The sequence below is a fragment of the Danio aesculapii genome, chromosome 16, assembly GCF_903798145.1.
Source record: "Danio aesculapii chromosome 16, fDanAes4.1, whole genome shotgun sequence".
NCBI classification, from domain to species: domain Eukaryota; kingdom Metazoa; phylum Chordata; class Actinopteri; order Cypriniformes; family Danionidae; genus Danio; species Danio aesculapii.
Window position 1 is genome coordinate 30,962,344 of NC_079450.1, and position 72,089 is coordinate 31,034,432.

Below are 72,089 nucleotides of genomic sequence, written 5' to 3' on the forward strand. Positions count from 1 at the left end.
AATAAATTTGCAACAATTTCAAAAAATCTTTTTTCACATTGCGATTATGGGACATTGAGTGTAGAAGTTTGAGGAAATAAATGAATTTAATGCATTGTGGAACAAGGCTGTAAAATAAAAATGTGGTCAAATAAACATTTAATAGCAAAAATAGACGTCCGTTAGAAGTCAGTTTAATCTATCAAATTGGCAACTACTCTAGTTTTTACAACTACTCTATGTTTAGACATCTGTTAGACTGTCACTGACAGCCCAAATGTAGCTTTGTTTTAGCCATGCCTTCACCTTTTATGTTTAGACATGTATTAAACAAAACTGATTGGTGAGAAAATGGCCAAAACCAACTATATACGTTTATAGAGGTCAGTAAAACACGAGCACCATTTAGTACCTCCGAGTCAGAATTTTCTTATTGATATATACTTTAAACATCAGTCACTTTCGGGTCAAACTAAATTGGAGATATCAATGATGCTTAGAAATAATCAAGCATTGTCAACTTAATTGTATAAATTATAGCAGGTGATTATGGGATGTGCATAAAAAAATATTAATCATATACAAGCATAATCAGCATTGCTAAATTAAACTGAAAATACAGGCAGACTGTAAGAAATGTACTAACATATGGAGGTAAAATGCCTTTTAAAATCAGAACACATAATAATAAAAGAGCTGAGCTGTATACTGATAGCACTTTTATAGTTGGTTATATCAGATTGACAGTTGAAAGATGATGGATTAATATTTGATAAACTGATTTATGTGCATAAATGTCAAATGGTTAAAAGCAGTAATTAGGTAATTAAGATGCTGAGGTTTCAGCCAACAACTATGATAGCTTGGTATCACGAATCGCAGTCGCTATAGTATGTAAAGTCCAAAAGATCACCATCTTGTACTAAAATCTCAACTCAAACAATTAATTTATATAGTGATAAATCAAGCTCAAGTGACGAACCCTTTTGGAATTTTATTTTTATGATTGTTTGTCAGACATAAAAACATTGCCCAGATTATTTAATGCTTTTGACAATAAGATATACAACTGATGTCATAATTATTAGCCCCCCTTAACTTTTTTTCTTTTTTTAAATGTTACCCAAATTATGTTTAACAGAGCAACGGAATTTTCACAGTATTTCTGAATATTTTTTCTTCTGGAGAAAGTCTTTTGTTTTATTTAGGCTAGAATAAAAGCAGTTTTGAGTTTTTAATGAACCATTTTAAGGTCAAAATTATTAGCCCATTTAAGCTATTTTTTCCCCAACTGTCTTCAGAACAAACCATCGTTATACAATAACTTACCTAACTACCCTAATTAATGTAGTTAAGCCTTTAAATGTCACTTTAAGCTGTATAGAAGTGTCTAGTAAAATATTATTTATTGTCATAATGGCAAAGATAAAATAAATCAGTTATTAGAAATAAGTTAAAGTATTATATTGAGAAATGTGTTGAAATTATCTTCTGTCTGTTGAACAAAAATTGAGGAAAAAATAAACAGGGGGGCTAATAATTCTGACTTCAACTGTATCTAATATAACATTTCTGTATATTAAGAGTTTATACTTTATACAAAGCCAGTTCCTGGAGGGCTGCAGCTCTGCAGTTTAGTTCCAACCCTGCTTCAACACACCTGTAGGTTTCAAAGAAGCCTGAAGGACTCAGTTTGATCAGGTATTTAATTAGGGTTGAAAATAAACTGTGCAGAGCTGCAGCCCTCTAGGAAAAGACTTTGACACCTGTGGTTTAGATTATATGACTCTTAAGGACACTAATTGAAGTTGAAGACCTAAAGCTTCGTCAAAGCAGAACCAAAAAAAAAATTGCACAAGCAGGTAGATGTAAGGGTTTTACTAGTTGAAGAAATTCTCAACATTGCCATATAATACAAAAGTAAAACTAAACACCTGGTTAACAGACATAAATGTCAGCACTAATGTAGTTCAAACTCATACAGAAAGATACAGTATTATGTGTCAAGCCTAAAGTTTGCTGTTTACTTTGAGTAAAAACATCCAAGTTAGACTCAAAAAGTTTTTTAAAGTAACAAAATACACTTTCAAACTTAGGAAGACATTAACATTATGGATAACTAATATGTAATAACCCCTTAACAGGACCTTAAATGTTTAGAAACACATGGATAATAAAAAAATATTAACATGAATCTACAGATTCCCAATAACTTTCAAAAGGATGTTTAAAAACAGTATATGGCTAATAAATTTAGCAAAGTCAAACAGGATTTCAACAATGAAGGAATGAGGTGTAATTTTGAACTATACATCCGGTGTGGAACCACCTCCATTCATGCACATACTCCTATAGATCAATACATCATCTAATTGGCATACATTTATTATACACATCAGTCTGAGCACTATACAAAGAATTTAGTGAGCAGTTCACAGAACTGTAAAACAGCAGATTGAGAACATTAGCAGACTGATTTAGAACTACAGTAAAACACCAATGCAATATTTCAAAAGTGGATAAGAGCAGTTTGGCATAGAAAAAAAAGAAGAAACGAATTGTATGTACACCTAATCTTAAATACCGTTCAGAAAACGGAATCATTTTGAATAACCTGCATTGCAGGAAACTGAGCATTTTCATCTTTATTCATTTACTGGGCTCTGGTAGGGGAAATGGCTTGGTGATTGGGACTGAACTGAATCTGTAGAAGCAGAAGCAGCATGAGTTTTTTGATGCTCCTCTAAAAGATGTAGAAAAGCAAAAGCTTTGTCACACTCCGTACACTCATAGACCACTTGACCTACATGGGTTTCCTGGTGCTTTTGCAAATGAGCAAACATGGTGAAAGACTTATTGCACATATCACATCGGTATTCTCTGCTGTCCTGAGCTGTGACTCTGAGATTTTCAGAATGTTTCTGTTGGTGTTTTGCTAGATCTTTTGACGTTAGATAGGTTTTGCTGCATATGTGGCACTGATGCTGTCGTTTTGCATCATGCATTTTACAATGACTCACTAGAGTCGTTTCTGATTTAAAAGATTCGGAGCAAACTTCACACTGGTAAGGCCGTTCACTGTGTGTCTGCTGGTGCTGTGTAAGGTACCGTTTCTTTGTAAAAGTTTTTTGACAAACCAAGCACTTGAAAGGACGTGGCTCCTCATGATGCTTTTTATGGTGCTCCATTAAACTGCTATTAGAAGAGAACCTTCTTTTACAGATAGGGCAAATAATAAAGTCCTCTCCGACATCAACCTCCTCCTCTTCGTCACCTGCTTGAAAGAGAGTCCTTGAACTCTGATTCTTAGAGGCAGATGACTCTGAACGATGCTTTTCTGAAAATGTCAAACTTCGATTACTACAGCGGTGCCTGCGGAAAGCAGCACTTCCAATAAAATGATCTTCGCATTCTGTGCATTCATACTGCGTAGCAGCAGTTAGATGGCACTGTTCATGTTCATCAAGGTCATTCTGAGAGGGAAAGGTCATATTACAAACACTGCACATATGAGAATGAACAGAGAGGTGATTTGCAAGGTCCAAGGCTTGGTAAAAACTCAAAGGACATATGGGGCACTGGTAGATTTTGTCACGCTTCGTTTCCACATGGACCATCTTTTCACTGGTAGGAAAGTTGCTGTTCTTGGAAGCCTTCTCATTTCCATGGCTTCTTAAATGAGTGAGAAAAAGGTGGTGTTGTGTAAAGCTCATGTTGCAATGGTTACACCGATAACAACGTGGTCCTGATAACTGATGACTGAGCTGATGCTTTTTTAAGTGGGAACCATGTAAGAAATGCTTGTTACATTCTGGACAGGAGTATGGACGCTCTTTAGCTGGATTGCATCCATGTTCTGAGAGCTGTTCTGGATCTGGAAATCTTAGTTGACAAATTCCACAGCGAAACTTGTACTGCTCAGAGTTACTTGATAAAAGACCCTTATTGTGGATAGTTGAAGTCACCTTTTTTGTTTCAGGTTGTTTGGGTGGAATCAATGGTGGAAGTTCCTCTTCTTGCTCTGTGTGCATCTTGCGATGCTCAGCTCGACTTGTTTTGCAGGAAAAGGTTTCATCACAAAGGTCACAAGGAAAGTTTTCATCACGGTGGGTAATCATGTGCTCAGCTAGTTCAGTTGAACGTGTAAAGCTCAGGTGGCACTTGGTACAGCGATGAGCACTCTTCCTGACATGCATCTGTTTGTGTTTGCGCAGACTGAAGAGGGAGGTAAAGCCTTTACCACACATTTGACACTGAAACTCAGACTTGTGGCATCGCTGATGTTGCTGCAAGTTTGTTAGCTGAACAAAGCACTTCCCACATTCTTCACACTCAAAGGGTTTTTCACCAAGATGACATCTTTGATGATCCTCAAGTTTTTCCGATGTTAAGAATGTTTTGCCACAAACATGACAGGGAAAGTAGGGTGCTGAATCAGAGTCATTGTCACTGTCATCATCATCTTTGAAATTTCTGTCTGACTCTTCCTTATCTGATGCCTGATCAACACTGGTAGAGGTTTTTGATTCATCATTTAGAGTTTGGACTGATTCCGGTTTATGTTTTACTTGGCAGTGCTTTGTGTATGACCTTTTGATTGTATAAGTTTTGTCACATGGTTCACATCTATATATTTGCTCAGTTTTTGCTTTCAGGCCAGATTCTTTTGAATTTGATGATTGCACATGTCCATGAGCCATCCTTTGGTGAAGGGCCAGGGCTTTTTCGGTCCAATACCGCATCTGACAGGTGGTACAGACAAGGGGGCGACTGGGGTCATGATAAGTTTTATGGATTTCCAAGTCAGAAGGAAAACGAAATTTCTTGGAACAAATATGACATGTATAATCCACTTTTTCCTGATGTTGAACTCTCATATGCCTGTGCAAAATACCAGCTTGAGCAAAGACTTTACTGCACACATGGCATTTGTGAAAATCTGATTTGCGTTCTTGTTCCTCACGGCCATGTTCCTCCAAATGACTTATAAGTCTCAGTCCATCTGTAAAACTCTGATCACACTCAGAACACTGATACTTGTGAACAGAAGCATCTCCTTTCTCAGCATAATTTTCCTGGTCTTGATCTTTACATGAGAACTTAGTCTGCAGTACTCCAGTTCCTGTGGCATTAGAACCCTTGTTAAAAACTAGCACAGTGTCATTTAGAGCACTTTCTACGTCACCTGCACTTTCCAAGACAGATCCGTTGTTTGAGAGGATTGTGTGACCTCTACATTTTTTCTTGTGTTTCTCCATTGTCTTTTTGGTCCAAAAACCAATATGGCATTTTGTGCAAGAAAACGGGTACGCTCCATTATGTATGCGCATATGCATACCTAGCCCGGTACTCTTGGAAAACCGCATGTTGCACTGTGGGCATTTGAGAGGCTTTATAATCCCTATGTTTGAACGTGCACGTGGCTCCCTTCGAGATGCCTCACGGCTGCTTTCTTGGTTCTGCCCATACACCTCATCAACCGTCTCTTCCTTTATGACTTGCCGTTGACATGATACCAATTGCTGTTGATTGTTAATGGTCACTTGCGGCTGATCAGACCTATGCTTTGCCAAAAAATGCTGCTGGAGCTGTGAAAACAATATAAAACGGGCACTACAGTTAGCACAAGAAAAACCTCTTATCTTGGTGGGGCTCTTGTCTTTTTTTACCACACGAGAAGATCCAGGTGATTTTGAATTCACAACACAAGTCTTTTGGTGTACAGATAGTGCTTCATGAGTAAACAGGTCACCACACTTGTCACAAAGCACTTTTTCTTGATTTTCTACCCTTCCATTACATTTGGCCAAGTGTCGTTTCAAATAGTCTGTTCTGATGAAATGCTCTCCACAGTTGGCGCAGCCATATGGTTTTTCCCCGGTATGAAGACGTACATGGACTTTCAGTTGTCCTGATATTTTAAAGCGTCGAGGACAATAGTCACATTGGTATTTCAATTTATTCACGTAGTGAACTTGTATACGCTGCAGAAGTTTGGAAGTTTCTCTGCATGGCTGATTTTGAACATTTGTGGCAGATTTCACAGGCACCTTTGGAAGCCTTTTGCATTTGATGGTGTCGTTATGCCTCTTCAAAGTCTTTTCAGAACTGTAAGTTTTGCCACATCGTTTGCAGGGAAAAGGTTTATCAGTAATGTGGAGCATCGCCATATGACGTCGCAGATCACTTGGAGTGGAAAGCTGCTTAAAGCAAACTTTGCACTGCAGTTCATCATCTTGCTGCATTTGACTTTGAGAACTTTCGTTCAAGTTGTCAAGATTAATCTTTACTACTCGCACCTCAAGTTGTTTCTTTCCTCTGCAGCGGGCTTGGTGCAATTTCAAATGATCATAGCGTGAGAAACCACTTTTACAGTTCTTGCACTGATATGGCTTGACCTCTGTATGAGTGAGGATGTGACGTCTTAAACTTTTGGTCCACAAAAATGTCTTGGTGCAAAAATTGCACTTCAAATCGTCACCATTTTCTTCAGAGACATCTTTCAGATTTTTTAACTCGGTAAATATTGATTTGATTTTCTCAGATCCTTTTAAACTTTCCAATCTACGCTGCTTGGGCACACCATTACAAAAAGCCTCATGCTGCAAGTATCGATGCTGAGTTGCAAATTTCTGCCCACAACGCATGCATGAATATGGCATTGCCTTTGAATGAAGAGAAAGATGTCTCTGTAGAAAAATGCTAGATCTAAAACATCTAGAGCACTCTGGGCATTGGTGCTTTAAGTTGCACTTTTCCTTTGTTCCAGTTTTGGTTTCAGCTGACAGCTTGCCCTGGCACTGCTTTTCATGACTATTTCTGTAGTTTCTTCTGGTAAAAACTCTTCCACATTTTCTGCAAGAAGGTTTTAATTGACCTCCTTTGCAGAGCTCCACGTGTTCCTTATATTTTCTCTTCCTGTAGTATTTCCCACATTTTGAACAAGGCAAAACTGTCTTTGCCAAGTGGGCTCTCTCGTGAAGTTTCAAATTACTCGAAAAACGGAAAGCATGTGGGCAGTATGAGCAAAAATAAGGCCTGCTGGTCTGTATTAACGAAGTGTCCACACTGCGTTCTGCTTTTATTTTTTTTGATGTCTTTATTGAGTTTGATGTCTTTAATGAGGGAGGTTGCTCTACTTGACATTTTTCCTCATGTATTTTAAGATATTCCTTTCTGCTGAAGTGTTTGCCACAAGTTGTACACTGAAAAGGCTTTTCACCAGTGTGAATACGAATGTGACGAATCAGAACAGCATGACTTGAGTAACTGCTTTTGCAGAATGGACATTTGGACACAGTTGAGGCAGGGATATGAATTGAACAATGCACACTAAGTGCCTTCGAGTCAGCAAAGTCTTCTTGGCAGAGGCCACATTTAAACTCCTCTTCGCAAGTTTCTTCTACCTTCCAGGATGGAGCTTGGTCCTTTGGAGTTGTAACTTTTTTTGGATGAGGTGCTATAAGTTTGCGTCGTCTTTCATGCACAGCCACATGTCGAAGGAAAAATACTGGAAACCTGAATTCTAATGGGCAATCAGGACACTTAAGCTTGCCTTTATTTGGATGAGACTGTCTGTGATTTAACAAATCTCCAATTGATGGAAAAACTTCCCAGCAGACCAAGCACTGTATATTTCGCTTGTGCACATTTTTGTGAGTGATCAAATGCCCATGTCTGGAAAAATTTTTCCCACAATCTAAACAGCGAAAAGGCTTGTTTCCTTTGTGAAGTTTCAAGTGCTTTTTTAGCGTGTCAGATGAAGATGAAGGCTTTCCACAAAAGCGACAAGAGAAAGGGAGGTTTGAACTATTATCAGCAGGGTTTGAACCTTTCAAATGAACATCACTACCATTTTTGTGTTTGATTGCCTTTTTTGAATTTGCAAGCAATTTATGTTTCGCAAGATGGGTGTAGAAACCAGACTTGCTTGAATACATAGCCGAGCAAAATGTGCATTTGTACCGCAATACTTTTTGTGAGGTCACAGCCAGTGACTCTTTGCCTTCATTTTTCTTAGACAAAAATATTAACTCCTTCCTTTTCTTTACGTGTGCTTTTGCTGTGTAGAGTTTAAGCTTGACGCAAGTTTGCTTGATGTGCCTATTGCGGTTGCATGCCATAGTAAACACATCTTTACAAATAGGGCAACGATACTTTCCATCAACCTTCCCTTTGCCTTTTCTCATGTATTCCTTAAGACACTGTTCACGTAAATGGCGTGTCCGATTGTAAAAGTACTTGAAAAAGCGAAAGCATATGGGGCATTTAAACTTTGGAGTCTTGCTTTCTGAATCTAATATGGTTTCATTAGGAGTGGTCTTTTGAAAACACTGTTGTTTTTTATGCTTGTTTAGATTCCAAGTATATTTGAATGCCTTTTCACAGTTGTCACACTTAAATGGTTTTTCATCAGAGTGTGATCTAAGGTGTGCTTTCAGTTGTGCTCTGAGCCTGAAATTCCTCCCGCACACTTGACAATGTATTTTTTCAGGTGACTCACTTTTCTTGTAAACATCCATTAATTTCACATAGCAATTACGAAGTTCTACATCGGAGTCTGCATTTTCAATCACATTTGGAATATAGTTCTTTTCAAGAGTTGATTTTGATGAGTGTGCAGTCTGTAAAGAAGGTTCCAGTACCAAGGGTGTGCATCGTATTTTGCGCTGATGTGATTGACATTTGATTGCTGTAAGAAAGTATAATCCACAACGGGGACATCTATAATCAGTGACAATTCTGTGCTTCAGATCGTGTTGTACATAATAAGGTTTTTTAACAAAGATCTTGCCACAGTACCTACATTTGTACTTTGGTTTCTCCACAGTTAGGTCCTTTGTATACGAGGCTGATGATTTTAACTTGTCATTAAGCTCAACTTCTCCACAGAAATGCTTTTTTGCCAATGCATCACCAGTCAAGAAACATTCACAAGTAGGACAATATTCGGCCTTGTGGAAAGAATGCATGCAGTGATGATGTTCAATTAGCTCATCTACACTATGCATTGACTCTTTGCACTCAAAGCAATGGAAATTTTTTCCATCACAAGTTTTTTGTTCCGTTGTCTTGAGGACAACAACAGGCTGCAGCTTCCTCTTTTGTGTTTTTAACAAAGATAGCGAATCCTTGCTTGCAATGGTGCCACTTTCAGTCAGACATTTTTGTGGTCCAGGATCTAGAGAGTTCCCAGAACTTTGAACAGCACTAAGTGCTGGAGGATCTTCTTGTAAATCAGCTTCATCTTTCTGATTATTAGCTTCAATAGCAATCTTTAGTAGAACTGGTGGTTCAGTGCATTTCAACTCATTAACTTGATTTACACGTGCATGTTCCAGGTGTCTCAATTCCTCAGTGTTCTGTGTTGCACTTTTTAAACCAAAACAAGACTCAAGGAATCCAAAACTTCCCCGCTCAACATGTTCATCATCAGAAGTTAAACGTTTTTGCCCTTTCAGTGAAATGGAATTTTCTAGACCAAGATTTGGAAAGGTACATCCAGGATCTGGATCCAGGTTATTATCCAGGTTACTGTCCAACTGGCAGCCACTAAGTGAATCGCTTTCAAGGTTGGATATCTCACCAGTCTCTTGAAATTCAGGTGTTAGTAATGCTTTTTCAGGATCTGGGTCCATTCTATCCAACTGGCAAACATCAAGTAAATCTTTATCATTGCCAGAAATCACAGATGTATCTTCACATTCAGGTTTTGATGATTTGTTTTCAGTATCTGGGGTTATCTTTTCCAACTGAAAAACATTTGGGGGATCTGCAGTTGGGCAGATTTCAGAACAGTTTTCATCTCCATTAGAAATGGATGAGGCCTCTACATTTGCTTTATCTGAAGCACACATCGAACCACCATGGGAGGTATCAGGAAGCTCCAGTATTTGATCTAAATCACAAGAATGAACATCTCTCTCTTCAATTTGCACATCTTTAGACAAAGGCTCCACACTGTTTGGGCTATCCACACTTTGTATTTCTGTACACGGATAATCAGCATTCACAGGAACTGAGCCCTCACTGCAGTTACTGCCAGTATAGCTTACTTCTTCAATTTTGCTCTCTTCCATGGTCAGTGTAGGTCTAGTGTCCTGCATTTCTATGTCACTCATATCTGCCTCCACAACACCATGACAGACTTCAGCAGAAAAGTCCATAGTATTACTTAGATTATGGTCTCTTTCCTCTAAAGACTGATCAGCCTGGTTGCCACCAATGTCATCTTTAATGGATGAACTCAAATTGCAATCAAGATTTGTTTCGGAGTCAGAGCAGCTGCTAATATCAGAATACTCTACCAGACCAGCATTGGTTTCAAATGCAGCTTCTAATAACACCTCGTCAGAATTTGTTTCCAATATGGATTCAACCTCTACTGAGTTGGGCAAGGGACAAGGTGTCATGTTACTATTATATTCTCCTTTATCTTCTGTTTTATCTGGTTCAAGATCAGGTGCATTCATCACATCTTGCCAAGATGGTTCAAAGCATGTATGCTGCAGAGAACCAGACTCAAAATCTTTCATGTCAGATTCAGCCATGTCTTGCAAATCCATCATGCTTGAGAAGTTCTCCTTCTCAATTAATTGTTCTATCTCATGTGCAAAGGCGTCCTCCGATTCTGCAGGAATACCATTACATTCCATAGTTCCTACAGAAGTCTCTGGGCTCTGGCTAGATGGAATCTGTGTTTGCAGGAGTGCATTTTATGTATTAGCCCTCGTTGTTTTCTTCTCCATGGATTAGTTATCAAACTCTGAAAAAGAATTCCATGTTATTACCAAAACAGCACGCATTTTTAAAATGACATTTAGATAAAGGAATGAAATGCTCACCTCACTCATCCAATACATATCTGTGGGAACATTATAGGTGACTTGCCCAAAGACCTGCATAAAAAAAAGGAAATCTATTTAAAAAAAAAAATATTAAAATTGTTCTTAACTTTAGCAAGTCTAAGTATTAATATAATGTAATCTGAAGGTAATCAAAGCATTCAATGTATAGTCTAAAAGCTTAATTTTAGTTGTCCCCTCATGTCCAGACCAATTGATGACCAATGGTTGCTGTTACTTTTACAATCACTATGAAGGACACTAAGAAAAACAAGTAAACTACATATTTTTTCCAGTGCTCGTGTCAGGCAAGAAAAAAAGAAAAACAAGTTATGGTTGGAACAATTCTAGTGAAAACAAAGGCTTTAGCAGAAAATACAGTGTCAGCAGTATAACAGGGTAACAAACAGTACAGTCAGGCACCAGCAAAGGTATTCTGCTAAATAAAATTCTTAGTACTGAACCCAAAACTGTGCATTGTTTTTGTCACGAAAGTATTTAAAATGAAAAAGTACATTACAGCAACAGTAGCATGGACAAATATGGAACATTTGTTTAATGCGGTGCTAGGCACGCAGACAGACACACAAAACTCCAAATGACCTAGTAGTAACAGTGAAGTTTCACCTCATAAAATAAGAAATCTCAATCAACCGAACTAATGCATGGTCAGGGCTGGAGCAAGCTGAACTGCCGCTCTAGGCAAAGGACGATCATGCCACCCTCAACTCGAAAGTAAAAACGAAAGGAACTTGTTAGTAAAGTGAGGACCGGGGAAGGGGGGTGGGGATGAAATTGAAGAATGGGTGGGTGGGTATTCGTGGATATAACTGAGGACGCGGGTGGTGAGGAAGGTGTCGCGGACGCCGCCCTCTCTATTCTGCCGCCCTAGGCATGGATATAACTGCTGAGGACGCGGGTGGTGAGGGAGGTGTCGTGGACGCCGCCCTCTCTATTCTGCCGCCCTATGGACGCGCCGGCCCTGTGCATAGTCTTATGCCATGTTCTTGAGTTTTGATGGGGAAAAACTAAAATCACAATTGAACTGGCCTGCATCAGGCAAATATAAACTTTGTAAAAAGGCGACTGTACAAAAAGCAGGATCATCAGGCAAAACCCCATTAGCCAGAAAGGAACAATTCTAAGAAATTAACATGTTGAATGCATAAGAAATAGGTAGAAACAAATACCCTTGCAACTTGTTAGACAAACTGGCATTGTGACTGGGTAGTAGTATCATTGAAACAGCAGGGGTTCTGTGATAAGAATTTACTAACAGTGGTCCAATAAGAGACAATTTGCTAAAAAGAAAAAAGGCATTGCACTGTGTATGAAGTAGCGCTACTGCACTACAACCAACTGCTCACCAAAGGTAAAAGGATTGGAACTGAACCTTGGAGCAGTGTCACATTTGGTCAATCCATCATGTGCATGGATATACATGTGTGGCTTTTATCAGGAGAAGTGATGTACTGCCAGATAGCAACAAGTTAGCAGGAGGAATGTGATGATCTGAGCAATGTTCAATTGGGATACCCTGGGTGTACCTACCAAAGCATTGTTGCAGAAAAGGTACACCCATTTAATAGGTGTTAACTGTTGGAAATGGCTTCTTTTAAAACAAATAACTGACACTGCAACACTGAACACATATTCAGGAAATCCATCAAGTTGTGAGCACTAAATATTAAGACCAAACTATATAACTCAATTGTCTAAAAATCAATTCCTGGATGGCCACAGCTCTCGAGTTTAGCTCCAACTCACACCTGCTCAACAGTTATTAGTAGTCTTCAGGAAAGTTTGAGACTTATTATATAATCCTTAATATCAAGTTCGTCATTGGACAAGACTGGTGGAAAGGCAAGCAACACAACCACAAAAGGTTCAAAATAACAACTCCTAGGTGTTATTTGAAAGACTACATAGGCCTACAGGTGCTGGTACTGTGGGTGCTGGACTTGAAAGCCAAACACAGAAGCAGTTGTAGTTGGGAAAAATTAAAGTGGTGCCCTATTCCATAGTAAGCAATTGGGGGTTAGGTACCTTGCTAAAATGAGCACCAGAAGCAAAAAAAAAAAAAAAAGTCCTCTATATGTGCCCTCACTGCTCCCTGCTTAGAATGCGCGCACACACTTGGACGGTTTAATATTCAGAATGTATTAAGGCCCGTTTCCACTGAGTGGTATGGTACGGTTCGGTTTGGTATGCTTTTATAGCCGTTTCCACTGTCAAAAAGCGTACCGAACCGTACCACTTTTTCGGCACCCTTTCGAAAGGGTACCAAACACGAGAAAGGGTACCAAAAGGCGGAGCTAGACGCGCAGCAGAACGCTATTGGTTTACAGAGATACGTCATTCGCTTACGCAACAAGCCAGAATGAAAACAAAAAAACCGCCATGTATGAAATACACAGCCGAGAGATTTCATCGGAATTATAAATACATATAATAACGAGCCATGGTCGACCCGGGCTCAAACAAACCTTGTCGTCGTCTTGATAAACAGCCACAAATCCAAGAAGAAGAGCAGATTTACCCTGTGCCGCGTAGTTTTTTTTACGAGCCAGTCTGAAGTGCGAGCGGTTTCGCTTTCTTCCTCACGCTCGCCGCGCGTCTAACATTATATCTGAAATAACAAACTTCTTGAGCTGATGATAATAACCTGCGCTTGATTATTGACGTGCTTTTGAAACCCGATCCTGTCAGAAGCTGACAAACGCGAGAGTGAAGCTCGGAAGAAACAAAGGAGAAGCCGGAAAAAAGGAGCACATTATTTTTCAGCAAACGTGAACAAACTGCCTTGTTTAACTATTATTATTATTATTATTATCGCCTTTGGACTAATATGAACTCAGAATAATGGAATTGTTCTCTAACAGAGGCTACATGTGCAGATGAGAGGTTTTCACTGACTGTAGACCATATATTGTGTTGTTTTGAACCTAAATACCAACGAAATGTCTGCTGTGTGTTTTTCTGTAGTTGGTAACATGTCGGAGATTGTAAGGGGCTGTATGTGTTTATATATGTTCATTTAATTACTTACTTTACTATAATTTACTTTAATATAATTGCAGACGTTACAGTAGGCTGTTTCGCACTCTTTGATCTGCAGTTATAATCAACTCATGTTCATTGAAAAGTTAGTAATAAACATTTCTACACAAGTATTTATGTGTATGAAGTATCTGTTTTGTGAGAAGTGCTTGTCATATGATATGCAAGTGACCCGTACAGCTTTATTTTTATTTATTTTTTATTCTATTTTTTTCCCGTACAGCTTTATTGTAGACATTTCCTCCAGTGAGAATGACATCGACTGAAACTTTGTCATACACCACGCCCACCAAAAGGGTACCCTTGTTAGTGGAAACGCAAGCTTGATAAAGGTGACCCGTACCAAACCGAACCGTACCGTACCAGTCAGTGGAAACGAGCCATTAGAGGTCTACCTATACAACACACAAAAGGTTCTTTTGCACAGAACTTTGACAAAACCATGTCAGAAGAATGGGAAATAAATTGGTCTTGAGATAGTTCTTTAAAAGCTTATTTTATAAGCTTATAAGTGCCATAATTAATGCAAACTCAATAGCCAAAAAGACCATTTTGTGCATGTATACACAGCATACCAATGAAGAAAAAACTAAACAATGAAATGTAACAACTCAAACATGTTTTGCAAACTATCAGCTTGTGTTTCATATTGGTAAGACATCTCAAATGTTTCGGGAGGTGGGTCCCAAAGATTAGAGTTAAGATCTTACACCTAAAAAATCATGCATACCAACAACCAGGCTTTCCAACTCGGTTTACTTGTTAACCATGTTACTGGGGGAAACCAGCACTGCACATTTTGCGTCTCCTTTGTCTGCTACAACCATTTCAATTCCTGGAGTTTCTGCAAAGAGATGAGGAGTTGAAGGTATTGGGGTCCGTCAGGATCATGGTTGAGCCCTTCAAGAACAAGCATGGAGCTGTTGTGAAGCCACCCTCTTATTTTAGCTGTGTGCCTAGGGTCATTGTCATGTTAAAAGGTAAACCTTCAGCCCAGTCTGAGGTCCTGAGCTCTGGAAAAGGTTTTCATCCAGGATATCCCTGTACCTGGCCGCATTTATCTTTCCCTCAATTGCAACCAGCCATCCTGTCCCTGCGGTTGAAAAACACCCCACAGTATTCTTCACTGTTGGGACCAAATTGGACAGGTGATGAGCAGTGCCTGGTTTGCTCCACACATACCACAATAGGCCAGAAAGTTCTTTATTGGTCTCATCAGACAAGAGAATCTTATTTCTCACCATCTTGAAGTCCTTCAGGCTTTTTTTTTTTTTTTTTAGCAAACATGTGTTTACCACCACTCTGCCATAAAGCCTCAACTGGTAGAGCGCTGCAGTAATGGTTGACTTTCTACAACTTTCTCCCATCCCCTGACTGCATCTCTGGAGCTCAGCCACAGTAATCTTTGGGTTCTTCTTTATCCCTCTCACAATGTCTCTTCTGCCCAGATATCTCAGTTTGGCTGGAAGGCCAGTTCTAAGAAGGGTTCTGGTCATGCCAAATGTCTTCCATTTAAGAATTATGGAGGCCACTGTGCTCTTAACCTTAAAAAGCAGAAGAACTTTCTTGTAATCTTGGCCACAATCTGTGCATTGCCACAATTCTGTCTCTGAGCTCTTCAGGCAGTTATTTGACCTCATAATTCTTATTTGCTCTAACATGCATTGTGAGCTGTAAGGTCTTATACAGACAGGTGTATGGCTTTCAGTATAATCAAACACAGCTGGACTCAAATGAAGGTGCAGAACCATCTCAAAGATGATCAGAAGGAATGGACAGCACCAGAGTTAAATACATGAGTGTCACAGCAAAGGGTCTGAATACTTAGTGCTATTTCAGTTTTGCTTTAATAAATCTGCAAAAATGTCAACAATTCTTTGTTGCTCTGTCAATAGGAGTGTGAACATTGAGAAAAAAAACAAAACAAAAAAAATCTTAATTATTTTAGCAAATGGTTGCAAAATTTCTGGTCTGAATACTTTCCGTAGCCAATGTAGGTCATTTCATGCAAATAGCCCAAAGCAGATGCTAGCCAATCACGTTTATGCAACCCTAGAAAAGTAATAAAATTGGGGGTTGTGCTCTGCGAAGCATAGAAGCTGACATTTTGCGAATGAACCATGAAACGTGCAGAAACCATGAAGTGCACAGCCGCTGGAGATGTGACAAACTTCATAGCATGTGTAATATCATCCCTGGTGAACACAGCGAAGATGTGCATCGAGGAGACATCTGATAAGCAAGATGAGCCAGTAACTATGAAAAATGCTTGACTTGAACATAGATCTACATAGGTGTAACGATATTACAAACCGAACCGAAATATCGCGATACACCAACCACGATACGCATCGCGAAACTCTCGTGGCGTACCGCAGTACCCACAAACCCCCTGCTGCCCATTGTTGAGGTTGACGTCACTTGCCTCTATCTAATTGAACCAATTTAAACACATACAATTTAATCAAATGTGATGAAATAAAGATAAGTAATGATGAGCTTTTGTTCTAAATATTATATTCTAAAGTTAGTATTTTCCAAGTGCAGGTCATGCCATGTGACTTGAGTGAGCAATCACACTCCGTTACTACTGTATACGCAGGATGGCTGCTTTACATAGTATTAAGATTGCAGATCCCCCAGACACATTTAAGTTGCCTGTGTGGGAACATTTTTGTTTTCCAGTGGAGTACAGGAATGGAATTCATGTGTAGATAAAGCGCACACTATCTGTCGTAACTGTTTCACAAAACTTATTTATAAAGAAATAACATTTAAAAAAAGTGTGGAAATCACAATGTGAGGGTGTAAGCAAAAGACTGACAACAGAACTGCCAACAAAAGTCATTTAATGTACAAAATTGAAACCAGAATAATGCCCAAATATATACAAAAAGAGATATTTACACTAATAAAAAGAATATAATAAAAGATTAAGTAGAAAATTCAAACAAAGTATCAAACAAAAATTAGTTTAACTCAAGAGTAAGGGGACGATAGTGAAACCAAACAAAAAGAAATATACCAAAACAATTCTAACTCATGAATGACCCCTTACCTCGCTAGAAACTGATAAAAAGAAAAAAAAAAAGGGTCTTCAGCGCTGTGGGCCGCATTCTTCCCAATTCTGAGCTGTAGAATAAAATAAATATTAAGATGACATTCACCTCTTACCTGATGTCTTTAACAATACATTTTCTACGTGTTTGCAAAATGTAAGTCGTACTACATCTTCTCTATCCACCTTACTCTGAGAAAAGAGTGAACTTGAGGAGGTATAGCTTAATATAGGAAAGAGCCAAGCCAAAAAACAACTAACCAATCAATTGAAATAAAAAAAAAAAAATAATAAAATAAAATAAAAATGTACAAAACTAATAATTTTGCCTAAACGAAAGGGAAGCGAAAACAACGAAAAACCCTGACTGACATGCTTTTTATGGCCCGTTTCCACTGAGTGGTACGGTACGGTTCGGTTTGGTACGCTTTTATAGCCGTTTCCACTGTCAAAAAGCGTACCGAACCGAACCGTACCACTTTTTCGGCACCCTTTCGAAAGGGTACCAAAGACGAGAAAGGGTACCAAAAGGCGGAGCTAGACGCGCAGCTGAACGCTATTGGTTTACAGAGATACGTCATTCACTTACGCAACAAGCCAGAATGAAAACAAAAAACCCGCCATGTTTGAAATACACAGCCGACGAGCCGAGACATTACAGCGGAATGATTTATACATATAATAACAAGCCATGGTCGACCTGGGCTCAAACAAACCTTGTCGTCGTCTTGATAAACAGCCACAAATCCAAGAAGAAGAGCAGATTTACCCTGTGCCCCGTAGTTTTTTACGAGGCAGTCTGAGGCGCGAGCGGTTTCGCTTTCTTGCTAGCGTTCGCGCGCGTCTCTAACATTATATCTGAAATAACAAACTTCTTGAGCTGATGATAATTACCTGCGCTTGATTATTGATGTGCTTTTAAAACCCGATCCTGTCAGACACTGACAAACGCGAGAGTGAAGCGCGAAGAAACAAAGGAGAAGCCGGAAAAAAGGAGCACATTATTTTTTCAGCAAACATGAACAAAATGCCATGTATAACTAACTTATTATCTTCACATTTTGGACTATTATGAACTCAGATTGACGGAATTACTGTCTAACAGAGGCTACGTGTGCTGCGGAAGATTACAGACACAGATGAGAGGTTTTCACTGACTAGGCTATAATTTGTATTGTTTTGAACCTAAATACGGGCGAAATGTCTGCTGTGTGTATTTCTTCTGTAGTTGGTAACATTTCGGAGACTGCAAGGGGCTGTATGCGTCTATATATGTTCATTTATTTAGTTATTTAATATAATCACAGACGTTACAGTAGGCTGTTTCGCAGTATCATTGATCTGCAGTTATAATCAACTCATGTTCATTGAAAAATTACTAATAAACATTTCTACACAAGCATTTATGTGTATGAAGCATCTGTTTTGTGAGAAGTGCTTCTCATATGATATGTAAGTGACCCGTACAGCTTTATTGTAGACATTTCCTTGAGCGAGAATGACGTCGACTGAAACTGTCTGTCATACACCATGCCCACCAAAAGGGTACCCTTGTTAGTGGAAACGCAAGCCTGATAAAGGTGACCCGTACCAAACCGAACCAAACCGTACCGTACCGGTCAGTGGAAACGAGCCATTATATCCCTGCGATACGTCACCAAATGATGATAGATCGGTCTCCTGACCAATCAGCTGTTGTGAAGGCGGACCTACAGAAATGGCATGGAGAGAGATGGCATGCAATGGCATGCAGAAACCGAACCGTGGCTCCAAAACTGTGAATAGAAACGAACTGTGCCTTTGGTGTATCATTACACCACTACTTGAACAAGATTTTGAGCAAGTGATAACGGTGCATTTGTTTAGCACAAATTAGTCATTGGTAAAGTTGCAATATTTTTGCAATGTGTCATGAGCTGTCAAACAGCATGTTTGCTGCAAATAACTCACAAATTGTGGCATGTCTTAAAACATTTGCATCTTGGGTTTTATTGAGGACATCACCAGCGACTATTCAACAGTGACTTGACTTTGACAACATTAAAGTTGACTTCCAAAAATCCAAAACCTTCAACCCCCAGATCCAAGCCCACTCAGACCCACTTGGGCTACCTAATCAAGCTTTTACTAGGCTTTCTAAAAACATCGGTGCAGGCGTTTAGGCAAGTTGGAGTTCAAATCTCCCCCCAGGGCCGAAAAACAGCCTGCCATACACATCACATGTTAAGCCAAATGACGGTGTTTGGCATGACGTCTGAGGCTATGTATGGAGTCCACTGAGGTTGTCATAAGATCAAATCCAGGGAATAGAGGTCTTCAATCAGTCGTTATCTTAAAATAACAGCTGAATGTGATTTTGGATCATCTTGTAGAAATATGCATGGGCATCCTTGGAAAAGGCAGTCTCTTTGCACTTTGCATCTCTATGCACTTTTCAGCATTAATTGTGCAATCACAGAAGTGAATGTTACCTTTGCCAAGGGCACGGACACAACTCAATAGCATAACAGACCATGGTTTTTGGACTTGTTGCTGGTAACAGTTTGGTAAATCCTTTTCTTCGTTGGCCCGGAGCACATGGCATCCATTTCTCTCCCAAAAAAAAACTAAAATAATGATATATCTGACCACAGTACACATTTTCACTGTATGATGATCCCTCCCAGATACCTAAGAGCCCAGAGAGGTCGATGACGCTTCTGGACACTGTTAATACAAGGCTTTCTTTTTGCACAGCACAGTTTTCAATGGCATATTTGGATGTAACTGCATATTGTGGTACTTGACCTTTTGGAAAGATTTTCCAAAGTAGTGATCCTGAGCCCATGTGATGATTATAGATGAATGGCGATTCTTGATACTGTGCAACATGAGGGATCAGAGATAACTGTTGTTGGCATGCACTCGTGTCTTTTTCAAACTGAAATTCCTCCAGATTCCTTGAATCTTTTAAGTATGTTATGTACTGTTAGAGGTGAAATATTCAAATGTTTGAAGGAACATTGGAGGAATGTTCCTTCCTTTGAGGAACACTGTTTTTAAACTTTAAAAATAATTTTTTATAAGGCATATATTGGTTGGCAAACCAGTGATCCCAGACTCATCTTTGCTTCTAAAGGACTAGACCTCTGTAAAAAAGAATGATGCTTTCGTACCAAATTATAATTACAAATACCTGTTGACATCAACCATTTTAAAAATCACACTATTATTTAAACAAGTTACCTGATTACTCGCCCCAAATTGCCTAAAAGTTTTTAGGAGTAACTTGCAGGTTTGAATGATAGGAAAATATGTATATTTATAAATTAAATAGAGTTGACCAGACAAAACATGAAATAGTGTTCATATTGTTGGAAATTAAATATAAGTCAAAGTAAATTTGGAAATCATTACTTTCTTTTTTATTTGCATTTTCCATACTGTCCCAACTTTTTCTGATTTGGGGTTGTACAAACAGATTCCCAAATCTCAAGGATTTCCATTGTGTTCCATTTCCATTCCATGTGTGAAACATTAGAATTTAATCAATGTCTATATACTAGGGTTGGGCGATGTCGACTAATTTGGCATCGTACGATGTGTAATGTGAAACATTGCGATGGACGATGGCATCGTCGTCACAGGTGGAGGTGAACTAATTATTTATGAATTATTAATTCATAACGAATTAATTATTTGTAGCCTACCGTTTCAACTACCTGCCCTGCATGGTCTTTGTTTTACACATAAATAAATAAAAGACAAGCACACAAATTCCACCTGTCAAATCACTTTTTCCGCGGGAGGTTGGTCGGTAAAAAAGGTGCACAACCAACAGTATCTGAGGTTTTCACTAAAATTACTAAGTACAAGTGTGAAAGTGAAGGACTGAAGCAGTGTACTGACGCTGTGACACGTTACTTGATAGATTCAAAAGACAGAAGAGTCGTTAGATAGAGACAAGATTAATTAAATCTCACGTTTACAACTACAGTGAGATGCGATCCAGTGGTACATTCTTGATAAACTGTTCGATGTGCACTGCTCTCTGTAGCTCCTCAAACGAGCGCATGTCTGTGTGTGTGTGTGTGGTGTCACGTGATGTGCGTTTTCAGCGGACGGAGGGCTGTTCAGAAATGGTAGGTAAAACACGGAGTGGATGTGGATAATTTTTGTTCTAAAATGCCATTTTAATACTAAGACGTATTAGTGTAAACAGGGCCTGAGTGTGTATTTGTCGTGAGCGGGTTTGCGACAGGGGCGGGGCAGAGGATCGGCGATGCTGGCTCAGCATCGTGTCCACCGAAATCCAAAATCAAATGACAGTACTACCGTAATCAAGAGCCATCTTACATGAATATCTAAATAATGCCACTTTAATATTTAGTCTACAGTTTGTGACATCCGAGGTCTCATGGATGTCACTGGAACCTTTGGGCTTTGGATAGAGTGGTGACCAAGAACTTCGTATAATCTGCCAAATGTATAGACATGGAAGAAATTTACAGAAAGAAACATTGCTGCAATACTCCACTGATCTTGTCAGTGATGACACAAACCATTTGCAAAAAATACATGCCATCAACAACTGCTAAAATGCCATAAACAAGGATCTCTGAAACTTGAATTCAAAGTCTCACAGCTGGAGGAAACAGGGATGCTCAAAACCATTCCAACAATAAAGCATGGTGATGGCAGAAACATGCAACGGGGCGTTTTCAGTGGCAGGGAATGAAGAAATCAGTTATACAGATCTGCAGTGTTTAGCTCTAACCACCTTCAACTCAAACCTGCTTAAAGGCTGATTTATACTTCTGCGTCAAGCGTATGATTTGGCTCAGCCTTCATGTGGTCGCATAGCCCTCACTGTGGCTGACACACACCTCTCAAAAAATGCAAACACACGTTGCACTGATGCATATTGCAAGCTCTGTGATTGGTCTGCTTGGTAGCTGTGACCAGTGTGGGCGGGGCAGAGAGTCGTGCGAACCCGTTGGAGCAAGTGTTTAGTCCCAGAGGAACTCAAACACAATACAGAGGAACATAAAAACCTACCGCTAGCTCACTTTACGGAAGAGTTATTGCAGAGCAACACAAACGCTGATCACTTGACGCAGAAGTATAAATTAGCCTTACTGTACGTTCACACCGAAGGCGATGAGACGGTAAAAGGTCGCTCTGGCAACAACGCTGTCTGCCTTCAGCTCCGGTGGCGAGCGCGTCAAAATTCGCTACATTGATCTTGTATTTAAAAGCAGCCATTGCAGTATTTCATATCAGTTACATTCCCACATAAAACATGATTTCTAGTGTGGAAATGTTGCACACTTTTCATCAAATTCATTTAACAACGAAAGATCAAGTTGTGCGTGGTGTGGCTTTGCACCACTTAATTATCCAGTGTGTCCATATGTCTGAATTATCCTGACAACAATACTGTTTTGTCACATGAGATTCCCTCTTTTAAAAAGTAAACAACTATATATAACATTAATGCACACCAGTAACTCGCAAGTAACTTTTTAAATGCATGTTCCTGTAAGAAAACATTGCAAATAATTGGAAATCCGATGACTGCAATAATCAAAGCCTTGGGAACAACTGTGGTCGGAACTGTGGTCGGAAAGTTCATGGTGACTGTTCTCTAGACTCCTCTCAAGCGGTGGACTTCTACATTCTGATTGCTTGCCGTCGAACTGCATCATAGCTCATTACCATAAAGTTGACTTGATTTCAATTCTACTCGACACCCACACCGGCGAGTATGTGAAATTAATTACTTCTGGCTACTTTGTCACTGTGATGCTTTCAGTGTGAATGTACAGTTAAGAGTCTCTAGTAGTCTTGAACTACTTGATTAGTTGAATCAGGTGTGGTTGATTAATGTTACAGCAAAACTGTGCAGAACTGCAGCTCTTCAAAAATAGAGTTTGAGACCTAAGGTGTAGAGCAGGGTTGACGAAACACGGTCCTGGAGGGCCGGTGTCCTGCCGATTTTAGCTCCACCTTGCTTCAACACACCTGCAAGGATGCTTCTAGACTGCCTAGTAAGAGCTTGATTAGCTGGGCCAGCTGTGTTTGATTGGGGTTGGAACTAAACTTTGCAGGACACCGGTCCTCCAGGACATCGCTGGTGTAGAGAGTAAAGCTCAGTGTAACATTCAGTGATATCCTAACTTAAAACCCAGTTCAGAACACTTCTTAAAATGGGCAGAAGATTCACTTTCTGAAAAGGATAATCCCTAGCACATTTGAGCCCAAGCACATCTCTAAAGAAAGCTGATAATGGCCGTGCATGCGTTTCCATATTTTACCAACATAACCTTTGTGCCCATTTTTTACAATGCACAATATTGCACATCTAAGAGATTTTTTTACAGTAAGTGGCAGCATGCTGTTCATTCCAAAATGACACCAGTATCGACAAGTTTGGAGCAATCTAATGTGGCATCCACATAAACGTCCATTGGCCCTTTTCCACTGAGTGGTACAATAGGGTACAGGTCGGTACGGGTCACGCTCATCAGACTTGCATTTTCACTGCCAAAAGGGTACCAATAGTAGATGTGATGTACAACAAAGTTTCAGTCGACGTCATTCTCGCTCGAGGAAATGCCAAAGTAAAGCTGTATGCGGTTGTTTGAACATCATGAGAAGCACTTCTCATGTAACAGATGCTTTATACACAAATACTTGTATATAAATGTTCATTACTAACCTTTCTATGAATGATCAAAGCCTAATGCCATGTCTGCAATTATATAATTTAAATAAATGCAACATATATGAACACAAACAGACCCTTAGAGTGTCTGATATGTTACCAATTACAGAAAAGCTGCACACAATACATTCAGTCCTTATTTGGCTTCAAAAACATGCAACATATAGCCCACAACCTCTCATCTGTATCTTTAATCTACACCAGCACATGTAACCTCTTGTTAGAAAGTGATTCCGTCATTCAGAGTTCATAAGTCCAAAAGGTGATGATAATAGTTCAACGTGGCCGTTTGTTCATGTTCCAGGTTGCTGAAAGAATCATTTGCTCTTTCCCATCCCCTCGCACTTCACTCATGTTTGCCTGTTTCTGAAAGGGTCGAGTGTCAGCAGCACCTCAATAAGCATGCGTTATTATTATGATCTCAAAAAGTTTGTTATTTTAAATATAGATGCGTGACGAGCAAAAAGAGAAATCAACCTTAAAGCGTGAGCAGTTTCGATGTATACTTCTGCATCAAGCACACTCTCTGGCGCAGCCTACGAGTGGTCGCATAGTCCTAGCTGTCAGCGACACTAATGCACACCTCTCAAAAAATTTAACTACGCATCGCAACGACTCATAGCGCAAGCTCTGTGATTGTTCAGCTTGGTAGTGGAGTTTGGTAATTGGTCAGCTTGGCGGAGGTGAGAGGCGCGGGAGCAAGTGTTTACAAGTGTCGAGTCCCGTGAAGGAGCTCTAGATGGAAACTGTTGTTTTGTGTTTACTTTAAGATTAAAGTTGCATGTCTGCTGATTCCTGCCTCAAAAGGAGGACGTTTGAGCCACTTGTACATTAAAGTAGTGTTTAGAAAAAACAAAACACCAGCGAAGAAACAAGAGCATAAAGACCTACTGCCAGCTAGCGTTTTTGAGGAGTTATTGCAGAGCAACACAAACAGCGCTCCGAGGCATAAATGCACGGCATGAGCAGTGGATCACTCAATGCATAAGTATAAACCAGGCTTTAGGCGGCCTTGTAAACAACTATGGGGCACTATATATATTATTTTTTTTTAAATAAACTTCTTGAGCTGATGATAACAACATGCGCATGATTATTGAAGTGCGAAAAAAAACAAATTTTTTTAAACAAATAAAAAAAATAAAAAAAAACAAATATAATTTTTTATATAAACTTTCTTTTTTTTTGCTTAGAAGCGACTTTTGTTAAAAGTTTTGTTATGAACAAAACTAAAAACAAAATAGTTTTGGAACAAGAACAGTTTGTCCATTATACTGGCTGTTGAAAGCACAGGTAAAACTCCTCACTCATTCACACACACACACATTGGACAATGAAACTGAAACACTAGCCAATTTAGTGTTAGAGGATTCATGGCTAAATTTGACTAGCCTAGTGACTTCACTGATTGCAGATTCCACCAGTAAAGCCACAGTCACAATACACTTTTCGCCCCATAGACTTCGACTCATACACACGCAAATGCGACAGACCAGAAACAGAAATTGGACCACATGATTGCATGACACCAATAGAAAAATCAAAAATGTGACCCATAGAGAAATTTAAAATATGGAGCAATGGCTTGCTTTCTCAACTTATAGGCCCAATTCCAATTTAAATTCTTTAATTGTACCCCTACCCCTTGAAACAGTGTGAGAAGGGGAAGGGCTTCAAAATTTACCGCTAAGAAATGGGACATCACTACGACACCTGCACACGTCATTATATGTCATCGCAATCACTTGCTTCATTTGAGATCAATAATCGTGTTGCATTATTTTTTGGGTATTTAGCTCCGGGAAATTACTGAAGGTATATGTCATGTTCTAACGATATAATGTGGCAATAAGTAACTGTACTGTTTATTTACACCGTGGCAATATAAATCCAAGTACAAACACGAAAACAACATAAACATTATGCCAGACACTATAAAAAGCTCATTTCCAGCCGCTAGACTTTACTGACAGGGGATTTGAGTGTCATCAAGTGAAAGTATGTTGTGGAACTGCAATACAGGATTATTATTGTGGATTATGGACAGCGAAATTGTGTTTTTTATTTCAGCTTTTTCTTTTTTTAACGCATGATGGTAAAACATGAACACCATTATGAATGTATTAAAACATATGCTTGTTTGTGGTAAAAATTGGTAATAATGACCAAAAGAAAAGAAAAATACTAATTTGTGCATTTCCTGACTTCTGTGTGTAGCCATGTTGCTGTTGTAGATGGTGTATTCTGGGAAATTCTTACCCCTTGGTTTTGAGTGTGGTCCTGAAAAATCTACGTTTGAAGGGGTATCTAGCCCTTCCCTTAGCCTTCAAACTAATGAGAATTAAGACACCTATATGGTGCGTCTATCTATCTAATATATAAATATATTGGGGCTGCTGTAGCCAAACCTTTGGTCACTCATGCCAATGCCAAACGTCAGATTCAAAGGGGCCAAAAGCAAAAGCCCTGGGCTGTGGACAATGTGAAATATGTATTGTTCTTTGATGAGCCCACCTTCACTGTCTTCCCTAACATTCTAGAGTTACATTGTGGAGAAGCCCCAAAGAAGCGTACCAAAAGCATCACTGTCAAGAACTACTGAACCAATCTGGAGGACCATGTGCACCAAATGGTGTAAACATTGTGTCCTTCAGGCGGTGTCGTAAATCAAAATGATAATGCACAAATACAAGCAAGACTGCTCACAGAGTAGTTTGATAAACATGAAAATGAAGTTGAACATCTCTCATGGCCTGCAGTCACCAGAACTAAATATTATTGAGCCATTTTTGGGTGTTTTGGAGGATCGAGTGAGGAGGCATTTTCCTCCAACAGCATAGCTTAGTGACTTGTCCACTATTCTGCAGGAAGAGTGTCTCAAAATCTCTCTGGTCACTGTACAGGACATGCATCTGTCATTCCAAAGAGGAAGTCATGCTGCATTGGCTGCAATAGGAGGCCCTACACCATACTAATAACTTATGGTGGTCTAAAACCAGGCGTTTCAGTTTCATTGTCCAACCCCTGTATGCATGTGTGTGTGTGTGTGTGTGTGTGTGTGTGTGTGTGTGTGTGTGTGTGCGCGTGTATGCATGCGTTTAAGTGTATATACACACACACTGTGTGCATGCATGTACAGTGCTCACAGATCTCTTTTAAATGAACTTTTTCTATATGATGCTTTACTATGCGTGTATGCACATAAGATCAGTCAGTATCAAAAAGCAAAAACTAAAAGTAATCTAAAATTTAAAAAGTAGTTAAAAAAAAAAAAGTCCAAAGTTTTTCTAAAATAGTTTAAACACCCAAATTATTATGCATTCTTAACAAACAGGAACAAAAAATATTTTTAAAAATCTAGCTGAAATTCAAATCGGAGTGGTGTAGTTTTTATTCATTCCAATTCATATATAACTAAATATAAAAAGTGGATATATCAGTTTTATAATGGACATAATGGTTTAATAAAATGTTTAAATCAGGGGTGCCCTGATTTAAACTACATTGGCTACATTCACTGAGAAATTGATAAAACTATTCATTTTCAAAAGGGAGTGTACTCATTTATGCTGAGCATTGTAGTTTTTTTTTCCCCACTCCAATCATTCATCTATTTTATCGCTCTTAATTATATCTAATATATACTTAAACCTGAAATGGCCATATATGAACATAAAACTATTGCTTATAGAATTAAACTGACATATTTTAATTAGAAATATTTAATTAGTTGGAAATATTTCTAATTGGCCATGTGCATGGGGTGACCAACACAACACAACAAATCTGACAGCCATATGACCAACTAATAATACTTTATTATACTTTATTACATTGTTTTTAATACTTTATTAAATATTTTAATTATAGAAATTAAGACTTTAATTCGTTAGTCAAAATTATTCAATACACTATTCAAAAAATGCTAAATCACCACTAAAAACATTAATTTGCAAGCATTACTTTTATTTTCATAAATAGAACATGCAGTGACACTAAAAGAAAAACATTTACCTGGAAACATAAAAATTACTTTCCCAAAAAAGAAACTGCTTAACTATGCATGCATTTGCTTTTCAAAGCAAACTGCATTGCATTGAAAATGCACATTTACTCAAAGTTGGTATTTCCTTGTTAATGAACCAAGGTTTTAGCACTGCAAGCACCAATGTGTCCTGTAATAGGTCATTATACAGCGATAAAGCCAGTAGAACCATTTCCATGAGATAAACATGACACCCACCATCAGGTGACCCATTCTATGTGAAATAAATCAGCTTTATATTAGGTTATTGATATGAATGCTAGAACACTATTAGTTCCATGTATATTTACTGTCAGTGTTTTCACCGGTAGTCCTGCTCTCTTCACAACAGATGTACTTCTAAAACTACATGGACAAGTTTTTAAATTTGGTTGTCTTGGTAACTGGCTTAATTTTGTAGAAAATTCTATAAATGTCCATGTGAGTCAGAGCTAAATTATAATTGGTGTAAATACAATACAAGTGTGTAAAGAAAATAAATAAATAAAATTATATCACTAGTCTGCAAACCAGCCCTGTTGCCATAAACAAAACTTAGTATTAAGGAACTTGGCACACACAAATGGCTGCATTCATGTGCCTCAAATATGATGCTCAGGCTGTGCACACGATGAGCATGCTACAAGCTGCAATCTTACAACTAATTCTGTGACAAAAACTTGTTTACTACATTAATGTGTAAGAAGTACAAATGTATGGGGAAATGGCACATGCTATTTCTTTGTAAAATAAAGCTGCCATAATAGAAAGTGCAATAAAGACTCTAATTCCCATCAGGGTAAATCATACTAATTGTGACAAAGCAATCAAGCATCCATACATTCTACAAACTATATTGTAAAGAATTAGTATTGGCCAACTTACCCTAACATGCCAGTATCGCTACACATTCCAAAAGTAGACTCACTCCTGTGATAACCGCTTTTTCCTCTGTCATCCACTCTGTGGGAATAAAAGTTGACATCCCTATAAAGCCTTTGTGTGGAATGAGAAAAGATGTTAGCTACAAAACACATAGAAAAGAGCCCTTTTACTATGGTAAACAACGTTACTAGGATTTTCCCCTGTACAAAATAAATCTTTAGAGGACAAAACAAAAATATTGTTTATTTTGTATTTTATAATTTCGACACGGTAACCTTAAAAACTAGACCTCCTAACACCACTACGGTGACAAGCCGGTGGCTGTTTTAAACTGATGCAAGTGTCCCTGCACTAGCAAATAAATGAACAATCGTATGATAAACATTGTAACATTTACGTAAGATTTTCCCCATTAACGTTAATACGTGTGTGTTTAACGTGCTCTTTAGTTGTTTACATAACTGTAACGGATAAATCTGCGAGAGAAAATCCCGACGCTAAGCTGGCTAGGAACATGGAAGTCCAACGTCACAAAACAAAATGGGCTGCACGCTTGCAACCTGGAGTCCGAGGACACAAACAAGAACTAGCGATCTGTGGAACAACTGTAGTTATCGTCCGAATTTGAATCGTTAATATTATATAGCGCATTATAGGCTACACTCTTATTATATCACCGATGGATCACGCGGTAAAACAAGTGTACGCATTTTCCCATGAGCTCACTCCCCTTTAGAACGGCTCGTACTTACCGTCGCGCTCGGCTTCCTGCTGTTGTCGTTATCCTTTGTAAGACTATGCACCTTCCCGTGGCACAATGCGCACGAACGCTTTATCCAAACTTTCAAACCAGCATATGGAGATACTTAGAAAGCAATTCGTTGATTTAAAAGGAATCATTAAGAGATTGACGTGAGTACATCTCGAGGCACATTCACCAGACAATGTGGCTCAACCCGGGATGTTCCGTGACACTCCACCTCTTGAACCTATGAGAAGGCAGCGAACGGAGACGAAGACCCGCCTCCAGATCTACGGGGCCTCCATTTCAATCTCCAATGCGTGGAAACATTTTTTGCGCATGGTTTCTAAGGAACGTAGCTTAAAATGGCTGCCGATGTCGTGGGAGGAGCTTGTTAGACATTCTGTCGACCATCTTACGTGGTGCCTTTAGGACTGTTGCAGGGAGCTTGAACAGTTTCTTCTCAAAGAACCATAGCAAGTACATTTGCCCAGAGCTTTAGCAATCCATGCCACAGTTATATTGTTCTTGGTGCTGCAATGTATTTATCATGCTGTGGGTTTAGGCAAAACACCCAGAACCTACTTTGGACCCTAGGCTACCTCACCTTTGCTACAGATAACCCTCAGTAAATACACTGTTGACTGGATCTGTGTTACAAGAAACATTTAAAACTAAAATAATATTAGAAAATTGTATTTGTAAACAACTAGTATGATTCTACGTCGGTTCCTCTGGTTTACCATGATGAATTGGATTAACCATTTGAGTACTAAAACATCTGTCTCTGCAACATCACAGCATGCCTTTATTTTGAACAAGTTGTAGGCTTACATATGGCATCTCCCCCAAGGGATGTCCTAGCAAAGACGGAGAAATGCCACCCCCCTTCCCCCCAGAGAAAGGCTCCATTGTGTTTAGGGAGAGAAACAGCCCTTAATGTTATCATTTTCCTCTTGTGTCTTCATATAAGAATAGGGTGCCAAAAAGCCAGAAATTGAAGAGGAACACCTAAATAGGGAGATGGGGAGACTCTGGTCATGTTGTTCACTATATGACTATAGATGATTCAGCTCCTTTAACTTTTGCTCAGTTTGCTATTTCTCTGCAGTTTAGCAATGCTTCAATTTGGGTAGGGTTCAAGACACATTATTGTAGTTGAGGGCCTTACGGTGGCGCAATGGGCAAGCACAATTGGCTCACAGCAAGAAGGTCGCTGGTTCAAGACCCGGCTGGGTCAGTTGGCATTTCTGTGTGGAGTTTGCAAATTCTCCCCGTCTTCGCATGGGTTTCCTCCAGGTGCTCCGGTTTCCCCCACAGTCCAAAGACATGCGGTATAGGTGAATTGAATAAGCTAAATTGGCTATAGTGTATGGGTGTTTCCCAGTGTTGGGTTGCAGCTGGAAGGGCATCCACTGTGTAAAACGTATGCTGGGTAAGTTGGCAGTTTATTCTGCTGTGCTGACATCTGATTAATAAAGGGACTAAGCTGAAAGAAAATTAATGAATGATTGTAGTTGCCCCACCTCTACTGCCATGATACAGCCATTTTAGGTTGCATGTGGCAGTAAATTAAAATGATCCTCCTGTGGCAGTTACCAACTATTTGTTTAAATCTTGTGGGGTTGTGTATATCACATTTTAGTATTGGTACAGTTTGTTTGGAATCTTGAGCAAAGAATTGACCGAAAAGTACTAGGTAGATTGTACATTGGAAAACCCTTCAAAACTGAAACATATCACACAGTGGAAAAGTGCCCTAAATAGCTAGGACAGGGGTTTTCGAAGTGTTGGAGAAGGTGTAGATGATATGAAAACCTCTAGATAACTTTCACAGTCCAATAATGTAGAAATTCCTACCTCTGTGAATATTGTACTTAACAAAGTAAGTACATAATATGGTTAAAGTGAAAGAAAAATGGTTTGAGTAATTTCCTGCACATAAGGTCTTAAAGTGACAGCAGCCTCATAACACCATCTACACATGGAGAGGTGCCATAGCTTTTAGAATTATGTAAACAGTTTTCTGTTAGGGTACATACACTGTGGCTGCCATTTGGCATCTGTTCGCATTGCTTTGTAATGTATAGACAACCATGTAAAGACTGGACATGCCGCCTCCCAATTTGGGGTGTGTACACACACTAGGCAGGTTGCCTTGAACCAAGCTCATGCACGATTGTTCCCCCCCTCTCTCTGTCTGGCCTACCTCTTCTAACTGGGCCAGGGGTTGGCAAATGAACTGCACCCAGCTGTGGTGCAGAGCACTCACACTCATCAAAGTGTGATAGGGATAGCTTAGTTTTGAGTACACCCTTGAGGCTGATTTATACTTCTGCGTCAAGCGCATGCATATAGTTTGGCACAACCTTCGCACCGTCACATAACCCTCGCCATTGCTGATGTGTGCCTCTCAAAAAATGTAACTACTTGTCACATCGATGTGTAGTACAAGCTCTGTGATTGGTTGGCTTGATAGCTGTTGACGAGTGTGGGCAGTGCTGAGAGCCGCGAGCCAGATGGAGTGAGTGTTTACAAGTGTCGAGTCCTGTGAAGAAGCTCCAGATGGAAACTTTTGTTTTGTGTTTAACTCTACCTGGAGGTTATCGGTTCCTGCCTCTGAATGTGCAAGTTTAAGCTACTTGTACATTAAGGTAGTGTTTAGAAAAAACAAAACACCCGGAAAGAAACTTGACACAGAGGAACATAAGAACCTACTGCCAGATAGCATTTCGGAAGTGTTGTTGCAGAGCAACACAAACAGCACACAGAAGTATAAAAGCACGGCTATGCGCAAGACATGCACCATTGGTCATGGCGATCACTCGAAGCAGAAGTATAAATCAGCTTTTACTTTGTAAATTCTTAAATAAGGGTTACAACTTAATATAACAACTGAAACATAGTACTGGTACAGTTTGGTACAGTTTTAAAATGTTGCCAACACAGTCAGGACTTTTCCTAGTTTACCTTAGTACAATGTTGCGCTACTCATTAACATGATCATTAAAACAACATTACTTGTGATTGAAATTACACTACATATATTCAACATCTAGCATAAGAGAAAATAAGATTTGTCAAAATATATTTTTACAAAAGGCTGTTAAGATGTTACAAAAAAAAACAACCCAAAAAACAAAAACAAAAAAAAAAGAAGGTACTAGCAATTGACTAACTGAGAGGTAGGGGGCAATATGTGAATGGATAAATACGGTATACAAGACAGCAAGAATTATTAATATTATTTTAAAATCTAGTCACATACTACCAAAAGGGACATAATGGCAACACATTTGACATCATATTCACTTCTGAGAAGGTCCGTTTTACAATTGTCAAAATCCTGGAGACTCAAACCTGCACAAATTAAAAACCTGATCATACTGATTGAGTCCTTGAGGTTTGTTTGAAACCTACAGGTAGATGTGTTGTAGCGGAGTTGGAACTAAACTGTGCATGGCTGCGCCCCTCCAGGAACTGAATTTAACACCCCTGGTCTATTAAATAGCAAGAAGGTCACAGGTTCAAGCCGCGGCTGGGTAAGCTGGCATTTCTTTGCGAAATTTGCATGTTCTTCTTGAGTTTGCGGGGGTTTCATCCGGGTGCTCCGGTTTCCCCCACAGTCCAAAGACATGCCCTATAGGTAAATTGAATAAGCTAAATTGGCCGTAGTGTATGTGTGGGTGTGATTTCAAGAGTGTTTCCCAGTGCTAGGTTGTGTCTGGAAGGGCATCCGCTGCGTAAAACACATGCTAAATAAGTTGGCGGTTCATTCCGCTGTGGCGACCCATGATTAATAAAGGGAATAAGCCGAAAAGAAAATTAATGAATGAATGTACAAATAAGCAATGCTATTCCGGCAAGCACTAAAAGGCAATACATTTTATAAATATAGAATTGCTTAGAGTAGATAAGAAAGGCAAAATTACATGTACAGAGCATAAACCTTTAAATAGCTTGTTTATGTTGTCAGGGTTAAAATTGCCTTTGCCAGACCTTACAATACGAGGATGCCAAGTTCAGAGTATACAGTGCATCTGGCTAGTATTCATAGTGCTTCACTTTTTCCACATTTTTTATGTTACAGCCTTATTCCAGGATGGATTAAATTAGTTTATTTAAAAATGTATTAAAAATAAAAACCTATTAAAAACCTAAAAGTATTCACATAAGTACATAAGTCTTTGCTCAATACTTTGTTGATGTACATTTGGCAGCAATTACAGCCTTGTCTTTTTGAATATGATGCCACAAGCTTGGCACACCTGTTTTGGGGAATTTTTGACCATTCCTCTTTGCAGTACCTCTCAAGCTCTATCAGGTTGGATGAAAAGTAACTGTGTTCAGCCATTTTCAGATGTCTCCAGAGATGTTCAACAAGATTTAGGTCTGGGCTCTGGCTGGGCCACTCAAGGACATTCACAGAGTTGTTGTGAATCCACTCCTTTGATATTTTGGTGGTGTGCTTTGGGCCATTGTCCTGCTGGAAGTTGAACTGTCACCCTGGTCTGAGATCAAAAGCACTCTGAAGCAGGTTTTCATACATTTCGTACATTGCTGCATTCATCTTTCCCTCCATCCTGACTAGTCCTCCAGTTCCTGCTGCTGAAAAACATCCCCACAGCATGATGCTGCCACCACCATGCTTCACTGTAGGGATGGTATTAGGCTGGTGATGAGCGGTGCCTGGTTTTCTCCAAACGTAACGCCTGGCATTCATTCATTTCAAAGAGTTTAATTTTAGTCTCATCAGACCGGAGAATTTGGTTTCTTATGGACTGAGAGTCCTTCAGATGCCTTTTGACAAATTTCAGGCAAGGAGTGGCTTCTGTCTGGCCACTCTACCATACAGGTCTGATTGGTGGATTGCTGCAAAGATGGCTGTCCTTCTGTAAGGTTCTCCTCTCTCCACAGAAGAATGCTGGAGCTCAGACAGAGTGACCAGCGGGTTATTGATCACCGCTCTGACTAAGGTCCTTCTCCCCTGATCACTCAGTTTAGATGGCCGGCCAGCTCTAGGAAGAGTCCTGGTGGTTCCAAACATCTTCAACTTACGGATGATGGAGGGCACTCTGCTCATTGGAACATTCAGAGTAGCAGAAATATTTTTGTAAGCTTCCCCAGCCTTGTGCAATCCTGTCTCAGAGGCCTACAGACAATTCCTTTGTTTTCATGCTTGGTTTGTGCTTTGACATGCACTGTCAACCCTGGGACCTTATATAGACAGGTGTATGCCTTTTTAAATCATGTCCAATCAACTGAATTTACCATAGGTGAACTTTAATTAAGTTGAAACATCTCAAGAATGATCAGGGGAAACAGAATGTACCTGAGCTCAATTTTGAGCTTCACGGCAAAGGCTGTGAATACTTATGTACATGTGATTGTTCAGGTTTTTTATTTTTAATAAATTTGCAACAATTAAAAAAAAATTCACATTGTCATTATGGGATATTGTGTAGAATGTTGAGGAAATAAATACCTTACTGATCACAGTGCTCAGTAACAATCATTTGAAATAACATCCAGGGCCTGTTGGTTGATGTCTGAGACATGTTTGAGTTGAAGCTGATGTGGTCCTTCTAGTGTTTTAAGGGGTTAAAACTGACTGCCAATTCTCTATCTGCAATCTATAGGTCAGTGGTTCTCAATTCCAGTCCTTGCACCCCACAGCTTTGCATATTTTGCATGTTTTCTCAATTAACACACCTGATTTATTGAACCAACTCATTAGAAAAGAGCTACATGCATGCACTTTGTTCCACATGAAAGGGTACCTACACAGTGTTGCATTGTTCTCTGCTCCCTTCTTCATTGCTTCTGACCCGAGCAAGGAAAATTGTTACTTAAGAACGTTCACTCATGGATTTGACCAACACCACTGTCTTCAGCTTTTTTACACACAGACTACACTTACTAGAGATTAAAAAATGATCCAATATACCTCATAAATGACAACCAATCTGAATTGACAAACAAAACGAAACAAACAAATGTTGTGCGACGTATCTGAAGAACGTGGAGGGATGCGGTGAAGAGAGGGGTACATTTGAGGACCGGGCGGGAGATGCACGGTTTCTGAGAGATTATCATTCGTTTGCTGGCATCCAGGAGTCTCTATGGATTTGCGGGAGAACTTCTGGGACACTTGAGATGTCTGTAAGTGTGTCCATCTAATGTAAACAAAAGATGATGGTGAGTCAGCCCTTTTTATTCAGCAAATGGGGAGCACATACTTGGGAATGTGCACTGCATGCTTTGACAATCTCTAAAGATCTCCAAAGAAAGTTCTACTTTATGATTGAAAATGTTGAAAGTTTGCCAGCTTAAATTTTCTCATCTAAAATCAGTGATGCCAGCTTTCAGTTTGTCAGCTGCCCATCCTCTCTGGAATGGGCATATTAATAAACACAAGAAGAAGAATAAGAGAAAACCTGACCTGATCTCTGAGGCAACTGTCATTTGACACACTGTATTGAGTTCCTTTAAGTCTATTTGTCTCTCCTTATCCTGAGGTTTACATGATCTTAAATCTGCTCCATATCCAGACCAGATGGTTATCAGCCACAGAGCATGATCTAAGCACAGCCCCACCCCCAGGACATCGATAAGTCATGGCCAAAAGACCAATATTCTCAACAAAGATCAATCAAAATGATGGTGGGAGGCAGTGGACAAAGGATATAAATGTTGTTGTGGCTTAACATAAGTCCAAGGAGAGAATGTGTTTCTATGAGGTCTGGTATGCTAGCATCAGATTTTTTCATGTAGACGCCTATAAATGAGTCAAGTTTAATATGACATGCTTGTACAATTATGGCTAATCAAAGACATTGCAGTGACACATTTTGGATTATATTCAAGACTTGGCAATTGGAAGACCAGATCCCAAGCTTTGTGGTGACAAGGACAGCACACTACCAAAGAATCTTGCTGTTTTGAGTTGTGTTGAATTGATCAAATTGCAGAGTTCTACTTTTCAATCTACTTTAATGTTATGTCTAGGTCTTAGGCTGACCTAGAAATAACATTATTTAATTTGGCCTAGGTAAGAAGGACAGGATAAAGACTTCCTTTGCAAATGAGTAGGTATGACTCAGACACTCTTCCCTATTTTGGATCTATATGTAAGATAGGATTTGGGCGTAATCACACTAGGTACAGTTGCCTTAAACCGTGCTGAAGCGTGATTGTCCCCCCTCCCACTCCCCTGACGGCCTGCACTTACACTGCATTTTGCCCTCCGAACCTGAGCATGCTTAAGTCATCGATGATGCAACTGTTCAGTTTAACAGAAAGAGAAGCACTTTCGCTCATCACAGTGGAGATTTGCTTTAAGTATATCGTTTTAATCAGTTGGGATGCAGTCAAATATTTTGCCAAACAGATCCACCACTTCTGACGCTCATAAATGATCATAAAAGTCATCGTCTTTTATAAACTATGACAGTTTGCATTCATTGAAAAGTAAGAATGATTGAAAAATGCATATGAAACAGACCCTTAAAAGTGATGTTGGGTCTGCAGTTTCAGGCTCAGGGAGACACTGCTCGCTGCAGAGCCACTTGAGTTCCAGCGAGGGGGAGCTTGAGCTCCAACTCCTCCTATACGCTGTTTTAATGCGTACACCCACCCCTAACCTCAACCCCCAGTGACATCACTTGTAGAAGAAGTGCAAGGAAGGAGGAGCTGGAGCTCAGCTCTGCCCAAGTGGCTCTGCAGAGCTACACTTGGGCTCAGGCATACTTTGCACTCACATTACAAGTGTACTCTGCCAAGTCCAACCAAACCGTGCTCTGGCTCACCTGTTCCAACCGGGGCTGGGGTGGCCAACTGAACCCTGCCTGAGCCCGATTCAGAGCACTCACACTTGTCATGTGAACCGGGAAACACGATTGGGCACAGCAATTGCAAGTGAAATGTCTTTTATGAAACCAAAACCGTTACGTTCTGCAAGTTGTTATGTGAAAGGAATGCAGAAGTTAAAGATGGTCAGTGTTATTTCAATGTTTTTAGACAAGAAAGTTATCAGATCGAGATCCAAGTCGTAACCCTAACTGACGCATCATGCCATTTATTCCATTGAATAACATATAACAGAAGATATATTTATGGCCATATTCCAGGATGACAATGCAAAGATCCACCAAGCTTGTAAAGCCTGTTGAAAGTCTGTGGCATATGCTAGACAAGGCCACACAGCGTGATTCTCCTTGAGGTCAGAGAGTGACCATTTCATGATGTGGCTCATTTTTTAATTGTTACAACAACTATAATGCAATGTCACAAAGTTTGTATCCATCAAGAGCTGTTTGGCATATTGCATTTTGTGGGAGACCTTGAATCTACTTGAACAATTCATGTCTGTATGTCTAGAGCAGTGGTTCTTAACTCCAGTCCTGGGGACCCATAACTCTCTTCATTCTGTTTGACTCCTTTATCAGACCAAAAGGTTTAGTTTATAAAGCTCTCAGCTAAAACAAAACCTGATGATCTGAAGACATATAATGTGAAGAGTGGTGTGTCCTAGGGCTGTGCAAATAATTGAAATTCAATTCCAATTTTGGTCTCCAAAGACCAAATATATTCATCAAGATAAAACTATTGTGTCGTATCCTGCCCCGTATCAAGCAGTTCACATTTGTATCTCTGCATTTCACATGAAAATTATTGAAAGCATGTAACATGACTTTTGCGGCATTGGATGTGCTTCCTTTATTGGCATGTATTGCAACCCCAAATCATAAAAACTAAACACAAATAAAAAGAGAAGGAAATTTATTCCTTGTTCATGTGTCCATTTCTTTTCACAACACTTAAAAGATATTTAAGGACCGAAAACACCAAATGATGAAGTGTTTCAGGTGTAATTCTGTCCCAGTCTTCCTGCAAACTAGTCTTAAGGTGGGCAACAGTACAGGATTTTTATTGTCGTATTTTGCACCACACATTCACATATACGTTGTTGTGTAATGCACCACACATTCTTTATTAGAGAGAGGTCAAGACTGCAGGCAGGCCAGTCAGGCACTTGCATCCTTTTCCTCCGGAGCCAGGACTTTGTAATGTGTGCGGAATGTGGTTTTGGATTGACTCGAAATATGCCTGAGTGTCCCTGGAAAAGAAGGCAGCATGTTGTGCTCCAAAATCCCTATGTACTATTCAGCACTAATGGTGCCATCACAGAAGTGCAAGTTAAGGGCACTGACACAACCCCATACCATGACAAACCCTTGCCTTTGCACTTGTTGCTGGTAACAGTCTAGATATTTTTCTTCTTTGGTCTGCAGCATATGGCATCTATTTCTCCCAGAAAATACCTGAAATACTGATTCATCTGACCACAGTACACATTTCCACAGTGTGATGATCCATGAACAGAAGTTGACACCGCTTTGGACACTGTTAACATAGGGCTTCCTTTTGGCACAGTACATTTTTTACTCTTGTCCCAACCTTCTTTGAAATGTGTTGCAGGTCTGAAGGAAAGGATGTATATTTACAAGTTAAATGAAGCTGACCAGACGAAACATGATATATTTTGTGTTCATATTGTCTGCGATGAAATACAAGTCAAAGTAAATTTGGAAATCACTATTTTATTTGCGTTTTCTATACTGTCCCAACTTTTTCTGATTTGGGATTGTATATTTATTCATGTTTTTAAAAGTGCAAAAGAGAATGCATGCAGTTCTGTGCATGTGTTGCGCCTCAGAGACGAGCAAGTATCATCTTGGAGTACTTAAAAAGTCAAATCCATGAAAAAATGTTAAAACACAATTTCTAGTGATAATTCACATTAACCCTAGTTAGTCATGTAATGACTGAACAATGAAGTGAGCCTTTTGTCAAGTATAGTTTTACCCGTTCTTGAAATTGGTCCACTGCTTTTAACCCATCCAAGTGCACACACAGTGAGCATACACTCAGAGCAGTGGGCAGCTATTGCTTCCAGTGCCCGGGGAGCAATTATGGGTTAAGGCTGATCCCTTAATTATGGGTTAAGGCCAATCACTCTGTGATTGGTTAGCTTGGTAGTGTTGACATGTGGTCAGGGCCAAGAGTTGCAGAAGAGGAGTGAGCCTGTGGGAGCGAGTATTTAACAATTGACGAGTTCCGTGGAGGAGCTCCAGATGGAAACCTGTGTTTACTTTGATTAAAGTTGTTGCACGTCCACCGGTTCCCATCTCTGAATGAGCAAGTTTGAGTAACTTGTACAGTAAGGAAGCATTACAGGTATTTCCAGCTAGTGTTTTAGAAGTGTTGCTGCAGTGCAACACAAATCGAATGCAGAAGTATAAATGCATGACTACATGCAAGGTATGCACCATGGGTTACGGCGATCACTTGATGCAGAAGTATAATTCACCGGTTGTACCCTTGATTACCTGGGAAACAAAGGATGCATTTTGAGGCTGCGTTTGAAGGAGCCTTTGAATTTTTCTTGAAATGAGACAGCCTTTATCATGCCGCACCTTTTGAATACATCCTTCAGACAATGCTCCTAAACACCTTTAAGCTACTAATGGTCTGTAACGATTACGGAACAGGTGGGTGTGTTCTGGAGCTCCACCTTCCTTTAAGAGCAATTGTTTCATATCTCATATCCATGAAGATCAGGCAAGAGAACATTAAAAACAACAATATAGCAACATGAATAAACAGAGGGGTCGATTAGCAGGGCTTGTATAGTTGTATCCACACCTGTAAGATTGTTTGTTAAGAGATTTTGGAGGGGATCAAACACCATACGTGAAAAGTGCACTGCACTGTATCTTCTAAACACGGTTTCATTTGGTGTCTGTTCGTGACAAATAGTAAAAAAATGTGAAGATGTGGTGCACCGCGGTGGCTCTTCTTCTGCGACAGGCCGGAGAAGGCTTTATGACATAGGTTTATTAAAATGTTCTTCTCTCAGAGCTGCCATCATTTTTGTGTTTAAGGGTAGATGTACTCTGCAACATGAACTCTACATAAGAGAGTTCAAAGACAGTATGCTGTTACTCAGCCTTTTTAAAATTCTTTTTTGCCCTTCAAAGAATGAAAAAGAACTTTGTTAGAATTTGAAGCTGTATACCAGGGCCTTGAAACTGGAGCTAAAAACTGCAAGATATTAGTTTGGCATGTAACTTGAAAACATCAGAGAGCTGCCATCTATGTGCAGATTCATGAGTCTACCTGCTCATTTAGTTGTAATAAATAATGTTAAATGAACTGAGAATGCTGTTCTAAAATGAGGCTTTAGGCTCAACTTAAGCTATGCATTCAAATCACTCCACTCCTGCAACCAACTGCTTTTTTCCATCCCCCGATCCCATTTAAAGAGTAAGGGACGGTTGCCTTGAACAGTGCCGAAGCACGGTTGTCCCCCTCCCCTTCGACGTCCTGCACTCACACTGAATTTTTACCTTCCGAGCCGGAGCATGCTTATGTTATCGATGAAACAACTGTTCAGTTTAACAGGAAGAGAAACACTCTTGCTCAGGACAGTGGACATTGCTTTAGTTATATTGGTTTGTATTATTTTAAGTCGTTTGGGATGATGTGACAGAGCCAGATATTTTGCTGAACAGATCCACCACTTTTATGATTATTTATGAGCATCAAAAGTCATTGTGCTGCAGGTATTAGAAGGTGCAGCTGACATGCAGCGAGGGGATTGCGTCTTTAATAAACTGTGACTGTTAACGTTCATTAAAAAGTAAGAATGATTAATAAATCCATATGAAACAGTCCCTTAAAACTGACGTTGCATCTTCAGTTTCGTGTTCAGGCATGCTTTGCACTCACACTACAAGCGTACTGCGCCAAAGCCTTACTAGAACCACGCTCTGGCTTACCTCTTCCAACTGGGCCAGGGCTGGCCAACTAAACCACGCTTGGGCCCACTTCAGAGCACTCACACTTGTCAAACGAACCGGGACGAATCGGGAACGGTTCGGATAGCCTAGTGTGAGTAAACCCAAAGGGTGACCGAACTTTTGCAGTTGTGGCTCTAAACAGTAGAATGCATTTCCAGTAGCCATGAGGTCGACACCCACACAGTACAATTTTAAATCTAGATTAAACAGTCACTTGTTCTGCTTAGCCCAAGGTGTGGTTTGAGAACAATGGGTTATATTGTTTTCTGGTTTATTTGCATGCTTTTTATTTGTATCTTATGAGTATTATGTTGTTGCTGTGGTATCATTCCATGTTGAGTACCTTTTAAAACTTTTCCTGGACATTGTGCGTTGAAACTTTCCTAAGCTTGATAATGATGTATTTTATAACATCCTCTTTTTGGCAGATGCTGTCAAACATTTTTCTCACCCCAAATGCTCAGGAGAGGGCTAGTATCTTTAAATGAACTACATTCATGGACAATTGTAAAACTAAATGGGCATCCTTGCCTGAGACCCAAGACTCAAACAAACTCACCCCAACCCAAAGCCTAAAAAAGACGTTGACACTGATGAGGCCCAAGAATTTACTGTGGAAACATGACAAGAACAGGCATGCTCACTTTAGGTTCAATAGTGGAAACACGACTATTGGTATGGGTTGTCCACCGGTCCTGTAATGTAAACTTAATAGTGCCTTAAGATGCTCCACTTTAGAAATTCTATATATTTGCCATAACCATCTGGATGATTAATCTATGTTTGGGTTTTTTCCACCATTGGTTTATGTAATTCCAGGGCTCATGTAATTCAGTACGACTTGGTATGGCTTTTGAGGGCTCTCTAATGTGTATCCGCTTGTTAAGTGTAACGTCACGTGAAGCTGCTTCCGGGGCCAAACGCTCTATCAAACCGAATGGGGAGACTCTTCAAATGGTAATAATAAAACGTTTAGAAAGCACTGTAATGCGTTCGAAAATCATGATCACAATATATATATTGAGATCCTGCCAACTGGACCCACCCATCTAACTAGTTCACTGTGGAATGACAAAAACATCTTATCCACGTACCTGGAGGACCACCATCACTGCACATTTTGCCATATCTCCTTAACCAAACACACCTGATTCAGATCAGCAGCTCATTAATTGAGACTGCAAGACCTGAAAAGGATGTGACAGACAAAAGAGATGTGCAAACAGTGCTATTGGTCCTCCAGGAAAGTGGATGAGAACAACTGCTCCAAAGTACAGCTGTTATTTCGGCTTATGATCTATTCCAAATATACAGCCAAAAATGTCAATTGCAAAGCTCTTAAAGTTAGCAAAAATGAGAATCTGGAAATACATAGGCATAGCTAAATAATAAATGTTCAGTACCAGGAGCGAACATACAGTGAATCTCAAACAGCTATGCAACCTTGTTCTCATGTAAACCTCGTAAGTCTAAAATCCAGGGGGAAAACAGGCCAGTTAGAACAAACCACCCACTGACAACACACACAAAATTAATAATCAGCACACCCTAGGCAGCATCTAATTGGCCACAAGGTTTCCTATTGAGATTACAACAATAATAACACCCGTTTAAGCACCGACGGAAGCGTCAGCCAATCAGATTGCTGTATGCAAATACACCAGCTCAGTCAGTAGCCTATTGCTGACTAATTTCATTGGCTGACGCTGCTATGACGATCACGTCAGCCCCAACTTCAGATACGGCCTCTGTCAAGCGTTTATGCTGAATTAACCTTTTTTCTTGGTAGCACCGGTGCTCATAACTTAAAAAATTTAGGTGCACCAGACAAAATGTAGTCACACCCACCAAATATTAGGAGCACTGTTACAACACATTTTATATTAACAGATTCTATTATATATTAACACTCTAATCACAACTAACAAATAAACAAAAATCTGTATGCGCTCACCAGCCCTGCACACACTGCTTGACGTGAATGAGATGAACTGAATTAACAATAACTGTGCTGTTCTCACAGGTGGTGTCTGATATTGCACAGAAGATATTGACATATAACTTATTATTTACATATATGTCATCTTAATAGCAACAACGGTCTTTTCATAAGCTGCAATATTAGTTTCATCTCGGTGAATGCATGCTCTTTAGCGATGGTGAAAGCGGTGTCAGTCACATGACTGACAGCATCGTGACAATTAAATGAAGGATTAAATAACGTTAGAACATTTCGTGCTTAAAATGTGTAGATTCAGTGGCAAACAGTGTTACCTGAAAATTCCGTCCCACTGGCTTTACGGTGAATGCTTTAGTCATTTTCATAGCAGACTTTAAACACTGGAAGTCTTTTATCTACTCTTCGAAAAGTGTAAATGCTGGATTGACATTCATTACATGATCCTTAATCAGATGTGCCATTACTTGTAACTTTAGGTGGTTTCTAAAACCAAATCTGTCAGTGTTGTTTTCATTCTCTGGTATCCAGACCTTTACATTTTTGCGACTGTAGCTTCCTATCATTGGAACTGAGTGATTGACAGCTGATATTAACCAATCAATTCACACTCTGTTCTAGCGCAGTGGGCCAATAAGAAGAGCTTGAAGGCGGGGCAGGCATTGCAGGCTTTGTTTACTGTAGCAAGTTGACATGTCAACTGTTTGAAACCATTCCTGAGTGCTGCATTTGGTGTTTTTAGGTGCAAAGATGCTTAATGCGTGAATGCCTCCTAATTCCGCGCACGTGGTGAACATTTTGCTGTGAAAACTGGTCGCATGACATCAATTTTATGCACTCACACAAATGCTCCCAAATATATTTTAAGGTCGCACAGATAACATTTCGGGCACATGTGACCAAAGCGGTCGCAATTTCGCACCCTGTATACTTAGAGAAAATCCATCCTTTTAAATAGTTGTGACTCAAGATTTTTATCTTATGTCATTGCATTTTTAAATGCTGGTGCAATGTCCAACAAACCATGAGACATCCCATGGTTTCAGCTCTTAACTGGTTCCATCAAATATTATCCACCATTGATTAAGTTTATGTTTACATAACAACAATGTAGCCAAGTCTTTCCCTTGCATTTAAAGTCTCACATATATACAATGTTTTTAAGACGATCTGCATTTATATATCCCCCAAAATAGCCAAGAACAGTATATTATGTATGCCCGGCCAGTATTTGCCTCGTTAGTTGTAACAAGTATTAGCGGCTCTGCACTGGTATGCATTTAAAATTTGTCATATGATGTGCTCCTGTTGTTGGATGTAATACTGAAGAAGTAAATTGATAATTTCCTAAAGACGCAAATCAAAGAAAAATTGCTCTTGAACAGCAACAATACTATTATGTACTGTCGTGTATATTTAATCAATGTTAACACGTCTACATGCCTGGAAACACATAATGCACAGAGACATAAAGTCACCATTTTTAAAGATTGCCGTTTCATTGTTTACACGGAATAGATAATTGTGGGATTTTCAAAAAAACATCCAGTTTGAAACTCAATTTCAGTTCCAAAAATGGTGTTGTGATGTAAAACAAAAAAAATTACCAATTTTGGCTGAAAAGGTTGTCATATAAACAACCACTTAGGGTAGAAGAATTTTAGAACTTTGAAAACAACCAGGAGTGGTTAAAAACAAAATGACCTGAATTCCATGTGGCATATCTGATAACAACAGCATGAAACACCTTTAAAATCCGGACCACCAATGTCATTTAACCAATGTATAGCTGGCATTTAATTTCTAAATTATAGAATGAAAGCTGTCGATTGCATTTAACCATTTGATTTAATTTATTTGTATTTAAAAAATGAAAGATATATGCATATAATTAAAAGAATTCATAGTTAACAGAAATCTTAAATTATTGCAAATGAAGTGATGTGTATTTAGCTTAATTAAATACACAAACTGTGGTCTCCTGATGTTTGCATACATAAAAACAAAAAAATTTGCAGCTCAAAAGAACAAAAGAAATTCAACAACTACAAGGCTGTTGTAGAAGAAAAACAGAATTCTTTATTTAAACAAGTGAAACCAGACTTGCACAAAACTACTGATGTCAGATAATAGTAAAATTATGTTTCGTAACATGGTGATACAAAAAATAAAAATAAATAAATAAAAGCTTTGCTGTTTAGCCTGTATGGAGACTACTGAAATCTACGTTGTTTGTTATAAAAACAGCTAAAATACATATTTTGCTAAATGTACTAATGCATAATTGCTACTGATATGCATAACATTTCAGATACTCTGGTATTATAAAGATTCTTTTACAGGTCCCTTAAGTTTGTGTATGACACAATTTAGAACTGCAACAGCATATCCAAAAATCGAAAGACGCACAAGAATATTTGATGGGAACATTTTATATACATTAAATGCAACACACAAGAAAAACAAGCATTTGAAACCTCTGAAAAGCCCAATGCTATAGAAGTACAACATTTTAAGAATAGAAAATGTAAAATGTGTCAGTACCTATGACCACTGATGGTACTGACATTAACTACATCTTTAGTGTGGACACTCTCTTGTAATAGGTCTTCACTGTAAAAAAATATCTGTAAATTAGCAGCTTTTTCATATTTTGTGATTCATGTTTATATATTTTAATAGTTTTAAGTGATACATTGTCTGGGTTGGTGTTGTATGTTATGGTACAAAAAACTTGTAATAAACTACCAATACATTTTTGTTATTTATTGACTTATTTCTTTCTACATTATTTTGTATACATTATATTATTTCAAACTATTAAAATGCCAATAAAAGTCACTTTGTTAAACTGCAGAGTTGAATTTTCAACATCAGAAGTCAACAGAGCAGAGATCAAGGTGCCATAATGCAATTCACAACAGCAATTAAACAAAAACACTTGTGAATCATAAAATATGGAAACTGTTAAATAACAGAATTTGTTTACAGTGTGGCTAGATATTCCAACTTTAATGCAACTATATTAGTAGAGCCATTTTCCAGAAGGACAGCTTATAATAAGACCTAAATGCCTTTGGGTACAGAACACCAACACATTTTCCATCAACGGTCCCTGACCTCAGATGTAATTAAAATGAAATTTTAGACAAAAAACACAAACAGAACAAAAGCCACCCCCCCCCCAAAAAAAAGTTTATGGAATAGCCATTATACTGAAATTTATGGAGTAGCCAAATCTGTTAATTACAGGAGAGTGTCCATGTGCTGTTGGCCATATTGTGGATCACTAGATCTGAGAACATTCAGAAGATTCATTCAGTATTTCGGATGACATGCCAATATTTGCATTTGGATCAGGGTATTCGGTAGCAGAATCTTCTTGTTGATCTTTGGAATCAATGTCATTACTTTCAGGAGGTTTTGTGACATCAGTCCCCGGGTCTCTTTTATGATGACACTCAAGATGGCGATTTAAAGCAGAGGTAAATGAGAAGCGGCTTGGACAGAGAGGGCAACTTAGCAATAATCTGTAGGGATTTCTCTTGTGGTGAACCATATGTCGCTGAAAAACACTAAGTAGTCCAAAGACTCTGCAACATTCTTTGCATTTATACTTCATCTTTGGCTTGTAAGTTTTCTTATATCGAGAACCAAACATGTCTTCTGGCTTGGATGCGGGTTGATTTTCTTCTTCAAGATCTTCTTGTTCACCATCGCTTGTTGTTTGTGTTGATTCTTTCATAGGTTCCTGTTCACCATTTCCAGTCTCATGTTCCGTCGTTGACTCTTCCTGAGATTTGGATTGAACCTCTGAAGTGTGGTGCATGGCCACATGCCTTGTGACATCACATCTTTGTGGAAAGTGCCTTCCACAATAAACACAGGCATGCAGAGTACCCTTATGGTATCGCATATGACGCGAAAGACTGCTTGAGTGTACAAAGACACGATGGCAGTGCTTGCAGGAGAATAATTTACCACTATAGCTGGCTATGTTGATTCTCTTAGGTTTTCCTTTTATGTTTGCCCTCAGCAACTGCTTGTGCTGCTTTGCAACCATGTGTCGCATTACACCATGATATTGTGGTTTCGTCTTAGCTGGTAAACCTGAAGAATCCTTTACTTCAATCTCATCTGGATGTTCGACTTTATGATGCTCTCTTAAATCTGAAATGTTGTGGAAATTTTGCCCACACAGTCCACAACATGGCGCACTAACTGAATTATCATCAATTTTCCTGTTTTCTTCTCCAAGTCCCTGATCTTGCATCACCTCATTGGGTGACTTGACGACACGAGAATGACTGTTGAGGTGGCTTTGTAAGTCAGACAACCAAAAGAAGCGCAAGCCACAAGATTTGCAAGGATAAGACCTATCCATGCTGTTTTCTTGATCTTCCTGTGATCTACTCAAAATCCTGGAAGAAGCAGATCCATGCCACTGTTTTTGATGGGACAGCAAGGTCTCTTGTCTTAAGAATCGCTTTCCACAGTGTCCACAACTATAAAAGCGTTCATGAGCATGGTTTTGAAGGTGGTTCTGCAGGCTCTCTCGATCATTTAACACTTTGCAGCATAGGGTGCATTTGAACCCCTGTTCAAGGGCACGGTACTGCTGATGCAGATGTAAGCTTTTGGGGGTTTTGAACACTTGTCCACATCTATCACATTTATACAGAGCAGGCTCTTTTTCTGGCATCTTAGATGGAACGATGGTTTCTTGACTGGGGGGTGGGCACAATCTCTTTGGTGTAGGTTTTCCAAACAAGAAGGTAAAGTTAGACAAGACGGACCGATCAACCACAGTAAGTGTTCCATTTTCATGGAGTGCAACCTCAATGGATGGGTTGACAGAACTACCATTGCTAACACCATCATAGGAAAATACACCAGTAAGTCCATGAATGGCCATGTGTTCAACAAGTTTTGGATACAGTCTAAATCCTTCACCACACTCTGTACAGATGAAGGCATCTCCTCCTCTTAACTCTTGAGTAAAGTTCATTGAGAATGCCATCTTGACCAAACCAAATATAGCTTCTTTTGAATTATAAATTTCAATAGTTTAGGAAGTTGGGAGCAGAATTATGCAAATACTTAAAAACCTCTATACATGCATGATAATTTTTAATATTGCAATTATTGTCCAAGAAATGTAATCTGTTCCAGTCTCACCTCAGCTATCAAACAAAGCTAGATACCTGTACACATCTAATAAAACTCAACTGGTTAAAGCATCTCTAAAATTACTCTAACATCAATAAAAAAAGAAAACTACATATAGGATTAAAAGGTATCATTTAAAAAGTCTTTGATTGTCAAATCAATCATTATCAACTGTTTTAAAAAATATGTCATTTGACCATAAAACAGTGATGGAAACCTCGTTGGGTGTATGGCCGGCCTTCATTCAGATGCTGGCTCACAGTTTAGATATTGCCATCTGCAAAAAATAAAAAAAAAAGAGAAAATAGTTAGTGGCAAGCAATGTTTCTTATGTACATAAAATATATACCCGCACAGTGGTGCGAGTAGGTTTTCGCCCCTTACGTATTTTTTTGCCATGTGTAAAAGTTCTGCCCTCTAAACCTGATAACTGGTCAGGCCACCAACAACTATGTTTTGACAAACTGCATTTTCTAACTTGCAATGAGAATGTTAAAGCACTGTTGATGAATTTTGGCCAACTCGTCTTTGCAGAACTCTTGTAGTTCTGCTACATTGGAGGATTTGAGCATGAACCGACTTTGGCCCAATCCCAATTCCATTTTATACCCATTCCCCTCCACCTACCTATATCCCCCCTAAGAATCGAGACACCACTACTACACATGCATGTCATCATGATTTCTCCCCCCAAAATGTTTAAAGAAACAAAACAAAACACATGAATATAATAAATCAGCTGCTTTGTAGTAAAAATCCTTATTAATGCACTTTTACATTTGTGGGTTTCCTTGCTCTGTTTGCAGCCATGTTGATGGTGTAGCTGGGGTAGTCAGAGAAATCTCTCATACCCCTTCATTTGTAATGTGTTCCTGAAAAATCTTAATTTGAAAGGCTATATGGCCCTTCCACTAACCCATACGCTTCCAAACTAAAGAGAATTGTGACACTTCCACCCCTTCACGTGAACGCGCAAACCGAGGGATAAGGGTAAGTGAAAGGGCTAAGGGGTAGAATTGGGATTGTGCCTTAAGGTCTTGTCACAACATCTCAATTGGATTCAGGTTAGGACTTTGACTATGTCACTCCAAACTTTTCATTTTGTTTTTCTTCAGCCAATCAGAATTGGACTTGCTGGTGTTCTTTAGATCATTGTCCTGCTGCAGAACCCAAGTTCGCTTCAGGTCACTAACAGATGGCCAGAAATTCTCTTTCAAGGTATACGTTACACAGCAGAATTCATGGTTTCATTTATCATAGTAAGTTTTTCAGGTCCTGAAGCAGAAAAATACCCCCAAACCATCACACTACCAGCACCACATTTTACTGTTGGTATGATGTTCTTTTTCTAAATTGCGATGTTAATTTTACACCACACATAATGGGACACACACCTTCCCAAAAGTGTTGGGGATCATCAAGATGTTTTCTGGCAAATCTGAGACCAGCCTTTGTTCTTTTTGGTCAGCAGAGGTTTTTAGTTATGAAACTGCTATGTAAACCATTTTTGCCAAGTTTCTTATGGTGGAGTCATGAAAACTTATCTTAATTGAGGCAAGTGAGGCCTGCAGTTCTTTGGATGTTGTTGTGGGGGAAACACTGGCAAAATGAAATGTTGGAGGTTTCATGGCTAAATTTGACCCACCTGGTGGCCAATCTACATTGATTGCACATTCCACAAGAGCAGAGTTTTAATGTTTAACTAGAACCTAAAGTTTATTGACAAAATTTGATGTTGGCTTGAGAAAGGCAATGTGATTGCGCTAGGACTCAAAGGCAGTTGGCAGGAAGCGCATCGGCATCAGAAGGCACAGTGCCACCAATACTGCACCTCTGATTGTGGGGTGGGTTGCTGTTTTGAAGGTAAAGAGCTAGTGGGGAGTGGTGGTGTAGAAGATGATGAAGGGAAAATGAGGTGGTGGAGAAGGTGAAAAGTTGTTAGGGTAAAGATCCAGTAAGGGGTAGTTTGGTCCAATGTTAAGGGATTTGAAATCTCTACGTCTTAAATGGAAGTTTCGTCACCATTGTAAGTCAATAAGCAAATTTAGGGCACCCGTAATGTGAATGAGGCTTAAAGATTTGATCAAAGTTTGGTGGTTATAGCATTAAAGCCCTAGGAGGAGAAGGAGTTGGTATTTTTTTGGCTCAAAAAAAGGAATAATAATAAGTTTAAGTAGCATTATACTAGGTTGGCTTTCTCAAGCCAACATAATTAGCAGAGTAATAGAACAGTTTTTCTTAAAATAATGTAATGCACAAAAGAGGCCAAATTATTGGTGCAAGTCTTGCTGGCACATCTGTGACCAAGACAGCAAGTCTGTGAAGTATCAAGAGCTACGGTATTCAGGGAAATGTCAGCATACCACCAAGAACCACATACCACATCCAACAGTGGACCAGTTGCAATAACACAGTCACTTCCAAGGCCTGATCGGACCAAAGCGGGGCTTCCTTGGCCTTTTTCGGCCCACCAAATAATTGGAGGCCAGCTGGGTTTTTGGGCCAGAGTGAAAGCAAATTCGAAGTTCGCCTGAGTCTGGTAGAGATGGTCGGCTGCCATTTCATTTGGGCCATGGACAATGTGAAACATGAATTGATCTCCAAGTCCACCTTGATGGTGTATCACGATGATAATGCATCAAAAACTGGTGGTTTGATGAACCTGAAAGTTAAGTTGAACATCTCCCATGGCCTGCAGTCACCAGATCTAAATATTATTGACCCATTTTGGGCTCTTTTTGGAGGAATAAATCAGGAAACGTTTTTCTCCACCAGCAACACGTAGTAACCTTACCACGTTTCTGCATAAAGAATGGCTCAAAATCTTGTATCTGTCATTCCAATCTGAATTGACGCTGCTTTGGCTGCAAATAGAAGCCCTTACAACTGTTGTCCCAAACCTTTTTATCACCATGGACCGGTGAATGCTTGACAACGTGGACGTTGGGATTTTTGGCGGGGGAGATGGGGGGGGGGGGGTTATGATTCGTAGGTTGCCAAGCGACCATCAACAGTTTTCTCAGAGGATGACAAGCTGACAATCATTGCTGTCACTTTGATACAAGTTTTATTTATGGAGAAAATTGCAGTGTTTGGGCGCTCTTTGTAATGTCTGAGATAATTAGTCTACCGAAATGTGTATATTCTATGCAAAGTATGAAGCTGACCGGTCAGTTCTATTCACGTGACTCGTGGTGCGCTTGTAGCATTTATTCAACTGCGTGCATCTGGAAGGCGCGATCCTGTCATGCCACTTGTGTACTCAAGGCGCACACCTCCATTGGAAATAATGAACTTGCGTGAACTCAAGAAAAGGTGTGTCATGCGAATGGCCCCTAAAAGGCCATCGTCATTTGTGATCTCCAACAGTTGATCTTTACACAGACATATGGATTCATCTGATTTGTTGTCAAATGGGTTGCGGATCCATTCCTTGGCAGTTTGCTGTCCTTTACTTGGTCTTTTCCCCTAAGCAAAGAATCCCTACTTAGGTGTCTGTTTCTTACTCATTTTGCTAGCTTGTGGGTTAAATTCTGGTGCTCAAGCAACAGAGATGAAAGCGAAAGAATACGGTGATTTTTCAAAATAAAAGATTTTCTCAAAATAAAAGATCGTTTAGACTGAGAAAATAAATATAACGGAAATAATTAATGATTTCTTGTGTGGCCCGGTACCAATTGATCCACAGACCGGTATCGGTTTGCGATCCAGTGGTTGAGGACCACTGCCTTACAACATACTAATTAATTATTGTGGCCTAAAACCAGGCGTTTCATTTTCATTGTCCAACTCCTGTATATGTACAGGGGTTCGACAATGAAAATAAAACGCCTGGTTTTAGACCACAATAATTCATTAGTATGTATAAACTCTTTTTCATTATTATAAAATATTTTAAATCCATCATTATAGTGGATCATTAGGCTATTATTACCTCCAGAACTTGAGGGTCTGCATTCCCAAAGAGCACCCCCCTATTCAAGGTAAAAATGGTCCACATTTGCTTCCAAATCAAAGAAAACTCCATTTTCTTTTTAATATTTGGTTCCAGTTTATCAGGAAGTGACAATATTTAGTTTTCTTTCACTCATTGGATGGAACAGGGTTTTAATTGCAAATGTGTTATGCTATAATCTAGATTTGGCACAAATGTAATTCACATCTCTGGATGGAAACATAACTAATGAGCCAGTTTACATGCACTCCATGACACTGCAGAACAGAACTCATCATATAAAAATCACTTTTTATTTCTTACACCATTTAGAAATTAGTTTTTCATGGCCATGTATAAAACTACGCAGCATACTTACAGGTATTTGAAGACTGTGAATATGTAAAGTGTACAATATACATACCATGAAAAAGAAAGAATTTGGTATTAAAAGTGTTGTGTTGCATGTATTGGTGAGCGTATTTAACAGAAGTTTGCACTTTAAGCAACATAAGGTGATGTTGATGTAAGCGTAAACACATTCATTGTCTTTTAGAACTGGCTTATAGTAAAATATATTATTGTTTTTTTAAATCCACATATTAGGGCTGCATGATTCTGGCTAAAATGTGAATCATGATTTTTTTTTGTTGCTTAAAATCAAGATCACGATTCTTTCTCACGATTCTTTAGATGTAAAATAAAGGTTAATATGAGTAGGCTATTATTATTGCTAATTCTCAAACATATCGTCACCTTGGAACTATAAGGTTCTATCTGCGTTCTGAATGATTTTGAGATATTGAGCTTCAAAGTTTTTGGAATTCATATAGCAAACAGTATATGTGTAACATTATTAAATTATACCTTATAAATACAGTATGTGACACTTTAAATGCCATTTGAAAGTGTTCATGTTCCTGTGAAGACTTCTGCGACTGCCTTTAAGCTTCTCTCCTGACCTTGAAAATATAATTGGCTGAATCGTAGAAAAGCTAAATTAAGATCGTCTGTAGGATCGAATCGAGATCGTGATCTTTTTTTGATTAATCGTGCAGCCCTACCACACATTGTATATTATGGGCCATCCAATAGTCAGAAATACAACAATTACAAATTCCAAGTACAATAACTAGGGGTGTTCAGTTCCAAGATTTCATCGACTCTGGAATCGACTCCATTTACATTCACTTATAATAGAGCAAGGATTAAACTTGCTGTCTCATATCGCACTTTACACAATGCTACTGTGTCAATTGCAACATTGTGCCGTTCTCTGGTAAGATAAATCCAGCAGTAAATCACCTCCAGCCAAAATAATATAGTTATCAGCCTACACTTTTGTACAGCACATTTTAATTGTTTAGTTTAGATAACTTAGACAATTACCTTGCAATCTTGGAGACAAAGTTAAAACATCAGTTTATTATCGAAATGTTTAATGGAAAGATGAGTAGCAGTTCATTAAGAAAGAAATTTAAAAAATATTATACAGAATAGTCTAAATATCTTCTTAAAATAAATGTATGATACTTGAATACTTTACCGAGAGAACAAAATAATCTGCGGTTGTTCATTTCTTTATTTTTTGACGCTCCAACCATTCAATAAACAAAATAACTAGCTTTTTCATTTGATTTAATGACCAATTAAATATTAAACCCCATACATTTATACATATATTTAACTTAAATAATTCATACATAAAGAAACCTAAAATAATAAATAAAAGCAGCGTGACAGACTGTGCCTTAAAGCATATCATGTTGCTCTCGTGAATGTGATTTTCTTTAAAAAGTGTACTTTTAAATAGCTCATTACTTTACTTTTAAATATCACTGTTTGTTTTGTGCAATTAGTTCATTATTGTAATTTAATAAGGATGTGTTAATAAGACGGCATAGTCTACGTCAGAAGAAAAGGAGTGAGTTAGACCTAGTTTTTGAACATTTAACCTAGGCTATATTTTTATTTAAAAATCCTCTTTTGGAAACGAATTTTGTTTGGTGAATTCTTATGTATTCTTGTAGTTATTAAAATAAACAGAAGAAAAAATTTGAGATTAAATTAAGTGTGTTCAGTAGGGATGTCCCGATCCGATATTGATATCAGAAGTAGGTCCGATATCAGTCCAAAAAAATCTCCAATATAAGCAGTCTGTTGCGCTCTAAACTCTGTTGCAAAGCCCACGTGATCACAACACTGCTTGCTAGCAAAGTCCCTTTAAGATTTAATATGCTCTTCACACCAAGTTATGGTATATTACAATAGAATCTATTGTGACGGTAGCACACGCTGACGCTATCAACAACGGTACATCTCTACTGGTTTATTTACTTCACGTCAAGCGATCTTTACATTGTTTTGTATATGCTGCGAAGCAACGCAAGGCACCGAATGGCGACGAAGCACACATCGTGCAAACCTCATTTAAACGTTTACAATTCGGTCGTAGCATATCGTGGTGCATCCAGTGTGATACCCAATTCAACACCAGTGCTTCCCACACATAAGATTTTACCTCAGCGACCCGGTTCTGTGTGCGTGAGAAACTAAAAATACTCCATCACAGACTCGCATGCTCTGCTGCTGCAGACCCACAGAGAAGCGCTGGACACCTGTTCTGACTTTGGTAGTAGCTTTGAGAAGAGCGCGAGGACACGCGGAAAAGAAAAGCCTTTTACCAAATAGACTGATCCACCTCATTACTTAGGGTGACAATACATCCTCTTTTTCCCGGACAAGTCCTCTATTTGGGACTTAATAATGCATTCAGCCAGGATTTCTAAATCGCCTAACATGTCCCGGATTCTGCTTTTGTTTTCTATAGCTTTTAATTTTCTTATAGTTTTCTATAGCTATATTTTTGCATTAATTTACATGCAAACTTTGATATTGGTTAGTACTGAAGGCTGCAATATCGGTATCGTATTGGAAGTTAAAACGTTGTATCAGGACATCCCTAGTGTTCAGGGCCAAAACAAGACCACGACCACATGTATTGTCAGATTTTGTGACAATAAATTAATGTTGGCTACTTTTGTCATTATGATTACGGTTTTATTTATTTAAGCCTTATTATTTGTGAAATATGCATAGGTTAAATAAAAAGCAGCCAATAGCCTAACATAACATCATAATTTTACCCGCAGTACTAATTTAAGACGTCAATCCGCCAATAGTATCCAATCTGCTCCAAATTCACATACATATACATTTATTTATTTATTACATATTTATTGCCACATCAGCAACTTATGGCTATTTTGTGGCCAAATGGATACACATTAAACTATTACATGATAAAAACAAATTTGGATTATATAAAAAAAAAATTATAAATTACTTAGACAAATATATAAAATATAAATAGATAAAATTTACAAAAACCTTTTTTCAAAGATAAATATGGTTTTTCAGTTCTATGTTTGATAAAAAAAAATGTAAAACTTCCTGGTGGTACCTTTTTAAAAATGTCCATCAAAGTACTCTCCTTATATAAATTTTGTCTAATGGAATTTAAACTTCTACATTCAAACAAAATATGTTTGATGGTAAGAGCAGTCTGGCAGTTATTACATTTAGGTGATTCTTCGTTATTTAATAAATATGAATGTGTCAACCTAGAATGTCCAATCCGACATCTGGTATAGACCGTCTGATCATGCCTGGTTTCGAAATTATAATTTGCTGAATGTCTTTCATTTATTTTCGGGTTAATTTCATATAATTTGTTGTTGATGCAGTTGTCCCATTCTCTTTGCCATGTTTCGTTTGTGTACAAATTGATGGTGGGTTTCAAGTCATCAGGAGGAATTAAACATTCGGTCACATTCAAGGAGATCACATATATATACAAATATATTTTATTTATTACACAGCAAGCTTGATCTTGATCTTGCAGGCAGATCCAAAATGCAAAAGGTGTAGGTGCTTTATAGAAATTTGAAAATGAAAGCAAACTTCATCCCGCAGCACTATTTAATAGCCTAGAATGCTTGTGGATGCAAAATTTAAAACCAAAAGCGTAATTAGTGCGATCACGCATTCCAAGTGGGTGCCTTCAATGTTCATTGTGCCCTAGAATGAGCATCATAACTGTAGCATGTATCTGCTGGAGGATTTAAAAACAGTCTCGACTCTGGGAGTCGATTCCTGTCCTGGAGTCGACTCCGGTACTTGGTCCATTGAGAGTCGAGGAATTGACACTTTTGGAGTCGACTCCTCATCCCTAACAACCATACTATATATCAATCCTTTGTAATTTATTAACATTGTTAATCACTGAATATCTACAGATAAAAAAGAGATAACTATTTATGAAAATACATTATTGTTATGTGGATTTATTCACAGTATAATTATTTGTGTGTGACATTGTGTGAGGAAAGCATTGTGCCGAAACGCTTGTGTTTTTAAATCACCCGAAGAATGTAAAAAGAAAAACAGTACGAAGCAATTAATTAATGAGTGCGAATCATTACCTTTTTGAATAATAGCATTGACAAGATTGAGGCACCAAAGAAGTTTCTTCAAAAACCGCAAGCGTGCAGGGCAAACTTCAGCAACTTTAGGCATGGGATGATAACCGTGTTCAAGGTATACAGCGGTTTGGAAAAGTCATGATTTTAAAACATTTTCTGCTATACCGTTCCTAAGGTATGAGTAAGATTTTTTTTTATTTGCATTTTTTTTGTTTTTTAGGATAGCAGTATCTCCAGCAGAAAAGATCTCCAAAAAAAAAAAATAAATAAATAAAAATCTGTGTTTTTAAAATAAACTCCCAAAATATTTTAAATGTTTCTCAAAATAAAATATATTGCGTACAAAGGGTAAATTTTTTTTGTTTTTTTTACCCAGTCAAAAAGGGTAATTTTAGAGCAGTAATTTCTATACCGTGATACCATGATATTTTTATTCAAGGTTATCATACCGTCAGAAACGTAGTGGCCCATGCCTAATCAACTTCCTTGTTGGCTTAAATGTGTAATCAATGTGGTACAAATTGCCCAGGTAGTGCCCAGAAAGAGCTTAATTTCTTTATATTAAAAAGTCGTATAAAAATACAAAGCTGCACAAAAAAGGAGTTTTTACTTACAAAATCCTGAAACTTTAAAAGCATTTATTCCCCCTTCTACAGCTGCAGAGCAAACTCAAAACAATATCCAGTATTTGTAAAACCTGAAAAAGACAACATAAACAAATAATTAATGTTAAATCTGATATATTCTAACAAACTCTTTTACACTGACTGAAAAGCCCTCAAGCTCAGCAAAATAAATACATAGCATACCTAATTTAAAGAATTTAGCAGACTTAATTCTATGGAACTTGCAATACATTAATCTAAATATTCGTAATATATATGGCTACCCTATCAAGATAGCATATTCAAGTACAAAAAGAAAAAAATGGCTTCAACGCTTTTCAATTTCCAGTTTCTTCTGATAGGAGCATTGTTGAAATAAACCGGTAGTGAGGCCACTCAGACAAAAATATGTAAATGTCAGAATAAAAACAGCATAGAAAATATGTAATGAATGCAAGTTGGATTATAAATGTAAAATATGACATTGATTAACAGCACTCTTTAGTAATTGTGATTTTGACGACAAAATGTAAAGACCCCCTCCACTGCACTAAAGAGGAAATGTCCAATTATGGTCCTAATGAGCTCTTTTTTCTTCTTTATTTGACTTAACAGCATCTCTAAAAAATTAAGTCACTGTCTAGCTCAGGGGTGGGCAAACTCGGTCCTGGAGGGCCGGTGTCCTGCATAGTTTAGCTTCAACTATAATCAAACACACCTAAACATGCTAATCAGTGTCTTCAAGATCACTAATTATCTATAAGCAGGTGTGTTTGATCAGAGTTGGAGCTAAACTGTGCAGGACACCGGCCCTCCAGGACCGAGTTTGCCCACCCCTGGTCTAGCTGACTATTCTGATTTGCTGGTCAAGAAAAAACATTTAATCTAATAAATGAGTAATGAGAGAAAGGTATATAAAAAAATCATCTTAACTTGTTTTCAGCTATTAATAAAAAGCTTTACGGTTTGAGTAAGTTTCATTGCAGATAAACATGTTTAGATGATCGATTGAAGTTTTTCATGTTTCAAAAAGTCAGAAAAATGACCATGTGTGTTGTGTTGACCATATCATCACAGTTATATAAACAGGATTAATTCAACATTCTTGTGCTTCAGTCAATTTCCTAAAACAAATCGGAAAACTCTGAGTGTTTCCATGATAGGATTATTTTTGCTCTATAAACTGGGAGAGAGTGAATTAGCATTTATATTTAGCCTGTCAAATGTTTACTGTAGGTCTATTTTTAAATGATACAATTTAATTTAAATAAACAATTGCTTAAGCATACCAATACAGCCTGTTTTTGTGTGTGGATCATGATTTCTCTGCAGTGGCTGCCTCTAATTTCTCTTGGAATCAATTTTCAGCCTAAGCTAAAAACTCGTGCTGTCATATTTGTTCTTTAGTTTCCCGTTTAATAAAGAAGCAACATGTTCAGTATCAGAATTGGATAAAGTTTGCATTTTAAAATATATATTGTTTTGCATTCCCATCACAAATAATAATTTCTGTTTTTATAGGTCTCTTGACAAAATTAATTATTTTGGACTCTGGACACATTTTTGCCAAATGGGTGTCAGTGTTAGCTCAATCTTGGTTATTAAATCAATTACAATATTATCAGAGATGATAAATATAAGAAATTCGTTGTTTTATAATTAGTTCAAGTTAGGCACTCGTCACTGAAACAAACACAACAAACACAAATGGACAGAGACTTAAATGTCCAGTTTAGGTCATCACACCTGTGACCAAACGTGTAGTTAAAGCGGACCACCTTTATGATTTCTGTCACTGTTTGTCTGTTTATACTGTTTTGCTATTTTGATCTCCACAAATGTTAAGATATTCGAAAGAAATATGATAATAACGATAAAGAGAATATAACTAACTAGAGTTAAATGTACACCTTCATAACAACAGGGCGATTGTGGTAAACAGTACGATTTGAAGCCAATATAAATATCCATTCGCTTCAAAACCGCCACATTACAACCCTAACCAACATGCTACGCTAGCATGTTAATTTGATTAAATGGCACATATTAGTTACCCTAAAGTAAACTCAACCCATTAGTATAAATGCAGGCTGTATAAAAAGATAAATACCAACAAGGGTGTGATTTATAGCATAGTTTAAACAACAAAAAGGAACATGTGTCCGCGAATTACCTCGATGTCACTTTTGAAGAGGTTCGGACGCTGGCCGCAAGTTTCCGTCTAGCTTTCCGTGTTCTTTCTGTCTTGCGCGTAGCAATAGTGCGACCCTCCGTATACTCCGTGTTTACTGTACGTTGGTTTTGGCTTTGATCGGCCAACTGGACTATTCGACCGTATATCCCAAAGCGTTAAATCCTCGAGAAACACAGACAACACAAGAGGGGACGAAAAATCGAAAGCTTCCTTTTCGCACTCTTCTTCGTGTGCTATTGATATTTACTGGGTTATACCGCCACCTACGGAACTGGAAGGGAAAATGACTGGGTGCGCCCGAAAAGCCTGTCTTTATTCTTTCTTGAACGAGCTGTGCGATGTATGAGCACCTCTTCCATGGGTTTTTGTTTTTCCTTTTTACAATGGATTTCGTTTCTGATTTTCCCCAACATTCATCAGAATATCTTGTTTTATGTTTAACAAAAAGTATGAAATCCATAAAACAAACGAGTGTTAATTAGCTTGTGCGGATTTACAGTTATAGTTATGTGTTTGAGAATTTTATTTTATTTTGTATTACTACCATTGAGATTTCTTTCAAATTTTAAAAAAGGTTGTCATCTAGATCATTTTACCCCATATATATATCATGATATCATCATGGCAAGGATAAAATACATCAGTTATTAGAAATGAGTTATTAAAACTATTATGTTTTGTGTTGAAAACAATGTTCTCTCCATTTAACAGAAATTGGGTAAAAAAATAAACAGGGGAGCTAATAATTCTGACTTTAACTATATATAGGGGAGAGCGAGGCACAAAGTAACACTGTTTTGTTAATAAAGAACAAAGTAATGGGGTTTGACAAACCCTATTTTTTTTACCAACAACACACAAACCTCTGCTACAAATGAACACTGGCTGTATGATGGCCGGACCTATGGTTTCTGTGCAGTATTGGCAAAAGTACCAGGAGTAAACATGTAACTATTTACCCTACCTGCAGGGAAAGTATTAACAGACAGACAAACTGCATGTTTATTTATTTATCTATTGGATAAACACATTTGCATTTATTTGCATTATACAATATCAAACAATGCATTTATTTGCAGTATTGCAATAAAATTATTAGTTTTTTTCAATTAAAAAAAAATTCTATTAAAAACATTTTATATTAAAAGTTCTCAACATTACACTCAAAATTAAAAAAATATTTTGTTAGTTTAATTGGTGTCCAACAGTGTGTGGCTTATTTGTAACACCCTGTTACAACTAACCCCACTGTGTCATGTTTTCCTCAAAACTGGCTAGCAGTCACTGTGTGTTTTTTTACATCTTTCAAAATAGTTCCATCTTTTAGCCTAGAAGATAGTAATGACAACAATATAAGATTTTACTAACATACTTTAATATTTTTTTTTAAATAAAAAAATACAGACTATAATAAAAAATACTTTTATGCTACAAACATGGTTTCTCCTGTGTTTCTCACCGGAATCATTTATTTCTATCATCTATTTTGCCAAACTCATTCAATAATTGGCAGGAAGACGTTTGCCGACACTGTGGTGAAAACCTTGGAAGCATGCCATGGTTAACCCTGAGCAAATACCTTAAAACCTTGTGTTACATTTTACCCTGTGTTACTTTGTACCCCACGCTCCCCTATATATACACACACATATACACACACACACACACACACACACACACACATACATGTTGCTTCTCAGAAAACATCAGAGTTGACTCTGTATTTGATAAATATTGTATCTGGTCCACATTATTCCTCTCTTCATATCACTTCATGGCCACCTTCATTCCATTGTAGAAAGGTGCCATCTTGTAGAGTTCCATTGTAGAGATGCTGTCATCTTCCGTCATCTTTTCAATTTGGAGACTGGGTCTGTGCAATAGTGATCATGAATTGGTGCATTATATTAAAAAAAGCCACCCAGACTCCCACAGACTCAAGCATACAATTGTGACACCGGTTGTGACATACAATTGCGTTTTTATAGTATCAAAAAGTAAATAAAAGCAAACAAAACCAAACAGGTTAACATCTGAACTGTCAACATAAATGTAAAAACATATTTTGAACCACAAGTTTGTCTAATTTCTGATTTGTGAACATGGAGAGGACAACACTTCTGACCTACTGCACCAGTCACCAGTGGGTGATCAAAATGTTTTGGCCTTACTTTTCAGGACAAGCGAGGTGTACTTGTAAAAGTGTGGCTGCATTCAGCTCTATGAAAACTCACAGTTGTACTCAGATGTCATTGCATTATTCTAGGCGGAAAGTTGGAACTACTGTAATTAGTGATGGCGTAGATTTTCTCATAGATGTCTACTCCAGGATGGAGTAACACGTATACATTCTTATGTCTTTATGAATAATAATGAAATTGAATGTTTAAGAGCCTAGATTATATGATGACCTTAGTGTCATCTCACTTCAGAGTAAAACTGGAATATGTGTGTGATTGCTTCTCTGTATGCCAAATGATTTGTTTGCTCAGGATCTACCCAGCCGGGTCAGAGGTCATGGACACCTCTGAGTTATTTGCCATTTTATGTGTTAAATCTTTTAAAGTTAATTACTTTTGATGTAAGCTGCCAGCTTGGATGTCGATTGTACCAGTTTTGAACCAGTTTTGATACACTCAGCCTTGGATAAGAAACAGATTGTACTTTGAGTGTGTGTGTTCCATTCATTTTTGGATCATTTCACAGGTCTGGGGTCAGCTCTGAAGTGGCTGTCTGATGTTAAATGCTTGAGATTTTGAGATATGGTACACACACACATGGAAATTTTCCAATTAGATTAAAACTCCTACAGTATGTATGACACGGTTAATGACATTATGCAAGAGTATAATTGTTGATGTTTTTGAAATTGTAGGCAGAGTGGCCACAAACTCATTGCGAGTGTTGAAACTGGCTTCTGCAACTGCCAACTATCTTCAGTAAACTTTCTTTTTAATTGATTCTCTGACTCCAGCTCTTCTCCATCTGACAGACTGGTCATTTTTGGGTTCAAACTGTAAAATTTCCCTACATTATGATATGACGTGAATGCAGTATGCAAACACTGCAGTTCGTTGTTTACCCATTCTTCAAGAATTAAATACAAAATACTTTTAGGGCTTCTGTCATTTGTTGGACACGTAGATACCACATAGAGTTTTTATGACATATAATTCCAGCAGTCTTTCAAGATGATTTTGAGAGTTTGTTGCTGTAATGATGGTGTAATTGTGTAATTAATGTCATTACGTAGAGCGATGACACTGCTTCCCCAAGGAAGATGTTAAAAGCAAAATGTGAGAGCCAGATTGTGTTTGCAGCTCAGCAAACTGCATGCTCCACTAAAGTTTCAGATTTGGAAAAAGGATGTATTTTAGTATAACATACATTTATTTCTAAATAAAATTTCTATAATTATATTTTGGGCATGCAAACAACAAACCGTATAAATATAGCGTACATTTAATCTCTTATCTGATTAGCTATGACTTCCATTCTCTGGAAAACAAAACAGTATGTCCTATTCCTGGACAAAAAGAATTACTCCATTTCATGTTTTGCATTTGCTTTACTTGCACTTTATGCTGTTCTTTTACACATGTATATTTGAAACTTAAAACAACAACAACAACAATCAGATTTTAATTTCTATAAAGTGCAATTACAAGTTTTTTGTCTTAGAAGGTGCTTTGTATATTTTTCATGAACTGAGCACTTTAATTTCATGAAATGACTGGTTGAGTAGAATGTATGGAGTGTATTTACTGTATGTGCTGCACAATCACAACAAAGAAAAATACAAAATTATAGCTAAAACGGACAATTTACCTTGAAAAAAAAGCCAAATCAAAGAGGTACGTTTTTAAACTGGATTTAAAAACAGACGGAGATTAAACAGATCTAATACAGAGGGGCAGAGCATTCCACAACCTAGGACCAGCTACTGCGAAGGCACGGTCATCTCTGCATTTCAGCCTTGACTTAGGGATACATAACAATCTCTGGTTAGATGATCGAAGAGACTGACCAGGCTGATGCTCAATTAACATCTCTGTCAGATAAGAAGGTGCCAGGCCATTTAGAGGTATAGAAACCAAGAGAAAATTATTAAAAGAGACTCGATAGTGCACAGGCAACCAGTGCAAAAAGTGTAAAACTTGTGTAATGTGGTCATGTTTCTTGGTACTAGATAAAAGCCTATATATATATATATATATATATATACATAACATTTGTTTTCTCCATTTGCAAAAGATGTTTACAATATCTCCATTAATGTTAAGTTACAACTATATTGGTGCGAAAAGGATATGAAGATTTAGACTGTAGACATTGACACCAGTATAAGAACCTCAATTAGTATGTTAATTTAGCTTCAGCATTTTTCTTATATTTTGTAATACACAAATAGACATGATACTGTTTACTATAAAATAAAATATACATTATAAAAATAATATATGCAGGCAACAGTTATACAGTAATGAAATAGAAAAAAAACAATGGATCTCATGCACAATATATGAAAAACTTCATTCTAATATCGTCTACATCGCCAACAATACCAAGTTATTTTTGTCAAATACTTATGGGTATATCATTAACCCCCTTCCCACCACTCTCTCTCTCTCTCTCTCACACACACACACACGCACACACACACACTTTCTTCTTCACTTCTAGAGATTTTTATATACAGCTTGTTATAGATACTATAACCTAATTATAACTGAAAAATCTTCTATATTGTTTCAAAAAACAGTAATGATAAAATAATTCATTGTTTTATACATTTTTAAATAGATGATTTTCCAAAAGGAAGATTTTGGCTGTTTCTGTCAGATTTAGCTCACTTCTGGGAACAAATCTGTCTCCAAAATATTGTTAAGCGGGTAAACACATGCACATACAAATATATAATAACTCTGCATCACTTAAGCATTTCCCTGTAAAGGCAAGGAAAGTAAAGTTTCAAACTAACTGAATATCTTCTGGTCCAGTTTTTTCAGGTTAGCATGTCTTTATTTGATCTAATGACGGGTGGTAAATCCACATGCCACTCTGTAAATTTCTCCTTTAGAAAGGGGGACTCATGTGTGTTACATTGTTATACCTCTGCATCAGAGAAGGACTTGCTCCCATTCTCTTTGTTACGTATGGTCGGCATTGAATTTGTCCAGGTATTTGTGCGTGAAACTTCTTCCGTAAAAGCGGTTTCCAAAACCTTCAGGATTGATTTGCGCACTTTGTCTTTAAAGTCCTGTCCCATGAAAACATACAACAGGGGGTTCAGGCAGCTGTTTAGGAAAGCCAAACTGGTCACAATGGGAATTCCAACAGTGATGACATATTGCAGGGTGGGGCTGTATTCAGTACTCATGTGGTTTACCATCTCAATGAGCACCAGGATATGGTATGGAGCCCAACACAGGAAGAAGGCAGTGATCACTGCAGCTATGATCCTGAAAGGACGTCCAGTTCTGCCAGACATTGAACGGTTTCTTTGGAGACGATGGATGATGACTGCATAGCAGGAGACGATGATCACAAATGGCACCACAAAGCCTATAATGAAACGGGTAATGATCATGGCACGATGCCGTAGCATACGGAGCTCCTCCACGTCTTCTGTTTCATCATCAGAGAAAGCAAAGTTGTTGAAGCAGTTGATTATTTTTGGGTCCTTGTGGTCCTGTGCAGTGTCCTTGAAAACAAAGTATGGAGAGCTCAGCAACAGAGCGAACAACCAAACCCCAAAGCTCACCGCAGATGCACGGCCCACATTCCGATGGTTCTGTGCCCAGATTGGACACACCACAGACACACAGCGATCAACACTGATCACGACTAGGATGTACACACTGGCAAACATGTTGAGGAAACCGAGAGTGCTGTTGAATTTACACATGAATTGTCCAAAGGGCCAATGAAATCCCATGGCTGTATAAGCCACACTGAGCGGGAGGAATGCAGTGAAGAGAAAGTCAGCGACAGCAAGGTTCAGAAACCAGACCGTGTTGACTGTCCTCTTCATTTTGAATCCAGTAACCCAAATCACGATGCCGTTTCCCACCACTCCAAGTACAAACGCCAAACTGTAGACTATGAGTGACATGATTTTAAGAGATTTCCCGAGCTCTGAATTTTGGATATTAAAATCATCCTCATCATCATAATTCTCATAATATTCTGATGAGTTCTGATTGGAGGGACTCTGAGAAACATTTAATGGATCCATCATTGTACCTTCAAACCTGGGACGATAGAATAAACATTGTATTTAGTAAACAATTAAAAGGCATTTTAAATTATTACAACACATCTAGAAATGTAAGGAGTGTCAAAGATGTTCAAAATAAAGGTTCTTTATTGCAAAGATAAATTCATGAAAAAATTGTATCATCCTTGGAAATATTTTATGCAATGAAAAGTTCTTTATATTAGAAAAAAATTCTTTAGATCATTAAAATGTTCCTTAACAAGGGGTTTGAAATATAAATGGCATCTCCTATATGGTATTACTGTGAAAACCCTCTTTTTTCCTGGCCCCTTATGTTGTTAAATTTATTTAAGATTGTGTTGTTCTGCTTTTGTCCACTGGAGGCCAGAATTTGAGAAGTAAAGTAAGACAGCCCCGAGCATCATCCGAATGCTTTTTTGGCTACTGAGCCTTTCACATTTCACATGAGGGTTGTCTGTCTATTAAAAATGCATTTTGCTGGTTTATGAAGACGTAACACCACTGAATTAAACTGAGCATCTCAATTTTTTTAAAACTTTTTTTTCTCCTTTGGTTCATTCCGTGAACACTCAATCATAGTGCTGTTTTTTTGCACATTACTGTACATCCCTATTGACGTAAGAAATTGTGTAAAATTTGTAAGTAAACCAATAAGTAAACTGTGAGTAAATTACACAACTTGTCTAATATTAGCCTAAAACTAGCCTAATTCAGACAATGCATCTGTGCTCATGCAGTTTAAGTACTTTATATTAAAGCTGAAAGATTTGTTTGAAACACGCAAACGATAAACTGCCAATTTTTTGGTTTGCTATTAAAAGACTTCTCAGCTGATTCCTATAAAAGGAAGCTACAGTAAAATGTTCATACATAAAATATAATTAATGACACGTAAAAGTTACATTTGAAATGGAAATACACAGAGTACTCACCAAGAGGTGCCTGTAAATGTATTCCACAGAGTTAAATTCGCGCTCACACCTGTGACTCGCGAGAGCAAAACTGCACTAATCTCTCTTGTTTCTTGTCTGGAAACTCAATCCCAGTTCGGAGTGACGTCACATCGCCACCCTCACTCTCCTCGTTCAACTGGGTGGTTGAGCTCATCACTTCTCTATCAGTTTTATTATATATTTTTTCGTACATCGAAGCAGTGTTTGTGTCACGTAGTTTTGATATACGATGTTTAAATATAAGGCTTTATAACAAATAATTGTCTTTTTTATTTTTTTTGAGGCTACAAGACTCTTATATGTGTTATAACTTGCCTCATATCTCCAGCCAGACCTTTCCACGGAATGAATGCGGTTCGCCGAATGCGGTAACGCGAACTGCAATTTCCTGACAAAAACAGCATGTTTAGAGAAACGAGGGAAGCGAGCAGACGTGAAGTATCAAAACACGCCACTATGTCCGACAACTGTATATTATTTCACATATACATGCAGTTGGCTTCTTACTGTAGCCTTACTCATAACATTTATTATTTAACATAACATTATTATTACCTACTCTATTTTGTTACATATTATCTATTGATAAGATTCATTTAGAGTATTAGAATATTACTTTATATATACTTAATATATTTTTCTATATTTGATTAATGTTGTTGATGAGAATAAATCTTTTCAGTTTATTTATTGAGTATTGGACTCCATTAAAATAATACTTGACATGTATGATTTGAGTCTCCAAGCATCATGTTTAAATTATTTGAAAAAATAAATTAGAGGAGTTGTTGTCTTAAAGCTATGATATGTCTTATAACCACTAACCATAGCAGCACATGACCACATTACACAAACACTCATAAGAAAAGTAAAGCTTATAGCACTCACACTTGACAGGTTACATGAAACAGGGTTGCTATTAACAAATCATCATTCCGAGTACAAGAGCAAATGCTTTCTGACAACACAAGTTAAGATCAGCAGCAATATGAATAAAATGGTATAAAAACAAATGAATCTGAAATGCCCCCATTGCATGATGTGGAGAGGGTGAATGAGCTTAAACCACAAATCCTTTTAAGGATTGCCTTAAATCTGCTTTCTGTTCCTGAAAGTGGTAAGTTGATAGAAATATCTACAGAGGTTCTCAAATAGTCAGTTAATAAACCCTATTATTTACTGCAGTGAACCACATGCAGTTATTATTTGTTATACTTTGACAGATTGTGCTATATTTCTAATTTACATATGATCAAGTGACACTTAATAATATATCTCATTTGAAACCTTCAAACCTTTAGGTTACCAGCATTTTTTCTTATGTTTATACTTTTTTCGTTTTCCACATTTTTTTCTTCTGCTGGGTCAAGCTAATGTTTGAGTTTCAAATATAGACCATGTGTTTACTGGTGTTGAATCAGTGAACATCCATGTATGTTATTTTTCTATGCAGGCTGACATATGTCTAGTCACTGCATCTGTTGACAATTTACTGTGGTCACAGCTGCCCGGTGTGTCATGGTGACTCCTCAGATTTGTCTTGTTGTTTTCAAGGCAAAACATCACCAGCAGGTTGTAAATATATGTTTCCCAAAAGCCTTGAGATTATCAATAAGGCACTAATACCAATTTACATAACCCTAAAAGTTTTGGTTAGCATGTCATTATCGAGTTCTCAAGATAGAAGCTGAATCAAATCCATAAAGCCAAATATTATGAGCTTTTAAAAAGGCTCTGCAAACACTCAGTGTTGACCCAACCTACAAAAGGGTTTCTGTCAAAAACAGGTCTTTTTGGCCAAACTAAACACTGGGATGAGTACACAGAGACAGTTTTGTCTTCTGCTTACTTTGGAATACAAACAATATGCTTGTCATATCCCCAAAGCGTATCGAATGAATTTGTGCAAATATTATTAATGTCTGCTTGTAAAAATACATTTACCCATTGAAGAGGTTGTTTTAGTTTAAGCCTTGTAGGTTTTTGTAATATATTATTACTTATGAAAGTGTTAATTTTAGTTTTGGACCACTCTAAGTATAAATGTATATATGTGGCTGACTGTCACATTAGCTAAAGTTACTTGCTGCTGTCAGTGTGAGTTACATGTAAAATAATTTCATCTCACATTGCAATAAAACAAAAGTTGATCCTGGATGTTTGTTACTCTTCTACTGCTGTGCATTGAGATCAGTTTATTCTTGCTTCGTTTTAACCAATATTTTACATTTCCCTTCTTGGCATATTTTGGTCCCACTGGTGGTCATTCTGTGTTTAAAACATTCAAAAATATCTTGGGGCAGGAGCTTTGTCATCGACAGCATAAATCTACAATTGTTTTTTAAATGTTTTCAGACATATTGCTTGTAAGACAACACAGTCAGGGGTGTCATAAGTGGTCGGAAAAGAGGGACAGAGTGTATAGGGCCCTGGCAATTCAGGGGTCCAGAGACTGGATGTCTTCACTTTCGCAATCACCAGCTTTCCCCCATCTTCTCTAAAGACAGCACAAAATGCTTTTTCATTTATGACATCGCAATCCCCATCCCTTTCTCATCAATTTGATAAAACATCTGAGTTGAAACACCACAAACTCAAATGTGGAAGTGAAAAATAAGGTATGGCTGTTAGTGGTACATAAATAACAGTGTTACTTTCACCGGAACTATTGCCATTTAAACCTGACTTCCTTTTGAACTGAACATCTCAGACTTTGCAAACTTGTCTTGTGTTATAGAACTAAATCTCCTGTAGATTGATTATTACTGTAACTCACATGCGTGGTCTATTAATATCAGGTGGTAATCTGTACACATGTAGAACAGCTTCAAAATTATATCATTTTAAACATAAATTGCACATTGTTACTTTTAACCCTGTCAGTAGGGACAAAATTAACATACGAGTGGGTGTAAAGTGCTAGATTTACTGGCTTAATCTTGTTTATTTTAAATATATATGACCATGACCTTGTTAATATGTTAACTGCAAACATATTTTGTCCTTTATCTTTGCAATAAATATTAAATATGATTTCATAACCCCAAAACAGAAAAAGTTAGGACAGTATGGTAAATGCAAGTTAAAAGTATGTAAAAATGATGTCGTTTGAAACTTTCTGTCTTACACCACGTCCACCAAAAGGGTACCCTTTTGCAGTGGAAACGCAAGTCTGATAAAGGTTACCCGTACCGACCTTTACCATACTGTACCTCTCAGTGGAAACAGGCCATTAAGTTACCTCTGAAGGTGAAAACACTCATGGCTGCCATATTGAAGTGTTGTGACCTGCAGAATGAAAAATTATGAAGGGTGCAACTGATGGACACATTGGGCTATGATCCTTTGAGCAGGAGGATGATTGGTGTTGCACACTGCATTCAGTCCGATAGGGTTCATCTCTATGCTCTAATCCGTTCAAAGGGATGCTCCAAAGAGATTAGGGCATAGGGATGAACCCTTAAAAATGGAAGCCATTGTCAGTCCACTGGAAGAATTGTGCGATTGAGAGATCCCTTAAAATGGCTGACTCCCTGATCAGTGCCCTGACTACTAAACAAGGAGGGTGATTGAAATGCACTCTGAGGCTGCGTTCAAAATCGCCTACTACTGCATTTAAATATACTACTCAACCATTAGAAAAGTTTATAAAGTATGAATGTGAGTAGTATGAATGGATCTTGGACGTACTAAATCCCCCATTTTGTAATAATCACGTGACCTACCTGTGTCAGTTGTGTCGCTGCACTCCCATTCATAAATTCTCTTGCGTGGCATCATGGAATAGCATAGAGTCCATCGGATGCACATTTCAGAATTTCACCGGAAGTAGTATGTCATCTGGGCACTTCTCGCAGACTTTTTTCCAAATTCTATGAATTCGGACATACTTCCCAGCTCTCCTACTGTGTATAGCATACTAAAATGTATGGAAGTATGCAATTTCGGATGCAGCATGAGTGTGAAGGGATAGTTTAAATGGCAGTGCTGCTAAGGTGTGATTAGATCTGATGGCACTGGTGTATCCTTTTGTATCCTTGACATTTTTTTACTCAAATACAATACATCCAGAGAAACAATATACATGGGAAATTAAGTTGTCATGTGTTAAATCAATTTTGGTATCAAGATTGTTTGGACAGCATATTGTTATACAGAACTACAAACAAAGGTTTGACTGTGCAACATGAGTAAAACATTAATCAGTCCAAGCTGCAGAAGGGGGCTGTGTAGGTGGATGAGTGCTGGGAGTTTTCACCTCTTCTTCCCATGAAGGTTACAGAAACCGGACAGCTTCTCCTGAGACACACCCAACCTATAGAGATGAGGAGGGGCTCTGAACCCCCCTACATGCCTTCATTTATTATACGCCCCTGCAGTGCAGACTTGCGCTTTGCTGTGTGGGTGTATTGGCAGACGGTATGTGAACCTTTTTGTGGGTCTAGAGTTCTCTAGGGTTTCGGATGAAGTGCTTGACTTGGACAGATGTGGGAATGAAACAGTGTTAGGAAATCATTGTTAAAAGTATTTACAGACCCTTTTGTGAATCTTGAAATGTTTCTGTATTTAATGATAAATTCTAACACACAATAAAGATGATTCTATCAAGTTTCTTTGCTCACCATTCTTTTTAAAACTGTGTTGTCCAGAAAAACCCTTTCTATGTTGAATTGGTTCTTCATGTGATTTTATGGTTATTTATTTACTGGCTTATTTTTTTTTTTCTAATCTGTAACTTACAAAGAACATTACTGGTTTTCTGGAGCTCAACCACCAATGTCTTTTTAAAAAAATATTATTTAATTGCCTATACAAATCAAAGACATCTCAAATAATGTCATTTCTGCATTTAAAATGACCTACAAATGACACTTCATGACAGTAATATCAAGCAAAACAAGCAATGGAAATAATACATTTGAGATCTCTAGGGTCACTCAAGACTTCTCAATTGCACATTCTGTCTCCCAGACGGCTCATTATACAGTAAATTGCCTATTTGAGCCCGCAAACTAAATAGTAATCACTGATTTTTCAGTTGTCATGTAAATTTACATACTCCTTACAGTGAGAATAAATATACAAGTCACTAATTTCAATGGCACTTGAGAAATTAATTTAGAGTTTCCGAATTGAATAGTATGCTGAAGTAGCTGAAAGGGTTAAAAGATATTTCAAAGGTTTAGACATGTTTATGCTCTAAAATAAAAATAAAACACTATAGAAACATTGTAATATTACAGAATCTACACAACTATTCTGTTGTTTTTTATATGATAAAGATTGGGTAGAAGCAGCCTGTTGAGAGCAACAGGAATACAAAAAAGACAGAATTAAATATGAAAGTACCACTGTCAATGTTTCAAGTTGAGGTGAGGTGAAGTGAGCTT

The 72,089-nt window shown here is 38.2% G+C and overlaps 3 protein-coding genes across 3 annotated transcripts; all 3 read right to left on the reverse strand.

Annotated features, from left to right (window-relative positions):
• Positions 1-1,842: 1,842 nt before the first annotated feature.
• Positions 1,843-29,663, reverse strand: znf1035 (zinc finger protein 1035). Its single transcript, XM_056476249.1, has 4 exons — positions 29,309-29,663; positions 28,557-28,634; positions 10,824-10,877; positions 1,843-10,744 (listed from the first exon to the last, which is right to left on the reverse strand). Exon 4 carries the CDS (start codon positions 10,632-10,634, stop codon positions 2,625-2,627), a length of 8,010 nt encoding a protein of 2,669 aa, XP_056332224.1. The 5' UTR covers positions 10,635-10,744; positions 10,824-10,877; positions 28,557-28,634; positions 29,309-29,663; the 3' UTR covers positions 1,843-2,624.
• Positions 29,664-45,175: 15,512 nt separating this feature from the next.
• On the reverse strand, positions 45,176-59,728 carry si:dkeyp-84f3.5 (uncharacterized protein LOC334144 homolog). Its single transcript, XM_056475732.1, has 3 exons — positions 59,485-59,728; positions 57,321-57,403; positions 45,176-48,565 (listed from the first exon to the last, which is right to left on the reverse strand). The coding sequence occupies exon 3, from the start codon at positions 48,137-48,139 to the stop codon at positions 46,409-46,411; it is 1,731 nt and encodes a 576-aa protein (XP_056331707.1). The 5' UTR covers positions 48,140-48,565; positions 57,321-57,403; positions 59,485-59,728; the 3' UTR covers positions 45,176-46,408.
• Positions 59,729-63,819: 4,091 nt separating this feature from the next.
• Positions 63,820-66,778, reverse strand: fpr1 (formyl peptide receptor 1). The gene is made up of 2 exons (XM_056475222.1): positions 66,679-66,778; positions 63,820-65,759 (listed from the first exon to the last, which is right to left on the reverse strand). The coding sequence occupies exon 2, from the start codon at positions 65,744-65,746 to the stop codon at positions 64,613-64,615; it is 1,134 nt and encodes a 377-aa protein (XP_056331197.1). The 5' UTR covers positions 65,747-65,759; positions 66,679-66,778; the 3' UTR covers positions 63,820-64,612.
• Positions 66,779-72,089: the final 5,311 nt, after the last annotated feature.

What these genes read in the sequence shown, in the direction of transcription:
- znf1035 (XM_056476249.1), bottom strand. Translation starts at nt 10,634, where the DNA reads ATGGAATGTAATGGTATTCCTGCAGAATCGGAGGACGCCTTTGCACAT.
- si:dkeyp-84f3.5 (XM_056475732.1), bottom strand. Translation starts at nt 48,139, where the DNA reads ATGGCATTCTCAATGAACTTTACTCAAGAGTTAAGAGGAGGAGATGCC.
- fpr1 (XM_056475222.1), bottom strand. Translation starts at nt 65,746, where the DNA reads ATGATGGATCCATTAAATGTTTCTCAGAGTCCCTCCAATCAGAACTCA.